Source organism: Lissotriton vulgaris, chromosome 10 (assembly GCF_964263255.1).
Source record: "Lissotriton vulgaris chromosome 10, aLisVul1.2, whole genome shotgun sequence".
NCBI classification, from domain to species: domain Eukaryota; kingdom Metazoa; phylum Chordata; class Amphibia; order Caudata; family Salamandridae; genus Lissotriton; species Lissotriton vulgaris.
In genome coordinates, this window is record NC_141698.1 from 240,803,924 (window position 1) to 240,876,012 (window position 72,089).

Genomic DNA, 72,089 nt, shown 5'->3' on the forward strand with positions numbered 1-72,089 from the left:
TATCGGTCTCAGTGGCCGAAATCTGTGTACATTTCCAGTAAGGGTTGGAGCCCATTCCTGGCATGTGACACGTGTCACTCTGTCATGTGGCATATGCCACAGCTGATGTGACATATGCCACAGATTTTTTACTTTGTCTTTCATGATTATCAGTTGATGATTTCCAAAGGACTATCTTTCACTCTACTAAAATAAATAAATTGTTTAAAGAAAGAAAAACAATATAAAAAAAGAATTTCCCCAGGTGGGGTTTGAACCCTTGTCAAAAAGCACGCATAGCCTCTATGCACTACCACTGTACTATCTGTTCTGCATAAATTTGCTTTGCCCAAAGCCTTTGTGTCTTTGGAAAAGGGTGATGTCCTTCTTCTGTTTCCATGACGTTTTCTTCTTACATGCCACAAATCTACACTTGATTTTCGTTATTTGTAAACAAAGAGCCCTTCCTTCCTCCCATTCTGGTCCTTGGCCCATGCATTTAGTTTTCTTACACAACCATTCCCAAAGTCCCATTCCACAAATTAAGGGATTTATTTCATAGCAAACCTGGTCCCCCTTCCACGTGTCACAGCATGTCACAAATCTCTGACATGCACTGGCTTGACTAAAAAGGACACAAATCTCACAGACACTGCTAGGGGTGATTTACAAACGGGAATCTTTCATTTGGGTAAAAAAGAAAAAAAATTAGAAAAGAATATAAAAATCGATGTTCCCCAGCTGGCGTTTGAACCCTTGTCAAAAAGCACTCATAAAACCTGTAAACTGCCCTGTACCATCTGTTCTGCATAGATTTTCTCAGCCAAAGCCTTTGTGTCTTGGAAAAAGGGTGATGTCCCTCTTTTGTTTCCATGCTGTTTTTCTTCTTACAAGCCACAAATCTACACTCGATTTTCGTTATTTATAAACAAAGAGCCCTTCCTTCCTCTCATTCTGGCACTTGGCCCATGCATTTAGTTTTCTTAAGCAACCATTCCCAAAGTCTCATTCCACAAATTAAGGCATTTCTTTCATAGCAAACCTTGCCCCCTTCCACGTGCCACACAATGCCACAAATGCCTGACATGCACTGGCTTGACTAAAAAGGTCACAAATCTCACAGACACTGCTAGGGGTGTTTTACAAAAGGGCATCTTTCATTTGGGTAACATAGAAAAAATGGTTAAGAAAATAAAAACCGAATTTCCCCAGAATGGTGTGGCTTGGTGCCGATGGAGTGAACAGCACAGCGTGCAAGCTCCTGTCAGCCAGCCGCCATCAAATGCCATCCTGACCCACTGAACGGGACAGCTTCTGCAGCGCGGCCTCATAATCATACAGAGGGTGAGGTACGTGATGGAGATGGAGAAACCCGTCCCAAAGACCTAAAACAGGGGAATAACAAAATCTAACCATAGCCAGGAGGTGAGCCTAGATGGCAGCGCCCATGACGATGTTGCGGATAACCAAGCCGACAGCACTGACCAAGCGGTAGTGTACAGAGACCTAGAGTGTCCCCTCCTGTCCCACTACAAGCCCTGGAACAGGGCCTGGATTCTCCCCAGGGCCGCACCAGAGGAGCGGAGCGGTGGTGGACGCAGAACTGCAAGGGATCCCATGTGGTAGGCCTGAGCACAGAGCTTGACAATCACTGGGGAAAGTGAGCAGGGCAAATCCTGGGGAACGTGGAGCTGGTCCCCAGGAGGTGAGCAGACTGCAGCGGTATGGATGCGAGCAGCAGTGGCAGCGGCTAAGAGCCGGGACAGAGGCAGAGGAGGCCTCCCCTCTCCTTTGGTGCGACAGAGCGAGTGCGGCCCTCGAGACTTTGGTGGGCGCTCGAAGGAGAGGGAGGCTCAGAGAAGCCAGGTGAGAGCAGCAGAGACAAGGGATCAGGACCACGCTTCAGAGGGGCCTGAGCATCCTGGAGACTGGGGGGCCCGAAGATTTTATGGGAGTGAGCCCCTGCGGGGCTCCTAGAAGCGCACCTAGAAGCGCACCCAGAGCCCCATCAGAGGCAACAGGCAATGAGAGTCCAGAAAAGGGGCAGGCCTCCCCAAGTAAGCGACAAGCAGCAACTCAGGAATTGAGACATGGGGAGAAGGGCAGACGATCAGCCACACCAACAAGGAGGCCTACTATAACGAAGTAGGCCTAGCGGCGTTGACAGGGTTGGTGAGCGGGTCTAGGGCTCGCCTATGCCAGGGACTAAATATGCAAAACAAGGGAGAGAACCCCCAAAGGCACGCAACCTCAGGGATCACGCCGGTAGAACGCAGAGCCCCCCCAGGTGGGGAAGAAGGGTGACTCAAGTGAAGCGGGCAAGATAACTAGAGTGCGGCCTGAGAGCTTGAGATGGTGCAAGCGATAACCTGAACTGCGTAATGCTAGACACTAGGGGGCAGATTACATTTACAAGCCCCTTGCGCCACGTTTACGTTGCCTTGCGCGTCATTTACAGCGTGACGCATCTAGGGAGATGCGTCACGTTATAAAGCCATGGGCCTGCGCCACAATGGGTGCGTTCCTAGTACCCAGGGTGGGCGGTCCGGCGGCTGTGCGCCTCGCAAAAGTGCCTGCGTGAAATCTACAAGATTTAACACAGGCACTTCTGCGACGCTGCTACATCAATTCAATTCCTTATGCCTGCTTGAAGCAGGCGTAAGGACTGACACAGCATGTTAAGTATTGGGTGGCCCTGAGCATTACTGGAGTTGCATTGCGTTGGCGACGTGACTCCAGCGATGCGCCGCTCTTACGTGACGAGATGCGTCACGCAAGTGCCTACCCTTGCGCCAGGGCGCGCCGCATTGTAAATGAGGTGCATCTGCCATGTCGCAAGGGTAGTTTTGCGTGACGCATTTGATCTGGCGCATCTCTGGAGATGCGCCAGAACGCGTAAGTGAGTATGCCCCTAAGGGGCAGAATTGCAATTACTGTCGCATCCCTGCAAAGTAGCAGGGATGCGCCAGTAATTGTGCGGCCCGCTACCACCACCAAACATGGTGCGCCGTATTTGCAATGCGGCGCACCATGGGCCCAAAACGTCACCGAAGCTTTACTGCTGGAGTTGCGTCGCAACGATGGCGCAGCTCCAGCAATGCTCTGGGGTACCCTATCTCCCCAATGCTGGGTCAAGCCGTACGTCTGCTTCAAGCAGGTGCAGGGTTTGTGTGACGCATCATTGCCCTAAAGGTGACTGATTGAAATTTTGTAGATTTCTCTCAGCCACTTTTAGGATGTGTTCCAGCGCAGGAATGCCCTCCCTTGCGCCGGAACGCCCCCTGATGGTGCAGGGCTTTATAACGGGATGCATCTCCCAAATGCGTCACGTTGTTATAATATTATACGCCGCACCATGGCGCCTCTTTTGTTTAGCTGCTGCTTCACAAAAGTCACGCAAGAACGGAGCAAAAGAGCCGCAAGGTGCTTAAATCTGCCCCTTCCTTTGTACCCCTGACAATAAGAAAAATAGTGGCGGTGGATTGATAGTTTGACTATTTAAATGACTGGTTATGTAGCAGGCAACTGTTAGTGTTGTCACTGATCTGACTGAAAACACAATGGAGTTTGTCTGTCACTTTGCGTCTTGCCTGCGGACTGCTGCCTGCCAGTCCTAGGTGAACCTTTCAGTACTTTGTTTAGTGAGTTACGTGACTTTCGAAGTTGCAGGTCCGCAAATCAATGAAAACTAACCCTAATCAATATAATTTCGCGGAAATATTTTGTTATTGTTGTTTTGAAGTTTTGATTTGGTTGACATTGACAAGCAACAATCATCCATGTTTTCTGTTCTTTCTTTCATGTTGTGCGTCTGCTCCCCCCAGGGGCAAGGGGACACAGGAGCAGCAGGCGGCGAATGCTGTTGAACAGGGCCAGGATTGGGCAAGCGAGGGCTCCTTTGCTGGCCCCAGTAAGTTTTCATTTTAGACTAGTACCTATTTTTCCTAGCGTTCCTCATTTGATTTTTTCAAAATCGTCTTTGATCTTCTTGTAGACTGTATCTAAATTCTTATCCTGCCTCTACTATGACTCCCTGTGGTTTTACTAGATTATTCTTATTAGTCTGTCTGTGTAGCTAAGTAAGATTGCACGGTTGGCGAAACTCCCATTCTAGTCAGCAATAGCTCTATCAACTTAGTGCAGTCCTCTGGGATTGTCCATACTGTCTATTGAAGTGTTCTATCTGCTTTGAAAATGCCCAACTATAAAATGTGAATGACCACCAAGAAAGAATAAGATACTACCTTTTGGTTTGGATAGGAGGACAATCCATACCACTACTGTTGCGGGGACAATTGTTCTGCAGAAACAGAACTATGGTCAATAAATAGTGCATTGCTTATCAATTATAATAGGCGCTGTTAGAGTTTCCACATACCTCTGTGATAACAGACTTTGAACCCCCAATGTCCTTACTGACTGACTACATAGTGTGGCACAGTCATTTACCTCCCGAATTGATAGCCGAGACGCCTGCGGGCATTTGTTTGCGCTATACTAAATGTTAAAAAATAAATAAATAAATAAATAAATTCATCGATGATTGATCCCCAATGATGATTATCCAAAGTAGCTCAAGAGTACGGACTCGGAGTCAGAGTCAAGAAGTGTCAGAGGCACGGACTCATGCTTGCAAAAATTGAAAAACCTTTCGCTCAGTCACTCTAGTCTGGACCAAAAAACACAGAGTCTATTTAAGTTTAAAAGCTTTATTAAAAGTAAACACATTTATTAAAATGAAGTCATAATAAAAAAACTAAACGTTTAATTGAGAATGGAAAAGTGGTTAGTGCTGACGATTAATTGAAGACATTTCTTGTGGTCGAGCCGAGCTCTCACCTGGTTTCAACATGATCTTGTTGTTAGAAGTCCATCTTCTGTCTGTGTGGAGAAAAATGGTGCGTGTTAAAAAGCCAGCCTTCATCAGTTGTGCCAAAAAGTGCAGCAAGACAACACCCTTCCCTGGAAAAAGGGACATTTTTTTTTACTTTAGAGTAGACAGTCATAAATTACATTGTTTTCACATGTCTTCATTCCTAGACCAAATACTAGTGAGTGGTTTATTCTAACATTCTTAAATGTACTTTGTAGGTGGAACATCTGGTGGCGGGGCCAGCGTGGAGGTGGTGGTGCTCGACACGGAGGCGGAGGGCAATTCTTCAGGGGAGGAGGCGGCGGCTCCAGTGCCGGCTGTGAGAGTTGAGACGGTGGTGGTGGTGGGCAGAGGTAAGCTCTTATATATTCCTTACTTATTGAGATTGAAGACGTGGCTGGGAAGGAAAGAATATGAGATGCATGGCTGGGTGAATGATGAAGCAATGATTGGTGGAAAGACAACAGCCTGGGTGGGTGACACAGAAACTGTATGTGTCCATAATATACCTGGATCATGCTACTATCTGACTCTTAGATAGCATATGTGTATCTAGAGCAGGGGTACTCATAGTACGGCCGCGGGCCGGTGGCGGCCCGGCAAGCCTTCCTTGGCGGTGCGCGGACCTTGCAGACAATCACTGCTCCCCCGGCCCCCACAGAGCAGAGGCTTTGTTGTATTTCACCTGTTAGCGCCCCTGCATCTCCACTCTGACAATCACTGCTCCCCCGGCCCCCACAGAGCAGAGTGGAGATGCAGGGCCACAAAGAGGTGAAATAAAACAAAGCCTCTGCTCTGTGGGGCCGGGCAAGCAGTGATTGTCAGGGTGGAGATGCAGGGGCGCTACAACAAACAAAGCCTCAATAATATGTTAATGTTCTTTTAAAGACCTGTCAAGTACTTTGGTGTGGCTGTCTGTGTGTGCGCGTTGAGGAAGCTGTCTCAGCCCGGGCTGAAGGCTGACACAGACAGACACACACACAGTGAGATGACAGAGGGGGAGGGAGAGGGAGGGCAGGAGGGAGAGAGAGATGGAGAGGGAAGGTAGGAGGGAGAGCAGGAGGGACAGAGATGTATGTAAATGCTGGGTCTGGTGGCTCAGTGGATGAAGGCATCTGCTGCAGGGACCTGTGTGCAACCTCATGGTCACAAGTTTTCGTTTTGCTTTAGCCCCGTCCCCCTCTGACTCCGCCCCCACCAGTGCGGCCCTCGGCCACAAACTACACTGTAAATTTAGCCCCTGAGAGAACGTTTGTGAGTACCCATGATCTAGAGAGAGTAGACGGTCAGTGGATGAACTAAGTGTAACTTTGAAGAGCATGTAAGACTGCACCCGCACGTCCGTTCCAGTGTAGGAAAGGCAAGGAAAAGAAGTTGTAATTTTGTCCAAATACTACCATCAATAGTAGCAGTAGTTTGTATTGCAAGCACAGCATAGATCCGGTTATTACGGTGGCCACTCCCTACCTCTCTTAATAAGTTTAGTAGTACTCAGTCATTCATGTGTGGATGTATCACTGATCACTCAATAAAAAGCAAAGCACCAAAAGTCATCCCATATATAAGCAAAAACATCCCATGTGAAGTGATAGATAATCAGATTATTTATCTTCTCATTTTCCATTTCTAGTACTCATTTGCACTGTAGGGTGAAAGTTAAATTAATTAAGCAGTAGCCCTTGTAACAGAGTATTCTCAGTGCCACCCGTAATAGAAAAGTAAGAGCTTCACCACCTGCATGTACTGGACTGGTACAGTAACGCAAGTCTAGGTCACTCATCATGGCGTGCGTCTCTTTTTCTCGGGTGCAAGTTCACTGCACTGGCATTATGCTGGCTTGCAGAAGATAACGTACGAATTTTCCTAAACAAGAGACAAGAAGAAGAATAAGACTGGTGTACTTTCATAGTCGACTCCAATGGAAGTCCATAGTGCTCGTAGAATTTGTTCCTTAAACTCCCACTAATGTTAGAGCAAGGATGAAGAAGTGGGAGGTTAGATAGATACTGGCCTCAATAGTTATGTAATGCGCTTGCAACACAAATTTCTGCTGAATGATTGAGTTAATCTTAAAGAGCATTGGTTACAGACTATGTCTTTCTTTCTTCATATAGATGCTCCTTCCAAACCAACAAGGAGGAAGGAGCTGGCTAGAGCAGTCCGGCAACGGAGGATCGATGCCAATGTTGCAGAATATCGGCGGCTGGAGGCCCTGGAGGACGACGAAAGTGTGCAGTCGACCACGACAACAACGTCGGCTGCATCGGCCTCCATGCCCCCATGGGCTGCCATCCAGGACAGTGCTCCAGCCAGACTGAGCCGGGCTGCCAAATCCAAACGCCGACGCCGAGCAGCAAGGACAACAGCTGCCTCTCACAGCCATTGCAACTGCAAGGCACGCCTGCGCCGCAGTACCCTGAGGGTGTCCCGCCTTCAGCAGGAGCTCCACCACTTTAGCAACGTGTTGGAGGGGCTCCGCTTAGAGCACGCCTTGCTCCGCGAGGAGTATGATCCCCTGGCTCAAAAAGTAAACAGCATCCACCCATATTGTCCCTTGCCCCTTTTTTAGAGACTTTTGGGGGGTGGGAATCGGGAGTTGGGTTTGGGACTTTTAAAGGACAACCGTTGGGGTTAGGGAGGGTCTTGCGGGAGATTATTTTGTTAGGGCTATAAAAATATACTTTTTGAAACTTTATCTGACCATACCTGTTTTTACTGCTTGCCTTGTGGGTGGGGGTTTAACAGTAACTTTGTTTTCCTGAAAGTTTAGTTCCATTTTCCTCCTTTAAGTGTAAATGCCCAAACAAGAGTCCTAGGACTTTAGTAGTACTACCGTCAGTCTCTCGTCTCTCCTAATACTCCATTATACTCCCTCCCACCAAACGCTTATCTTACCTGTAATTTGTGTTTCAAAGTAGGGCTAGGCACAGGGCTGGCTCCACGGGAAATGGCGATTAAGGTTGGCAATCCTGGGCGGATGAAATTTCCTCATAGCGGTGGTACTAGTGGTGTGACACAGTGGCAGTTGCATGCCTATGAATAAAAAGAAAATGAAATCTGGTTTGTCCTCCTGAGCAATACAACGGTACAATAGAGAATATAGCAGGTGACAGTACACTAGAACAGTGCCACATTGTAGCCTAACAAATGGTAAAGTATAACTACTAATTCGGTTGAAGTTCTTTGACATTAGCCATGGGTCTTTGTCAAGCAGAGTAAGAATATATCCTCGAATTTCTTCACCAGCCTGTTGCTATCACCTTATCCTCCCCAGCAAGTGTGTGGATTTATTGCTGTAATTTAGTCACACATCAATCAAAACCACACAGCCCGGGGGAAGAGGGTTAGGGTTTGAAAAATGGATGGGTACGGGGGTTTTTGGGAAAGGTTTTGGGAGACAAGAAAAAATAGCACAGCATGGACAAACAATTGTGAACATAAACAAATCTTTGGGTACAAACCTATCCATCAATCTTTGAAAGTGCATGCACTACTGCATGCATGTCAGTGAAAAGTAAGTAGTACTTTTGACAACTGTGGAAGAAAGAATGCGACAGTACAGGGCGTGTGTGGAAATATTGATAACTATATTCAACATAAGGTCTCTGTTGCCAGATACCTGAGAGCCTTGCTGGTCACTATAAATCCATTCACAACACTCAATGGGGTTGGTCTGGAAGGTATAGTAGATAGAAAAGGAGAAATTGCTCCTTTTCTAGGTGTCCCCTCACTCACCAGGGTTGCCCCTTGGTAACATGCTTCATCATTGGGGCCATCCCAGTCCTCTACGGGCTGGGGCGTGCTGCGACTTGCAAATTACGTAGGAGCACTTACAAATGACTATGTGTGGTGCAGATATGATAGTGGAGTGGACTAAGTGATGTGTTAAGGGATCAATTTAGAAGCAGAGAGAGATCCAAGAAATGCAGTCACAGTCATAGAAAAAAACAATGGATACTGTATCTGTATGTTGTTGTAGTTGTCCTGTTGAAATTGGTAAGTAAGTTGCATGCAGAAAAAAATTCCTCTTATTAGCGGCACTCCTCCATTGCAGCTGACGCTTCGTCCATCAATGTTGGTGACCAGAAGACACCCTGTAAAAAAAGCACAGCATGGACAAACAATTGAACATAAACAAATCTTTGGTTACAAACCTATCCATCAATCTTTGAAAGTGCATGCACTACTGCATGCATGTCAGTGAAAAGTAAGTAGTACTTTTGACAACTGTGGAAGAAAGAATGCGACAGTACAGGGCGTGTGCGGAATTATTGATAACTATATTCAACATAAGGTCTCTGTTGCCAGATACCTGAGAGCCTTGCTGGTCACTATAAATCCATTCACAACACTCAATGGGGTTGGTCTGGAAAGCATAGTAGATAGAAAAGGAGAAATTGCTCTTTTTCTAGGTGTCCCCTCACTCACCAGGGTTGCCCCTTGGTGACATGCTTCATCATTGGGGCCATCCCAGTCCTCTACGGGCTGGGGCGTTCTGCGACTTGCGAATTACGTAGGAGCACTTACAAATGACTATGTGTGGTGCAGATGTGATAGTGGAGTGGACTAAGTGACGTGTTAAGGGAAATGCAATCAAGATTAGAGTGTCCCAGCAGTGGTCCCAGACCCCGAAACCCACCCACAAACACCAGGAAGCCCCCCAAACAGGCCCCCGAAAACGCTACATTGAGCAAAATGTCAGAAATAGCAAAAAAAAATCAGCGTGGATTTTGGTCCAACCACTTCTACCCGGTATTAGACCTTCCCAGGAATGCCCCAAGACCCGCCAAAAAGCATAACACCCCCAAACAGGCCAAAAGCAAAATCTCATACAATATTTCTCGGCCTTCGGTCCAAACGCGCTGTGTAGCTAGGCCATAAGTCCGGTTTACCACCACGGATTTCCTGAAAAGCAAATGCAATCAAGATTAGAGTGTCCCAGCAGTGCTCACAGACCCCGAAACTCACCCACAAACAGCCGGAACCCCCCCCTAAGAGCACCTCAAAGGCAAGCAAGTCAGCAAAAACACCAATAAATGTCCGTCTCGGATTTGGTCCAAACCACTTTTATCCGGTATTAGAGCTTCCCAGCAATGGCCCCTGAGCCGTCAACCCAGGAGAAAACGAGTAGAAGACCCCCAAACAGCCAAAGAGCAAAAGTACAAAAATGGGGACTTAGTCATTTTTTTGCCAATTTCCCAAATCACTCCGCGCGCGCTCTGCAGCTAGGCCCTAACTCCCCTCTGCCACCATGGATTTGCTTCAAACCTCTTGCAAAGTAAAGTATCCATAGCCAGCAGTGCTCCCAGACCCTGAAACCCACCCACAAACACCAGGAAGCCCCCCAAACAGGCCCCCGAAAACGCTACATTGAGTAAAATGTCAGAAATAGCAAAAAAAAATCAGCGTGGATTTTGTCCCAACCACTTCTATACGGTATTAGACCTTCCCAGGAATGCCCCAAGACCCGCCAACCCACCCGCCAAAAAGCATAACACCCCCAAACAGGCCAAAAGCATAATCTCATACTTACAATATTTCTCTGCTTTGGTCCAAACGCGCTGTGTAGCTAGGCCATAACTCCGGTTTACCACCACGGATTTCCTGAAAAGCAAATGCAATCAAGATTAGAGTGTCCCAGCAGTGCTCCCAGACCCCGAAACCCACCCACAAACACCAGGAAGCCCCCCAAACAGGCCCCCGAAAACGCTACATTGAGCAAAATGTCAGAAATAGCAACAACAAAAATCAGCGTGGATTTTGTCCCAACCACTTCTACCCGGTATTAGACCTTCCCAGGAATGCCCCAAGACCCGCCAACCCACCCGCCAAAAAGCATAACACCCCCAAACAGGCCAAAAGCAAAATCTCATACTTACAATATTTCTCGGCCTTGGTCCAAACGCGCTGTGTAGCTAGGCCATAAGTCCGGTTTACCACCACAGATTTCCTGAAAAGCAAATGCAATCAAGATTAGAGTGTCCCAGCAGTGCTCACAGACCCCGAAACTCACCCACAAACAGCCGGAACCCCCCCTAAGAGCACCTCAAAGGCAAGCAAGTCAGCAAAACACCCCAAAATTTCCGCCTCGGATTTGGTCCAAACCACTTTTATCCGGTATTAGAGCTTCCCAGCAATGGCCCCAGAGCCGTCAACTCACCCGCAAAGAGGTAGAACAACACCCCCACAAGTGCTGAGTCTTTCTTCATTGGGCGTAAACCAGCCCTCTGCTTTGATGGAAATAGGAGTCTGGAAGAGGAGGATAGAGGAGCATGTTTTTCTGAACTTGTGAACTTGAGGAATGCAGACTGCGGCACCTTCAAATCAATAAGCAAACAAGTGAAGACAGTTCTGCTGATGGGCTTGTTTTTGTGATTAGGTGATTAAAATTTGAATTATATTAACTGTGCACAACAAAGAAAGACAGACACACAGGAATAAAAGTGAATAAGGACGAAAAAGAAAGTTATTGATTCATTGTCTCATTTTCAGGGCTCGGTGTCACGGTCCACGAATAAGAATAAGGCTTCGTCATCATACTCTGCGAATTCAGGCAGGGTGAGCTCAGTGTCACCTGACAGAGAAGAAATTCCCTCATCTATGTTGCTGTCCACCTCGTCTTCATCCGGCGCGCTTTCTCGTACTCTGTAATCTGGTGGTATGAGGTGCTGATTCATCTTGATCATTGTTAACCTCTCTACATTTTTGGGCGAGAGGCGGCTCCGTTTGGAAGTTACAATGCCACCAGCAGCACTGAAAACACGTTCAGAAGACACGCTTGCGAGTGAGCAAGACAAGTAGTTTAAAGCCAGGTTGGAGAGCTGTGGCCACAATTCTTTTTTCCCATGCCAATACGCCAATGGGTCAGCATTAACATAGACCTCTGTTGAGTCATTCAGATAGTCCTTCACCATCGACTCATGGTTCTCCTCCAAGGTTCCTCCACTTTGCTTAGCTGTTGCTGTGACCTTTTGAGAACCAAACCCAAGCCGAGCTAGCCAATCCTCTTCAGCCTCCAATGTTACTGTTGTGTCTGGTGGTGCAGATGATCCGGTTGCCGGTCTCTTTAACGGCTGAGAGGTCACTTGTGCCGCAGCCACAGGTGCAGAAGTGGATTGTTGTGACCTAGGATGGTCTGCTGATGCTGATGTACTGCCTTTTCCTTCAATTTGCTGCCGTTCTCTTTCAAACCTCTTGGCTGAGGAGGCTAGCCACTGTTTGTACTTTGTAACATCTTCATCAGCAAAAGGAAAGAATGCTTGGCCTGCCAGCGCCTTTTTGTAGCGAGGATCCGGAATAGTAGCACAAATGTAATGCTGGTTTGAGTGGATCATTTTAAGACGTTCATCACCTTGTAGGTGCTCTAATAATTTCTCCGCCAGAACAAAAGGGTCTTGGTTTTCTTCATCTTTTTGAAACACAGAACACACCTCCTTCAGTTGGTGCTCCAGCATGTACAACAATGGGATAGCTTTTCCCAAATTACAGTCCTCCTTGCTGACTGCACGCGTGAAGAACTCAAAAGGACGAAGCATGCGTTTCAGGCTTTTAACTATGTCCCATTGCGCCGCACCCATCCTCAGGTCCTCCTTCTGAGCTGTACCCTGTGTTAAGAAATAGTGATCGAGTACCGTATACTGCTCATACAGACGCTCAAGCATGTAGAAGGTTGAGTTCCAACGTGTTGCCACCTCCTGGATGAGTGCTTTCACCGGCATTTGACGTTCATATAGCAGGCTCCTCAGATGCTTTCGGGCCTTAAAAGAATGGCTGAAATGTTTGCACATTTTTTGGCAGGTGTCCACTACCCTGTATGCTGCACTGTCTTTATCACTCAAGAATTTTTTGACAACCAGGTTTATACAGTGCGCCAAACACGGCACTCTGAAATAGTCACCCAGCTGCATGGCCTTAACTACATTGGTGCCATTATCCGTGGAAACATAACCAACCTGGCGTTTTTTGGGGGACAGCCAGTCAAGGACCTTTGTGTTAAACACATCCAAAATGTTTTCTGCTCTGGGACGTTTCTCCAAACCAAACAGGGCTAGTGTTTCATGTTTCCGAGCAGCTTTAAAAACTTGGTCCGGGTCAACACCTGCGTTTAGCTTTGCTTTAACCCCTGAAAAAGAGACCCAGTGTGCAGTGATGCACATGTAATCAGCGCCTGCGCCACTGGTCCACATGTCTGTTGTCAGATGTATAGTGTGAACAGCACTCTTCTGCAAAGCTGCCCCAATCACCTCCAGAACATCTTCATGTAGTGCTGGAACCGCAACTCGGGCAAAATAGAACCGGCTAGGAACCTTCCATTTAGGGCAGAGCGCTGCCACTAATTCTAGAAAACCAACCCCTTCTACAAAAGAAAAAGGGAGGTCCAGAGCTAGCATTTTAGCCAGCTTAGTGTTATACAGACGCGTCAGTGGATGGTTGCGTTCATATTGCGCTTCTGTAAACAACATCTTTTTAATGTTGCCCTGGACCAAGGATTTACGGGATGATGATGATGATATCTTCGACCCAGTTACGCTCGCTGATGAACTTTTTCGCATTGGTGTATCACTCTCTCCCACACTCTTAGTGTGGCTCACATGGGGTGTGCTGCTGACAGGGGTACTGGGTGTAAGTGAAGTGTTTGACACGTCTTCTTCCTCCTCGTTATCATCAGATGAAACATAAACGTTTTCATTACGTGCAATTCGGGCTTCCTTGATCGCCTGTATGTGCGCAAACCATTGGACAGCGTGCTGTCTCTTAAGATGACTTCTCTGGCCTCCGGTACCATACTTGGTACCAAACTTACCACGACTAACTCGAAGCTTACAAATGCTACAAATGGCTACATTTTCCTTTTTTGGGCAAACACTAAAGAAGTCCCAAACTGCAGACTTGAAATGTCTTTGGGGGCCGGAGGAGGCGGCGATATTGGTGGTGGTGGTCCTGCTGCTAATGCCAGATGAAGTGGAGGATGTGGATTGCCGAACTTCAGTACGTTTTGCACTTTCACCACCACTAATTGAGGTCGAGATGGATGGAGGTCCCTTCTTGCGAGGAAGAAATATGGAAGAGGTAGGTGTTGGTGTACTAGTTAACTCCAAATCCAATGATTGTTGTGTTTCCATTGCCTCCTCGTCGACATCATCATCACGCTCAGCAGCTTCTCGGGATAGGGTCAAAATGTCTCTTTGCTGCATGCCCGCTGGGGCTGCAGTGACCTTTATGATGACTGGCTCGTCCTCGTGAGAGGCTTCATCAGCAGCAGTATCCGTCACTTCTTGTTGAGCCTCATCACACTCCATAGCTATGAGTTTTTCAACGACCTTCCTTTTACGCTTAGGTATCTTTGTCAGATCATGGTGTGCCTCACTCTCAGACTGCCGTGATGGTTCCCAATCTTCATCCAGATCATCAGAAGGAGGTTGGCTTGAAGAAGATGTAGACACCCCCCTTGATCTTTTCCTTGCTAGGGATGTGGAAGACAATGAATGATCATCAGGAGGAGTGGCTTCCTCAAATGATACCTCGGTTTGATTGTCAATTTCCTGATGTGCCCCTACTTCGGGAGGAACAACTATTGTGGGCACTTGTGACCCTCCATGCACCTCTGCTTGCGCATCTCCTTGCGCTGCCTCTCCTTCCACATGTACTTGGGCTTGTACTTGCACATGTTGTTGTTGTTGCGGCTGTGGTTGTTCAACACTTGTCAGATGAGTTACAACAACCTGTGTTGATTCAGGGACATTGCTGCTACTTTCTTGCGATGAGCCAACATCACTGGTCGATGGTGATTGAAGAAGTACACTGACTGCCTCTGAAGCACTCAAGGGCTTTGACTTAAGTTGGCGTGGTGGTGGAGGCACTGAGCCCAATGGAGCGGGGGTGCTGCTCCCAGCTTGGTCCCCAGCAGAACCCGCTGCTGCTGCAGGCGTACTTTTTTTTTTACTCCCAAAAAAAGCGGCGGCCGGCACACCAGCCTCCTTGGTAACTTGCTTCTTCTGCTCCTTACTAGCAACTTTCTTGCTAGAGGAGCTACTGAGACCTTTTTTTGGGGCCATCTTCTTCTGAGCTGGTCAGACAGCAGGCCGCATTTGCATGAATTGCAGAGTTGTCTGAGGCCAGACGTGACGTCGCGTGACGTTATGCTGCACACACACACCGCTGCAGGACTTCTTCCTGGCACTGGTGGGTTCTCTTGAGTCTTGTGCACCTAAAAGCAATGGAAGACAGAGGAACATCAGTTCAGTTATACACCCCAAAAAAATCGAAAAAAACAGAAAAATCAGCACAATCCCATGCCCTCCATGATGCTTAAATTCAAGACACCCCACAGAAAGAATAGGCACATGCAATACTCACTAGTCACTACCCCTGGTGAAAAGGCCACAACAACAGGCCAAAAAAATGAAAATCACAGAAAAATCAGCACAATCCCAAGCCATCCAGCCCCTCCATGATGTTTAAATTCAAGACAACCCACAGAAAGACTAGGCACATGCACCACTCACTACCCCCTGGTGAAAAGGCCACAACAGGCCAAAAAAACGAAAATCACAGAAAAATCAGCACAATCCCAAGCCATCCAGCCCCTCCATGATGTTTAAATTCAAGACAACCCACAGAAAGGCTAGGCCCATGCACCACTCACTACCCCTGGGCATAATGGATGAAAGCTAGGCAAAATGGGTGCAGGCCTGAGAACACTGCCTGCATTCAAAATGGCCCCCTCCCTCACAGCACATGGGCAGGGCCTGTAGCAGCACTCAAAATGGCCCCCAACCACATGGCCTGTCCACAACAGGCCCAAAAAAAGAAAATCACAGAAAAATCAGCACAATCCCAAGCCATCCAGCCCCTCCATGATGTTTAAATTCAAGACAACCCACAGAAAGACTAGGCACATGCACCACTCACTACCCCCTGGTGAAAAGGCCACAACAGGCCAAAAAAACGAAAATCACAGAAAAATCAGCACAATCCCAAGCCATCCAGCCCCTCCATGATGTTTAAATTCAAGACAACCCACAGAAAGACTAGGCACATGCACTACTCACTACCCCTGGGCATAATGGATGAAAGCTAGGCAAAATGGGTGCAGGCCTGAGAACACTGCCTGCATTCAAAATGGCCCCCTCCCTCACAGCACATGGCCAGGGCCTGTAGCAGCACTCAAAATGGCCCCCAACCACATGGTCTGTCCACAACAGGCCAAAAAAACGAAAATCACAGAAAAATCAGCACAATCCCAAGCCATCCAGCCCCTCCATGATGTTTAAATTCAAGACAACCCACAGAAAGACTAGGCCCATGCACCACTCACTACCCCTGGGCATAATGGATGAAAGCTAGGCAAAATGGGTGCAGGCCTGAGAACACTGCCTGCATTCAAAATGGCCCCCTCCCTCACAGCACATGGCCAGGGCCTGTAGCAGCACTCAAAATGGCCCCCAACCACATGGCCTGTCCACAACAGGCCAAAAAAACGAAAATCACAGAAAAATCAGCACAATCCCAAGCCATCCAGCCCCTTCATGATGTTTAAATTCACGACAACCCACAGAAAGACTAGGCACATGCACCACTCACTACCCCTGGGCATAATGGATGAAAGCTAGGCAAAATGGGTGCAGGCCTGAGAACACTGCCTGCATTCAAAATGGCCCCCTCCCTCACAGCACATGGCCAGGGCCTGTAGCAGCACTCAAAATGGCCCCCAACCACATGGTCTGTCCACAACAGGCCAAAAAAACGAAAATCACAGAAAAATCAGCACAATCCCAAGCCATCCAGCCCCTCCATGATGTTTAAATTCAAGACAACCCACAGAAAGACTAGGCCCATGCACCACTCCCTACCCCGGGTGAAAAGGCCACAACAGGCCAAAAAAACGAAAATCACAGAAAAATCAGCACAATCCCAAGCCATCCAGCCCCTCCATGATGTTTAAATTCAAAACACCCCACAGAAAGACTCAGTGCACCCACCACTGAGTACCCCTGGGCAAAAGGCCCCAAAACAGTCCCAAAATTGAAAATTCCAAAATTGTAGTTGCAGCAACTGTAATGCCCCAAACAAACTTACTTGTGAAATTTCTAATGCAAAAGTAATCCAAAGAAAGTCAAAAAGGCCTCAAATCCAAATATCCAGCAGCATCCACAAAAAGTAATCCTTCCAGCTCCAGATCCAAATGAAAAGTGACCAGAAGATGGACAAAGCACTGGGAGGAGCCTGCTGGACAGGAACAGGAAGTTGAAGACTGTGGGGCACTTCCTTCCTCCCACCCACCCCTCCCCAAAATGGACTCCTCGCAAAAAAAGTGCAGGCAAATGTCAGCCTGAGGAGTTATTCAGATAAAAATCATCATTTCCAGAAGGTTTATGCTGCTTGCTGGTGGATTTCTTGTGCAGAATTGCAAATTTTGTATTTTCGCGAGTGCGAGATTGTTGCTGCTCGCCGCATCTCCAAGCTCGCAATTGCGAAGTACCGCGATACGTGATCACGGCGTACTCGCGTTGACAAACTCTCGCTGTACAAGTTGGCAAGCCACGATTACGTAATCGCGCTTGCCAAATTCCCACGGGATCCCGCAGCAAGATCCAAAATGACGCAGCACTCGCAAAATATCAAGAAAAATAACTCGGCAAACAATGAATGACGGGAAGTAAACGCCGCGCGCCGCAAAATTGTATCACCAAGAGGAAAAAAAATCCGCTGCGTGCGAATTTGCAGGAAATTCGCTAATCTCGCGGATTGCAAATTTACCGAAAATCCGCAAAATCCGCGAGCGGAACGTATTTTACGCCCATGCTTAACGTAGAGCGCTCACCAGAAGAAGAGAACCCACGTGCAATGCGGACTACCTGGAGCGTCCTATGAGTACACGCTGCACCAGAAGCACCGCAGATCAAGAGGACATGATGGGGAAGATTCCTAAAAAAAAAGACAGATAAGAGGCCCCAACCGAAAAATCAATGGAGGAGAGGGGGAAGAGCCAACCACATGCAGAGAACTCTGGAGATCCTTCGCTGCAGGACATTCTACAGGCCATCACCTCCTCTAGCGAGCGCCTGGCAACCAAAATCGACTTGCTGGGTTTAGATTTGGACCTGCTCAGAGAAGATCACAAAATATTGGCAGACCGCGTTAAGACAAACGATGGCCAATTATCCGAGACTCTGCCGGACATAGTCATAATGAAGCAACGATTAGCGGCGCTTGGAGATTGGAATTCCGAGCCGAAGACTCATAAAATACTTTGCGAGGAAGCAACCTTAGAAACATAGGTCTACCGGAAAAAATAGAAGGCCGTAACATGATAGACTACCGGGAAAGATGGCTGCGAGAGGGAGTAGCGCCAGACGACCATTGAGCTTCTTCGCCCTGGAGAGGGCGCATGGAATCCCTGCGAACCAACCTGTACCAGGAGCGCCACCGCGGGTGGTGATAGCGCAGCTCCTCCATTACAGGGACAGGGACCACTTCCAGGATTTTTACCGGGAGGTACAAAGACAGAGAGGATCCTACCGGGAGAGAACAGCACCAAGGCCGGCGAGCCTTGAGAAAGACTCTAGCCTCCACGCAAGAAGAGGCACAGCTTGGGTGCCGAAAGCGATCCACATGGTGGCATTGATCAGTGGTACAGGGAGAAGCCCAGCACCCCCTAGGAGAAGTGAAACTGCAGCATATTCTGGCTTGGAGCAAGGGTCCAGTGACTCAGAGGCACAGAGTGTGGCACTCTTAGACGGCGGACGATATCACCTAGATGAAGAGGGCTGAGACCCACTACGAGCAGGTCTGGAACAACACTGGACGCACCTGACCCAACAATGAGGTACTGGGGTTGATAGAGGGGGAGCGCTGTGGGGATTCCTGTGGGACCACTGAACTGAAGGGCGGCTGCACAGACTGGGAGAGCGGCGGACAAACAGCCTTCACCCTTTACAATTGACTGATAGAACTGCAAGCGGTCACTTGCAGACTTATAACCTTAGTGTGGATGGGGGTGTTTTCCTGCTTATCCTGGGGAGTAGGATTTGGGGTAAATGTTTAAAGTTAATATGGGGTGGACTCCTTGAGTTGCTGCACACAAAGTGCTATATGGGATCGAGTGGAGAGAGGAGGCAGATGATGGTGCATAGGGAGGGTGGCTGTCCAAGAATCGTAACATCATCCAATGGCTGATGCGCAAAAGTACAAATGCATGACTTGGAATGTTAGAGGTATGCACACAATGACGAAACGCCATAAAGTCCTCTTATACATTTGAAGGCGGGGAGCCCAGATAGATCTATTACAAGAAACACTTAACATAGAAAGAAGGACAAGCGTTACAGAGGCTGTGGTGGGTCCAGCTGTTTTATATCACCTACTCGGATATGGATCCAAGCAAGGGTCCCATTCAAATTGACGGACTCGCGGATAGACCCAGAGGGCCGCTTCGTAGCCATAGAAGGGCGATTAGAGGACCGAGAAATAAGTATAATTCGCATATATGCCGCAATGCAGAACAACCAGCCTTCTTCGCAAGACTGAATCACTGCCTGATGCAATATCTGATGGGCAATACCCTAGTAGGAGGCGACTTTAATAGTGTGGACAACACGCTCCAAGATAGATCTCACCCTCCACTGTGAAATTCCCAAGCTGCACGCATCTCGCATGCGTTCACCACCTGAAGACAGAGTTGGGGATGGATAGATGCCTTGAGGACCTTACAACCCCAAGATAGAGACTACTCCTATTTCTCTGCGGTGCATGAGGCACATGCGTGACACAACACTTTCTTATGTGCAGCAGAAATCCAACGCCATGTTGTTGCTGTGGAATATCTTGCATTCACGATATCAGACGACAACCCAATGGTCCTGTCCCTAGATGGAGGCAGCCTGTATCAACGATCCCCACATGGAGGCTCCGCCTGGACACCCTGGAAGACTAGGTCTTCTGAGAAGAGATTAGGGGGGAGATAGCGCACTACTTTGAGGCCAATGCGGGGATGGCCTCTTCGCCAAATGCAGAGTGGGGCGCTTTTAAGGTGGTCCTGGGGGGCCAATGTATAACACGTACCACCGGGGTTAGGCGCGTCATCCTTAGAGAAGTAGAGGGGGCAGAGACAACCCTTAGGGGACTGGAATGTAGAAGACCAGAACACCCTGGCCTTCAGCATGCAGTGTTAGAGGCCAAGGAGAAGGTGGCAAGACAGAGAGACTTAGATGCTTCGACTATAAGAACTATCTAGAGAGCACCCATGCAGAGCAGGACAAATCGGGATCACTCCTGGTGTGGTTGCCAAACTCGGTGAGCAGGAGTCTGCCGCTGGTGGAAATAGAGGATGAGGAAGGGATCAGGCACTATATGCAAGCGAAGATTAATGAGGTCTTCGCCCACTACTATGTAAAGGTATGCAGAAGGTCGCTAGAAGGTGAACATGCGTAAGCAAGGGAATACCTCGCAGGCCTGCAGATGATGAGGCTGAACCCTGAGGAGGCAGAAGAGCTGGGAACAGACATTCCACAGCAGGAGGTACGAGCCACCATCAAGGGCATGGCAAGGAATAAGACCCTGGACACGAACTGCCTACCGGCGGAATTCAATGCAACCTATGTGGAGGAGCTTGCCCCCAACTGGTCACAGTGTACCAAGAGGCTCGGGAAGCAGGCATACTGCCGGAGAGCACTAGGGAGGCCCTCATAATTCCAGTACCTCATCCAGGGAAAGAGCCACACAACTATACAGCCTCTAGACCTTTATCCATGGTAAACATGGATTACAAAATCCTAAGCAAGGTCTTGGCGATGCTCCTTCTCCTCCACATACTCATTTTGGTCCACGCAGACCAAGCAGGGTTTACCCCGGGGTGGAATACGGCCATAAATATCAGACTACTCCTAGCTGTCATGGGCTCCAACGAGTACGACAGGCAGGATGCGGCGGTGCTCACGGGAGACATAGAGAAGGCCTTTGATAGCCTTGAGTGGCCCCACCTCTGCGAAGTACTGACCAATATGGGACTGGGAGGAAGCTTTCTGGCATGGGTGCGACTACTGTACACATCCCCCATGGCCCAGGTGCGCACAGGGAGGAGCTTTTCACCCAGACAGGGGGTGGAGAGGAGTATGAGGCAGGGATTCCCCTGGAGTGCAGGGCAAGGAGTGGGCAGGACTATAACGGCCTGGGGACAGGAGCGGTACAACATTTCAGAGCCCTGTATGAAGACAACCACTTGCAGTTTCTCAATGACACAGCAGGTGAATTGAGAGGGGCGCTGGGCATGCTAGCCAGGTTCGGTACCATATCTGGCCTCAGAGTTAACTGGTGGAAATCCAGCTTATATCCTATGATGCACAATGCCCTTGTGCCACCTCTCACTGAACTAGAGAAATTGAAATGGGAGCCCAGCTGCCTGAGGTACCTTGTAGTCAAAATATATCACAGCTCAGCAGAGTTACTAGAGGGTAACGTGGGTAGAGTGATAAGATCAGTGAAGTCTGCGATCGAATTCTGGGGAAAGCTGCCGTTATCTGTAACTGGACGGGTAGCAATAAAGATGGCTATTGTATTACTTCGGGGATCTCCCTGTGTGGATCCCAAGAGCAATATTCAAACACCTTGACACACTGATCACGTCATTTATCTGGGGAGCGGTACGCAGAAGAGTACCGTTGACCTCCTTACAGCGCTCCACAGAGGAGGAACAAATGCAAAAACAACAATTGATGGACAGAATGTTGCACAATGGCAAAACATTCACCCCAGTCACAGATCTGTGTTTAATCCATTGTTATTTTGCTCACCACACCACCCTAGTTCAATATGCAAATCAGTCTTGACCCTGTGCCTCATGGGAACAGTCCAGCCCGAACTGCTAAGCCATGCTTTCCCTGGACCGGAATCAAGCATCCTAGGATGGAGGGAGGCCTAGCCGTCCTTGACTGATATTATATAGGTGCCCAGTTGTGCTGGCTGATCCAATGGCTGTTGGCGGAACGTTCTCCAGAGAGGGAACGGTACCCGGCTGTACCGGATGCCACAGCCCTAGCGATGATTCTGCTATGGGTGCGACAGAACGCATAAGAAAACACAATGGAAACCGGGGTGGTGGTGCGTTGCTGGGCTAGATACCTGAGTCGGGTAGGCGCCAAGATTCCCTACTTCCCGGACCTACTCATCACAGGACTAAGCTGTCTGCCACAGGGAGAGCACTGGACGGGGTTGGAGGACTGGAAAGGGGCTGGCCTGAAAGTGAAGGGGGACATATACCAAGATTCTACACTGCTCCCATTGTAAGTATTACAAGCAGCATATGACTTACCGGGAGGCCAGTTCATGAAGCATGGGGCCCTTACCAGAAGAATTAGAAAACACTGCGGAGTGGGAGGCATGGAGCCACGAGCAGTAGCCTGATGTAGATATTTTGCGCTATCAGCGGGGAGGATCAAGAACGTCTCCTGCCTCTACAAGGTTATCAGGTAAGACATGCAAAGGTCTTTAGAGTGCTTGCGATTACAGTGGGAAGAAGACCAGGGGAAGCAGATCCCAGAGGTGGTGTGTGACAAGATCCTAGAGCGCACCCCGCACGATTTAACTTATTCAATTTTTACATGCTGCATAGAGTGTACCTCGCCCCATACCGCATTAGGGGATATTTTGGGACGGAGACAGCTGCATGCCCAAGATCTGGAGAGAGGGAGGCACATATAATTCATATGTTATGGAGCTGCCCCACACTACAATCCTTTTGGGAGGAGATAAGGCAAGTGGTGGGTGATCTCATTGTCAAAGAGCTCCCACAAGCTCCGGACCACTTCCTGCTGGGATGGTTCCCACATACGGCCAAAAACAAGGCGAATGGAAGTTTGAAAACCTGGCCTATGTTCTGGCCAAAAGAGAGACAGCCAGGAATTAGAAGGCACCGGGGGCGGATTGCTTCCTGGGAAAAAAAACACGAAAAGTGGGCGGGAGCAGAAGGTAGACTACTGCTCAGGGAGGCCAGTCGAGGGATAGGTAAAATTGATAGGGCTAGGGCATGGGAAAACCTAGTGAGTGAACTGACGGCAGATAGACAGGATAATAGTGGGAAGGGCTCCTGTCAGCTGGCGACGCCGGAACGGGAAAGCGAGAGAGGTGAGCACCGGAACAGGGACAATAGGCACCACATCACAATGAAACTAAAAGACTAACTCATGAGAACCCAACAATACCTAGGGATTACATTATGACCACTTCAGCGCAACTCAAGGGGATGTCATGCCCCGACGACCCACTTGTGCTGTAACTTTAACAGCAGGACACTATTTAAGACGTACACAACATCAGAACGCCGCTTTGCGTTCTTGTGTCTAGCGCTTTCTGCTGTGGGCTCTGTGCCAAACTTGTTTTGCCTTACTTCCGGTTTCCTGTTTGTCTTTTCTACTTCCTGTTTGTTCCTGCCTCCTGCGCGAGGGTGTTTTCGTTCGGCTTCTCCTTGTTGTCGTTCATCCAGTTACACCGTCCCTAGGCGTCTACTTCCCTGGCGTCAGAAGTTACGGTGTGGTCCGTGTTTGTTCTAATTCTATTTCCCCATTCCTTGTGCTCCGCCCGGCGGCTGGGATTTTCCCCGCCATCTGGCCGGGCACTGCCTCGCAATCCCTTCTTACTTCAGGTGCTCCGCCCGGCGGCCGGATCTATTCCCCGCCATCCGGCTGGGCACCACTAAGTTCATTCGAGAGCATCGTGCCCATTCTCCCTATCTCCTGGTGCTCGTGTCCATTCACCCTATCTCCTGGTGCTTCGCCCGGCGGCCGGGTCTATTCCCCGCCATCCGGCTGGGCACTGCCAATATATTCAGCTTTTGGATTCCTTATGGAAGCTGATTCCCATTGTGCACTTCCCCACTTCGTCTTTCCCCCCTTACGTTATATACGTTATATTTGGGGCTCTTGCGTGGACAAGAGTGTGATGTGATTTCGAAGTTCCTCTGCCCAGAATCACGGTAACAGCGATGTGCGCTGCCTTTTATTACCATATATTTGGGGATTTACAAGAGTGGATACTAATTGTGATTATTGTATGACAGATAACCTGGTACAAGATACATGGTAGAGGCTCACAAACACGAATCCAGACTTACAGAAGAGTTGGATGTTCTTCCAGTGTTCTCCAGAAAATAGCAGAGTGAGATTTACATATCATGTTCTTACACTTACTAGTATAGAGTGGGATAGAGTTTTCTTATCATTTTGTCTTGTTCCACACAGAAAAACAAACACCTTATTCTACCCTTCCACTATATCCTACGGTCCAGATGTTTAGTTGTGGTAGGTGATGGTCAAATGTGTATCTAGACATTGTGTACATATAAGGTGTGGTTATCAAGTATAGATATAATATATTTCTTTCCTTACAGCCTGCCTTTTACCAAGTGTCCATTCTGAAGTCCACTGCCAAGATCTGCTGTCTTCCCCAACCTTTCCTTGTTTTGTTTCCCTGTTTTCCCCTGGCGAGCCATTCGTTTACTCTAGTGTTTGTTAGAGTCAAAAGGCCGTAGGGGAAGGCTGAGGATTATTCTCCGGATTCCTGACGCTCCTGCGGAACCTGTTTGGAAATCATTACAGGGGAGACTTTTATGTTAATAGGGGTGTTAAATTAAATACACCAGAGAGTAATAATCTTGCGTAAAGTATACTGGATATGATATGAATAATGTTTATGTATGTCAATGATGTCTTAAAAACTCAATAAAATCTGGTTGTAAAAAGAAAAATTGAATTTCCCCAGCTGTGGTTTGGACCCTTGTCAAAAAGCACTCATAGACCCTGTTATCTGCCACTGTATCATCTATTCTACAAGCATTTGCTATGCCCAAAGCTTTTGTGTCATGGAAAAAGGGTGCTGTCCTTATTCCATTTTCAGGTCATGTTGCTTTCACATGCCACAAATCTACACTTGATTTTCGTTATTTATAAACAAAGACCCCTTCCTTTCTCTCACTCTGGCACTTGGCCCATGCATTTATTTTTCTTACACAACCATTCCCAAAGTCTCATTCCACAAATTAAGGGATTCCTTTCATAGCAAACCTTGCCCCCCTTCTACATGCCACAGCATGTCACAACTGTCTGACATGCACTGGCTTGACTAAAAAGGCCACAGATCTCAGAGACACTGATATGGGTGATTTATATGGGACATCTTTCATTTGGGTAAAATAGAAAAAAATGGAAAAGAATATAAAAATCAAATTTTCCCAGCTGGGGTTTGAACATTTGTTGAAAAGCACTCATACCCACTAAGAGCTACCACATTACCATCTATTGTCCTAAAATAATATTTTGGCCCAAAGCCATTTTGTCATGGAAGGAGTGTTGCCTTCCCTCTTCTATTTCTATGTAATTTTGTTTTTACATGCCACAAATTCTACGTCATGACCGGAGGCTCTGATTATGCTTCTCATTTCTTTACTACTAATTTCAGCAGCCTTTCACAATAAAGTAAAACACAAACTACATAACCCATGTTTCCCTGTACCTCCCATGTCACATGCTCCAATTATATATGAGCTACCCATATAACTGTAGACATCACCTTTTTGTGTCCTCTTTCTTTGCTGCTTCGCAGCCAGATAAGTGCAGTTTAATTATTTAGGCTTGTACTGCCGTAATTATAGATATCTCTATCACATAGAATGTTTCTTTTCTATATGCTTGTTATGCCGTAATTATAGGTATTTCATACCTCTATTTGCTGTGAATGTCATGCTTTCTACATGTTGCAGTTCTATGAGGGCAGGAGTAGTAAGGTTGCCAATCACCCATTGCGTGCGCTACAGCGCTGGGTCACTGCCTTCATTTTTTGAACACTTACGGCGGTCGGACTCCTACGCTGCTTCAGTGGAGCTGGTAGTGGACAGCGCACATCTCGCTGATGTCGCAGCATCTTTTACTTGTGAACAAGGACCACACAACACGCATGTACAGAAATCGAATGCGACACTCAGGGATATTGATCAGCGCGTTTGCTGGCTTTTTCTACATACAACGTGACCCGTCTCTGTATGTGGTGGCAGGGGTGAATGCTCCCCCTAAGCCCTTTCTCACAAGTGTGTGCAGGGCTTTATACATTTGCATAGGCTTTGAATAGAGTGGGTTTTTTGGTGCAGGCAGCTCCCTTCACATTTAAATTAAGGCACAATCCTTGGCCTGGCAGGGTGTTTTCTACTCCCCCCTTACTCTCTTAACTCGCAGTAAATTGAGCATGTATGCAGAGAGAATTGTACAATGGGATCTCTATATGGTGGAGGAAGACATCTACTATGAACAAGGTGATGACCAGCTAGAGCTGGATTTTGTGGATGCACTGGACTGCGCTGTACAGCAATCTGTGAATAAGGCCCTAGTACGGGCACTAGGTCCCTTCACAGGCAGGTGTGTCAGTTTGCATGCCAACAAGGCTGGCAACCCCAACTTCCTCTGGCCAACAATGAGGTGGGCCCATCAAAAAAGAGCAAAGTCAAGAGTAAATCACAGCCAGAGGTACATGGAGATGCTTTTGAAAAGCTAAGGCACAAGAGAGACACTGAACACTATTATAGCGCCATCCCACAGAGAGAGTCCGCTCAGTCTCACAGCTCACTGTACGCAGAGGCCCCAGACTCAGACTGCTCTTCAAACACTGAAGACGGTGATGAGGATGAGGAGACAAGACCCAGTAAGAAGAAATGGGTCCAGTACATACCCCTTGGGTGCTCCAATTCGAGCCCAATGAAGTAATTTACCCCAGGGAGTAAATTTATTTATTTTTATTTATTTATGAAGTTTTATATAGCGCGAACAGGATCCCAAAGGATATTTGATTGCTTTACAAGAAGGATGAGGATGGAAGGAGGGTAATACATACAATATCGACCTTAAGTAGGAATAAAAGCAAGAATAATCACATAATTACAAGAAGAATAGGTCAAAGTAGCGTAATACAGTAAGCAGGTACATAGCGGACTAAACGGGGGGACAGTAAGCAGGTACATAGCGGACTAAACGGGGGGCACACTATGAGATTAAGAAGAGCATCATCCAAAGATGGTCCAATGGTTGTATGATAAATGACCTAGTGCAGGTGACCTTAACCCAATTAAGGTAGGAATTTGTTTATTAAGAATCTTTTGACTTCCCGTTTGAAAGCAACCACTGAGGAGATTCTGCGTATTTCCAGTGGCAGAGAGTTCCATATCTTTGGGGCGGCCCCGGAGAAGGCTCTCAGGCAAGTTCTCTTTTTCCTAAAGATTTGAGGTTTCAAGAGGAAAGTGTTAGTGCGTTTTGAGGCTCTCCCCCGCAGGATAATTCAATTTTTTGCGTTAGGTACCAGGGAGTTTTGAAGTGTAGGACTTGGTGCGCCAGAGCGGCAATCTTGAACTGGATTCGAGCTTCGTAGGGTAACCACTTAAGAGATTTTAGGACTGGGTGAGGTGAGTCATCCAAAGATCTAGTTTGGGGATCTGGTTCGGTGGAGAGATGAGAAGGAATTCAGTTTTTGAGATGTTGAGCAGGAGATGGTTCTCAGTTAACCAATTTTGAGTATACGATAGGGTAGAGTTGAGTGAGATGATATTATCTGGGGGTAGATTTTCAAACAGAGTTGTGTATCGACCGCATTCATATATTAGAGAATGTTCATGAAATTTAGTGAGTTTGCTAATGGTTCCAGGACAAGGTTGAAGAGTATAGGAGATACGGAGGACACTTGGGGTACACCCATGAGAACTGGGGAGGTCTGGGAGAGAGAGTGGTTTACCTTAACTCTTTGTGATCTATGGTGGAGGAAGGACGAGAACCATTGTAATGCCCTACCAAAGCCCATCTTGTTCTTTAGAATGGATAGCAAGTTGTCGTGATTGACCGTGTTGAATGCGGAGGAAAGGTCGAGGAGGATTAGGAGGCAGAATTCCTTTTGGTCAAGAATTTTTAAAATGTCATCCATAATGTGAGTGAGAGCCGATTCAGAGCTGTGCCCCTTCTGAAAGCCAGATTGATGCTGGTTCAGGAGTTTGAAATTCTCAATGTGAGCACAAAGTTGGGTTTGTACGCATTTTTTGGGGAGTTTGGCTAGGGTGGGGATGTTGGAGATAGAGCGTAAGTTATTGAGGTCAGCATTATCTGCGTTCGTTTTTTTTAGTATCGGTGATACCTGAGCTGCTTTTAGACAATATGGGATCATACTTTGTGACAGTGAAGCATTTACAATCCTTGTTCAGGTAGGGATGAGAACTTTCTTGATTTCTTTGAAGATGGCCGGGGGCAGCGGGTTGCAGAAATGGTTAGAAGGGTTGATAATCTGGAGAATCTTGTTGATGTCTTTTTCATTGAAAGGGGTAAAGGTGCCCCATGATGCATAGCTCTTGGTGACCAGACTGATAGGTTTGCGGTTTTCTAAAAGGTCAAGGGGTGGAACAGACCCGGAGGATGGCAGAAGCGCCTTCTTGGAGGCGAGTTCAATTTTGATAAGCCTTGATTTCTCCGTGAAGAAAGCAGCCTGTTTGTCGCATGAGGGTGGGCTGCCTCCGGTAGGGTGGGTTCCCCCTCCAGGGGTTGCAGAATACCTTCAAACCCATTTATGGCGATGCTTTGATAAAGAGGTACATGTATGCCTCCACATGGAGTGCCTCCGCCCAGACCTGGCGGGTAAGGTTGCAGACATGCCAGAGGTAGATCCTATCATGGTCACTTTTATGAAAAAATACGCAAGGGATCTAAAAAAGGGCCTGGATCGCTCATGTTAGATGTGCCAAGATAAACTACTTGACTTGACAGGAGTCTTGACTAAGATCTTAGACTTAGCATACTAAGTCAAATAGTCCAACTCCCCAGTAAGTACTGACGATCTGATTGGCTGGGCTCAGTGAGCAGTCTGCATGTTAGGAAACGCCAACAGCATCATGTCTACAGCGCGCCGGAGATCTATCCTGATGAGAATAGATCCAAAACTCAATGATATATCCAATTCGTAAGCCAGCTCAATGGCCGACAGCCTATTATTCGGGGGCTCCTTTGTTAAGGAACTGTCCAGATTTTGTGCCACCTGCTCAACTATATAAAAGGTCCAAATGTTGCTAAAAACAGTATTCTGGAAAGGCCTTTTTGTCAGGTCCGGGTGCCATGGAGGGTGTGCTAGGCTGTGGATCCCACCAAAGCTCTCAACAAAGCTACTATGCCAATGGCAAAGGTGGTTGGTAAGGAGACCAACCAGATCCCACATTCTTTCCCACTCAACCCAGATTCTGCCACAGATCCGGACACGGACAATAGAATGCAATCAAGGACACAAGATCTACTGGCATGAGTTATTCCCTTCCCAGAAGTGATATTGGGAGGAAGAGTGACGCTATTCACCACAACTGTAAATGCATATCCATGGACCCATGTGTACTGGAGACCAATCAGGGCTTCAAACTGGAATTTTAAGAATCTCCAACTCTGTCTGGCCCCCCAAGACAAATGTATTTTTTCCAAACACAACAAGTTTTTATATTCAAACTCTCCTAGACAAAGGGGCAGTATGCGACAACTCCACACCCCAAAGGGTTCATGAGACCCATCTTTCTGTTCGAAAAGAAGGGCAGAGGTCACTACTCGTCCTAAACCTCAAAGATTTCAATGTCTGGATATTGTACAGACATTTCAAAATGGCAGAAATTCTCTTGCTAAGAGATATTCTACAGGGATGCTACTGGATGGTCAGTCTGATCCTGGAGGATGCCTACCTCTCCATCCCCATATTCCCACCTCACAGAACGTTACTACAGTTCCTATGATGAGGATCATAGGCCTGTGGTGTTTCACTAAATTAATGAGACCAGTCGTAGAAGCACTGAGGGCTTGAGGAGTATGTCTAATTGAAGAGACAACCTCCTGTTGATGGCCCAGGACCTTCAGACACTCAGGACTCATCTATCATGGACTATACAACTTCTCCAGAAGCTGGGATTCCTGATCAACTCCCAGAAGTCAGTCCTGTCGCCAGTCCAGCAAATGGCATTTCTGGGCTTCCAGCTAAAATCAGCCCGAGCACAATTGCTCCTTTCAACCCAAAAGACTTGCAATATCAAGAGGGAATTGAGGTCTGCGTTGTGCAAACAGACTGTATCATTGAGGTAGATTGCCAGAATCATGAGTCTCCTGGCCTCATCGATACAAGCCATATTTACAGGCCCCCTCCATTACAGAACCCCTTCAGATATTAAAAATCCTACTGTTGCATATGTCATATTGTTTATGGTTGTACTGTTTCCTTAAGGGAGGAGTATCACCACAGGACCGGGAGGTGGCCCTACTGGAGATGGGGAAATTTATGAAGACTCAAGGAAAATTGTTCTTTCTTTTTAGAAACCCCTCACTCACCAACCTGGTTGGTGACATGCTTCATCATCGGGGCCCACCCGGATTGCCGAGTGCCGTCCAGGTGTGCTGCGACACCTGAATTACAGTGGAGCTGGTAGTTTTTTGTGTGTGGGGGGAGTTTAAAGAAACAGAAAAAAGTGATTTAAAAATTGGCACAGTATACCTTCAATAAAACTTTAATCTGAAGGTACTGGACAATAATAAAAACAAAGTGTAAGATATTAAAGAGGGTTACAATGGCCGACTATATCTATATAAAAAAAGGGGGGTCTACATGTTAGCCTAGGGTTTTGTGCACCTTAGCGTGCGCAGACCGCCCAGGCTGTTTATGGTCCTGACGAAAACCTGGCAATCCCGCTCAGAGGTTGAAACATGTAGACCCCCCTTTTTTTATATAGATATAGTCGGCCATTGTAACCCTCTTTAATATCTTACACTTTGTTTTTATTATTGCCCAGTACCTTCAGATTCAGACTCGTTGCTGCTGAGGATTGTACCACAAATCGGGTGTTTGTGCCCCATGCTATCAGCTCTGCTCCCTGAGGCACAGCAGCTGGTGTGAGCGCTTTTCGCAGTCGGCGAAAAACAAACTCGCTCCCAGCTTGGAAGTGCCTAGGTTGAGGACTCTGTTGCTTGCCTAGCCAAAGGCATCTACCGGGGGACTGCGAGGCCCAGCATTCTCCACTCTGCACAGCTGGTGCCTCTTCCCCCGGCGGCCACGCCCCCCGCCTGCAGCCTTGTTAACCTTTCGTGACACCCGCTCCACGGGTGCCGCTCACGGATTCAGACTCATTGCTGCTGAGGATTGTACCGCAAATCGGGTGTTTGTGCCCCGTGCTATCAGCTCTGCTCCCTGAGGCACAGCATTTGGTGTGAGCGCTTTTCGCAGTCGGCGAAAAACAAACTCGCTCCCAGCTTGGAAGTGCCTAGGTTGAGGACTCTGTTGCCTGCCTAGCCAAAGGCATCTACCGGGGGACTGAGAGGCCCAGCCTTCTCCACTCTGCACAGCTGGTGCCTCTTCCCCCGGCGGCCAGGCCCCCGCCTGCAGCCTTGTTAACCTTTCGCGACACCCGCTCCGTGGGTGCCGCTCACGGATTCAGACTCGTTGCTGCTGAGGATTGTACCGCAATTTGGGTGTTTGTGCCCCGTGCTATCAGCTCTGCTCCCTGAGGCACAGCAGCTGGTGTTAGCGCTTTTCACAGTCGGCGAAAAACAAACTCGCTCCCAGCTTGGAAGTGCCTAGGTTGAGGACTCTGTTGCCTGCCTAGCCAAAGACATCTACCGTGGGACTGCGATGCCCAGCATTCTCCACTCTACACAGCTGGTGCCTCTTCCCCCGGCGGTCACGCCCCTCGCCTCCACGTATTTTACTGTCGATCCCTCACCGCGACGCGGGACGCGCGCGGGACTAAGCTCAGGGCTAAGACCGGGCAAAGAGCGGGCCGTTTGAGGCCGTTCGAGAACGTGAGAGACCGTACCGGGCCACCACACTAAGCTCTGCCTATATGGACTAGAACTGTATGTACTCCTTCTACTTATTGACATTCAAACTCTTTTTGTTATTGACTCCCTATAAAGACCCTGCGAACCTAATTTACTAAATATGAAGACGAGGGGTAGTAAATCAAAAAAAGTGGGGGTTGGTGAGCAGTTGTTAGGACCTATGGACGACTTCATCACTAAGGCAAACTCGTTCATAGACCAAAGCATCAGCATGATTGAAGATAGAGTATCTATCGACCTTGCTATTGCAAGGCGATCATCCATGGGGCCACTGGCTGATGCAAGAACTCCCGAGACAGGTGGCACTTTAACGCAACCACCACAAGGTAATAACAGGCTTAGCCTCCCAAACGTTGTAGATCTCTCAGCCTCCCAACTCTCCTTTTCGAGCTCAGATTTAGAAAAAACACCTGAAATCTTACCCGACCATACCCCAGAGGAAGTAAGACAAGCAAGAGGGAGGAGAGAGGGGGCAATTAAGAAAAGAAGGGAAAAGGGGAAAAAATAATAGTCACGGACACTGTCGAATTAACTGCAAATTCAAACATGGTAGGGCCAACCTTGCAAACAGTTGACGATACAGACTGCCCTGTGTTGGTACACCATTCTCTGCATTAACCACCAGATATTACCATTTCAGGATCCCCTCTTCTTCCACCCCCTAGCAAAGAATCAGAATTAGACGATACCTCAGAGTTGTTAAACAAAATAGCTGTCCTACTTAACTCGCTTTTTCTTCCTCTAGAAAGCAGATTATTAAATATAGAGAATCAATTGTCCAAGCTTATAAACCCCCCAAAAACAAAGTCGGTCCAAGGGCCTCAAAAACTGGGGATAAACAAGCCGACCGCACCTATTCCACAAAAAAAAAACACAATTCCACTGTGCCCAGCTCCTAAAGCACAAACAATAGTAAAGGCACCTATAGTGGAGAAACCCCCTCTTAAAACTACAACACCTATACCTCAGACCATTAGGGTCCCAAAAACACCAGAACTAAAAACACCAGCCCTAAAAACATCAAATCCAGCAGTAAATAAAGGGGGAAACAAGGGAACACATGAGGGTAGACTCCCCGTCAACATGCCACCTGAGGCATGTCCATTTGTGGTTGTGATGACTGGCGTACCAGAATTGGTGGGGCAGGGCGTAGAACCTAATTGGTCCTTAAAAAATAAGGCGCAACATTGGCTAACTACAAACCGCCCAATCCCTCCTAACTGGTCAAGTAGGATATTAACGGTATGTAGGGCCCCATGGGTAGGTCATGGCAAAAAAATATTACAGGGAGACTGCATTGTGATTACTTTTGAAGACCCCAGAGTAGTAGATTACATTTGCTCCTTGGAATATCATAGCACAAGTGGTGGGATAGGCACAAAGCTTCTTTCCTTTTTCTATCCCTCAAGACAGCATAACAGCTACCTCCAGGAATTTGATAGTTCCTGGCGCAAAGCAGTCCCCCAGCCTTGGGAACTTGACAACCCCAGACCTAAACCGGCCCACGCTATAATGAATATGACAGCTCTTGGCGGGCAGTGGATCCCCACTATCAAAATTATGAGGGCCCATGGCAGATTGCGGGACCACGGAACAGAGGCAGAGAATGGGAGCAGTGGGGTGGGCTTCCACATAGACCATACAGACCCCCCTACAGGGAAAAACCACATTGGGACAGCTGGTCGGGTATACCGACTATGAATCGGTTTAGTGGCTTAGAATTGGTTGACTGACCATTAACAGAAAAAGTAAACATCGAGCAGGACATTTTACCCCCAGATCCCATAGGGACGACTATTTTAGGGTCAGAGAATAAAATACAATTCCTGTCGGTCATTTTCTGGAATATTACAGGCCTTCGCTCCAAAATCGAGGATGGCTCTGCTGTTCACTTTCTAGAGGTAGGAAAAATAATTTGCCTACAAGAGACATGGGCCATGATGGAGCTACATCTCCCGGGCTATAAAACGTATTTCTCTCCAGCCCTTGCCAGTAATGCGGGCAGGCCTAAGGGGGGCCTGTTTACCTATATAGCAAACACCATAAAAAACCTGAAGGTACTAAGAACAGAGTCTGCCCCAAATTTTCAACTACTCTGTCTCTCGGCAGGAAAAAAAGTAACAATCATTCTAGTAAATTTTTATAATAATCTAGAGGATGACCACTTTTGCATCACTCTTTTAACAATCCAGGAAAAAATTGCCCTGCTCCGACAACTGTATGAAAAAAAAGGGATAGTTCGTTTACTATGGGGTGGGGACTTCAATTTACACCCTTGCCCGCGTGCGGGTAAACGGAGTTGTGGGATAGTGGATGAGCATGACATCTCCCTCATGCACTTCCCCCACACAAGGACAGGGACAGCTATGAATAACCTCCTTTTAGACTTAGAAATGTCAATAGTAAATAAAACAAGCTCTACGCAGAATCTCCTAGATCCAACATACCTAGGGAGGGGGCATCAGACTACTGTCGACTATGTTCTCCTGACGGATGAACTAAGACATTTAACCAGGGATTTCACACTTATGAAAAATATCCTAAGTGATCACTCCGCCCTTAGGTTGGACGTTTACCTGAATGATTTAGAATCCCAAACAGCAATCATAGCAAGCACCCTATCCCAAAATAAGATAGAACTGGGCAAGAGAAACAGGTATACTCTGAAATGGGAAAAGATAGATCCCATCTAACTAACTGATAAACTGATGAAAATAACATACCCTAACATAACAAAATGCTTAGATCTCTCAGTAGATGACGGGGCGGTTCTTGAAAACTTCATGACAATATTAGAAAAAACAAAAGGATTGCTGACTAGAAATTCTAAAACAACCAAGCCAACTGTACCAGGATGGTTTAACCACGATTGCACTGTGGCACTAACCAAGCTAAAAACGGCCCTTAATCAACCACATAGAGTTCAACAGCAGATACAGCACCTCAGGCTCCAATATAATAAGGCAAGGAAGCTGAGAAAACAGGAGTTAAAACAAGCGCTATGGGCTGACCTCCATAAAAGTGCAGTCACGAAAAATAGCGAGTCCTTCTGGCGGATAGTCAAAACCCCCTTTCTATCTGACTCTAATAGCCCTAAGATTGAAGTGGCTATAGAAGAGGAAATCTGGGTAGATCACTTTTCAAAAATATTTAAATTAACATCGCCAACTGAAGGGTTAGACCACTCTTTTCCCCCAGCTGAATTTCCAATTCCCCTGCAATTCGACATGCTCGATGTAATACAGGCATTAAAATCAAGCAAAGGTGGAAAAGCACCTGGGCCTGATGGGGTGCCAGTAGACCTTTTTAAACATCTTTCGGACCTCTGGGCCCCCATACTCACAAGAGTATGTATTGCAGCAGCAAAACTGGGATTGATGGAGTCCTGGTCCAACTCCATCATGGTGCCAATTTTCAACAAGCATTGGAAATGCAATAGGTCTCGCAGCATTAGAGTTAGTGCTTTTAGAATTGTTTATGGGTTTTTTTGTAAATCTTTAGCATTTTTGTTTCCTGTAGCCAATGCTAAAGAATTAAAAAAAAAAGCCATAAACATTTCTAAAAGCTCTAACTCAAATGCTCCGAGACCTATTGCATTGTGTGAGGGTGAGTGAGGGTGAGTGAGGGTGAGTGAGGGTGAGTGAGGGTGAGTGAGGGGTTGAGGGTGAGTGAGGGTGAGGGGTTGAGGGTGAGTGAGAGTGAGGGTGAGTGAGGGTGAGTGAGGGTGAGTGAGAGTGAGGGTGAGAGTGAGTGAGGGTGAGGGTGAGTGAGGGTGAGTGAGGGTGAGTGAGGGTGAGGGTGAGGGTGAGTGAGGGTGAGGGTGAGTGAGGGTGAGGGTGAGTGAGGGTGAGTGGGGTGAGTGAGGGTGAGTGAGGGTGAGTGAGGGTGAGGGTGAGTGAGGGTGAGGGGTTGATGTTGAGGGGTTGAGGGTGAGTGAGGGTGAGTGAGGGGTTGAGGGTGAGTGAGGGTGAGGGTGAGTGAGGGTGAGTGAGGGTGAGTGAGGGTGAGTGAGGGTGAGTGAGGGTGAGTGAGAGTGAGTGAGAGTGAGGGTGAGGGGTTGAGGGTGAGTGAGGGTGAGTGAGAGTGAGGGTGAGGGGTTGAGGGTGAGTGAGGGTGAGTGAGGGTGAGGGTGAGTGAGGGTGGAGGGTGAGGGGTTGAGGGTGAGTGAGGGTGAGGGGGAGTGAGGGTGAGGGGGACTGAGGAGTGAGAGTGAGGGTGAGTGAGGGGTTGAGGGTGAGGGGTTGAGGGTGAGTGAGGGTGAGGGTGAGTGAGGGGTTGAGGGTGAGGGGTTGAGGGTGAGTGAGGGTGAGGGGGAGTGAGGAGTGAGAGTGAGGGTGAGTGAGGGGTTGAGGGTGAGGGGTTGAGGGTGAGTGAGGGTGAGGGTGAGGGGTTGAGGGTGAGTGAGGAGTTGAGGGTGAGGGTGAGTGAAGGGCGCCAAAGGGATTGGGGGGATGGGGCACCAACGCAGGCAGCCACAGAAGACCCGGCGTAAGGGGTAAGTGGTAGGAAAAAGGGGTCGGCAGAGTAAGGAATTGGTAAGACAAGGATATCCTGCACAAGTATATAAATAAGTCCAGACAGGCCACTCTGGATGCACACCTTCCCCCTCGCACGGCACATGCTCATAGAGACAAGAAGCCGGACATGTAGGGGAAAGGTTTTGTGCACTCCCGGGGTGGGTACCGATCGTGAGCATTTCTTTAAGTAGGGAGGAGGGAGGAAGCATGTCATGGTCCAAGAGGGCAATTAAGGGGTCTAGCAGCAAGGAATGTCCCACGCGGCCTAGCAGATTACAAAGGCCTGGTCTCCTTAACCTGGCAGCGTGGGTGGGAGGAGCTGCAATAGGCAGGCTGATTTTGTCACGGGGAAAAGAGAAAGCACGGCGCTTGTGAATGAGCAGTGTGCTGATAAGAGTTATTAAACAAGCGCGCAAAAGGCAGGCTGATTTTGTCCCTGGGAGAAGAGAAAGTGCTGCGCTCGTAAAATGAACAACGTGCTGAGAAGTGTTATTAAAAAAGCGCGCAATAGGCAGGCTGACTTTGTCACTAGGAAAAGAGAAAGCATGGCGATGTTGTGCAGCTAACACTGTATTAAAGTTCACTTTTACCCAGTTTCTGGTGTGCAAAGCACTAGAGCCATGAGAGCTGTTAGCCTGCCTGGAAACGCCTACAGTTATTTAAATGCAGATTGCGGGGCGGGAAGTTTTGTTGGGGCGAGCCGGGGAGATTAAGTAAATTGCAAGCAGTGCCCTAAGCTGCTGCGAAAAGACACCTGCTACTCAGAGGGTACTCCACTCACTAACACAACAAACCTGACATGTTGCTTTCCCACCTGGACTGCACATGATAGGCATAAACTGCAGAACAATGTATTGTGCACAACGGAAGACTGCATTATCACTGAGACATGAAAGTTTGGAAATCCAAAAAAACAACAACCCACTTTCTATCACTTTTGCTGCAACATTAATTTGATGCTTGGTGGATAACAAACTTCTGTACCACTAAAAGCGATTCTCTCCCACACTATGTACAAGAAAGTTGAAGCTTTGCTTATATGAACTAACAGTCAGACCCACAGAACCACCGGAGGCTTGTGCAGTGCCGTTGCAGGTCTCTCAATGGCTCTGGCGCTTACTTGGATTTAGTTAAGAGCGGTCTGCATGGTCTCTGATGGTAGAACCTGTAGGTGAAAGAAGCTTCTCTTGTCTTGGTTGTGACCCCTTGCACTGGATTGCAGTGCACCTCGAGCCCTCCTGCCTGTGGGAGACCTAGACTTAAGCTACTGCCATGTTGCTTGGAAGGTGCCTTGTTGGAGAGCACGATATCGGCAGGGAGGGCGGGCCTTGGATTAAGGTAAAAATAGAACGGCTGCTGATGGATAATAAGGACAGCCCCGTGGAATTAGGTTTTTTGAGCGCCTATTGTAAAAATAAAGCGTGACCTAAACAGCTGTAGCCAAGGCGGGGAACGGGGGAGCAAGCGCCACGCTTTTTTGTAAATCTAAAGGTGCCACCATATTTTAAGTTAAAGTGCGGCATGCGGCGAGAGAGGGGAGGGGGGAGGAGAAATGCGACACGGCGGGAAGGGGAGGGGGCGGAGCGGGTTAAATTAAACAAACAAACAAGACGGACGGACGGAGGAGAGGGGAGGGGGAGGAGAAAGAACCTGCAGGTGAAAGAAGCTTCTCTTGTCTTGGTTGTGACCCCTTGCACTGGATTGCAGTGCACCTCGAGCCCTCCTGCCTGTGGGAGACCTAGACTTAAGCTACTGCCATGTTGCTTGGAAGGTGCCTTGTTGGAGAGCACGATATCGGCAGGGAGGGCGGGCCTTGGATTAAGGTAAAAATAGAACGGCTGCTGATGGATAATAAGGACAGCCCCGTGGAATTAGGTTTTTTGAGCGCCTATTGTAAAAATAAAGCGAGACCTAAACAGCTGTAGCCAAGGCGGGGAACGGGGGAGCAAGCGCCACGCTTTTTTGTAAATCTAAAGGTGCCACCATATTTTAAGTTAAAGTGCGGCATGCGGCGAGAGAGGGGAGGGGGGAGGAGAAATGCGACACGGCGGGAAGGGGAGGGGGCGGAGCGGGGGAGAGGGTGTGTGTGTTAGGAGGGCATTGCGAAATGCGAGACGGCGGGAAGGGGGCAGACATGGCGGGGAGGGGGCGGAGCGGGGGAGAGGGTGTGTGTGTTGTTAGGAGGGCATTGCGAAATGCGAGACGGCGGGGAGGGGGCGGAGCGGGTAAACAAAGACGGACGTGCACGCACTTTTAAGCTCAATGCGCATGCGCATTGAGCTTAAAAGTCACGGGCACTGCAAGGAATCGCCACGATTCCTTGCAGTGTGGATAAAGAGCGGATAAGTCCCAATACTCTCGCCTTGCTCGATGCGCATGCGCATCGACAGGCGAGACCTAAAAAGGGGGACTGCCAGGATGTCACATGTTACCGCCCCATTTCATTGTTGGACTCTCTGGGCAAAGTAGTTGGCAGAGTAGTACTTGAGCGGCTCCAGCAATGGGCAGATGATAGGAATATTTTATCCGACCTACAATTTGGATTTAGGGAAGGTTACGGAACTGTAGAACAGGCCCTTAACCTAAGCATGATCGTGTCCAAATATATTCACGCAAAGCAGGGGACAATGTATATGGTATACGTAGATTTGTCCGTTGCGTTCGACTGAGTATCTCATGCGAAGCTATGGTCTGTCTTGAGAACCATGGGGGTGGACCCCCCCCCTCTTGGATTTCTTGAGAGAATTATATTCTGAGGCTTCTGCAAGAGTGCGCTTTGGCATAAAAGGGGAGCTCTCCGCGTCTTTTAGAGTGGCGCGAGGAGTCAGGCAGGGGTGTGTTCTGGCCCCCTTTCTCTTCTCGCTGTACACCAATGGATTGGAGGGGGAGATGTTGAGAGGGGGGCAGGACCTCCCCAGACGAAACCAACGCCTGATTCCCGCTCTACTCTATGCGGATGACGCGGTCATCCTGGCCCGCACACCAACCGAACTACAGAAGTCCCTGACTAAGTATGCTGATTTTATGAGTGCTTTAGATCTACATGTAAATGTCAAAAAAAAATTGTCATGGTGGCTGGTGGAGGAAAAAAACGAACAAAGAATATTTACTTAAACAAACAAAAACTTGAGAGGACTCCCCAGTATCCCTATTTGGGTATAATGATTGATGAAAGACTAAACTGGAAGGCAGCCATAGAGGCTAGGAGGCATCTCTTTAAGAGAGCAATTGTAGCACTGATGAACTTCTCCCAACGATTGGGAAGGAGACCACCGGTTGAGCTGCTAAGAATCTATGCCGCGAAATGCCAAGCAATTGCGCTGTATGGGGCCGGGGTATGGGGGCATGCAGACGTTGGTTCCCTCCAGATAGCGGAGAACTCTTTTATGAGATTTCTCCTATCTGTGCCAAAATGCTCCTCTATGCCTGCCATGTGGAATTAGGAATCCCCTATATAGAAGATCTGATAAAGGTCCAACCATTGCTACTTTGGAGGCGCATTTGGGTTTCGGACAAAAATGCGCTGACCAAACAAATCTTAGAGAATTTCATGGTGCTGGACCGCGCGTACAAAATAGCATGGCTCAGTTATGTCAGGCCTTTCTTCTTAGACCTGGGTCTAGAAAAGTACTATCTTACACCTGATAAGCTAACTGAGATAACAAAGAAAGAGTTGAAGCAAATAGCCCTGAACCATCTAGAGATTCTTAGGCTCACTCTGGTCTCAACCAAACAATCTGTTCTACATGCAAACATGATACAGCTTACCCTGCAAATCCAGCCTTATCTGACATTAGAGATCAGTACCTATGATAAGATGCTTCTGACAAGGTTCAGACTTAATCTTTTCCATAGGCTTGTAGCCTTTCCGGTAAAGAATACATGGGAACCAACTTTGGCTCACTGTCCTTGTGATGAGATGTCGCCACAGTCCTGTATACATAGTATAAAGTAGTGTGGCTCACTGGTTAGAGGTGGCAGACCCGAGAGCAGAGGACGGCCCGGGACCAGGGTTCGATTCCCGGCGCGGCAGGTTTCTGGACCAGGGTCAGCGGACTCGATAATTCTCTCGCCTCGGTGCCCACTCTGATCAGCGATCACACTCGGCAACTCTGGGCATTAGCTTGCCTCATCTTCACTAACGGCCCCACCAGACCGCCGGGGATGCCTGATCTCACCCTGGAGATACCCATTAAGGGACCATCTCTCAGGGAAGCCAGGAAGGGTTTCGCAGCGGTCGAAGCGCCTTGGGACCCTACGGGTAAGTAGTGCGCTATATAAATGCCTATACATTTACATACATTTACATTTATACATACAATATTGTTCTGCAAATATTATCATACTCACAGAAAAATCTGGCTTTTTCCCCTGTTAAAACGCTGGGGTTTTAGACAATGTCGTCCCGCCATGTTATGCTTACAAATGTTAGATTCTGAATGCACTTGCTACCATGTATTAAATTTTTTAAAATGCATTGTTAGGCACAGGAATAATCTTTAAATACCGGTACTTGCCAATCACTGTACTTCAATGGAACCCATCCTTTTAACACTTTAGATCCCTGTTAAAACGTTTTTTATGACATATTGATATTTTCAATCATGTAATTGTTTAACCTATGTTGTTACTTTTATGGTTTTGCAATGTCTAAAGCCGAATAAAGAAAGAATTTATTATTCATAAAATAATCTATGGCGGAACTTATAATGTATGATGCGGAGTCTGCTGCTCGCTGAAACCCTCTCAGTATTCAGGCAGCAGGTCTCCCATTGTGAGTCTGTCAAGTGTCTCCCGAATTCTGCGTCCCATTTCAGCCGCGCCTGAGCTGCAGATCTCTCTGTTTGCACATGCACTATGTTGTAAATCAGTGAAACTAGGCGCATGGGGTTGGGCCTTTCCAGCACGGCATGCAATGGGGTCAGTCGTGCTGGCTCGTCCGGAAACGTTAGGGTGATAGCTTTCAGCCCTGCCTAAATCTAATATATAGAAACACATCTAACGGCGTCTGCATCTCTTCCGGACACATATGTGCTAGAACACGGAACTCACTGTCATGGTACATATCCCCCCAATTGACCAGTCCATACTTGCCCCTGAATTTCCTAAATACCTCCTCTTGCAGTAGCTGGATATTCAGGCGATAGGTGAGGGGCATCAGTGGTGAATGTGCAAATGGCACTCCCAACATCTCCGTGATCTTGTGCCACGCCTTAAGTGAATTATAAAGTGCGTTCGGTTGCCTTTCTCTGGGACCGATCTTGCTGTATATTGCCCCATCTAGCGGGACAGGGTGGGCCAGCCAATGTTCCGCCGCTACTTGTGGCATGTAGTGAGGTTGGTTAATCCAAAACCACACAAAGTGTGCCTGTGCCGCTACAAAGTATAACTCCAAAGGTATCCCGAAGCCCCCTTGGGCATAAGGTCTAGTTAACACTTCCCATGGTAGTTGAGGCTGTTTACCTCCCCACACTAGGCGTATTAATTCAGATTTCAGGGTTTTGAAGAAGTAGGAGCCCGGGTAGTAGGGTATATTCCGAAATAAATATAGCACTTGCGGGAGTATCACCATTTTAATTAATGAAGAGCGTCCTTCCATAGACAGGGGAAGTGCCACCCATCTCGTCACACAGTCTCCGATCTTGGACATAATAGTCCCATAATTTGCCCTCATCAATTCCTCCCTATTCCTTGTAACTTTGACTCCTAAGTATTTAAGCTCATCAGCACACCATTCCAAGGGGTAGTCCATTTCAAAACGTCCACCGCCGTCGTGAGTGGGAAAAAACTAGATTTGGTCCAGTTAATCTGTATACCGGACATGCTTCCAAAGACAATGAATTCCCGGAGTACCTGGTTCAAATTCTGACGTGGGTCACGGTTATATAAGGTAATATCATCCACATATAGTGAGATGAGTATCTGGCGCTGAAAGCATGGCAAAGCCTTATCATTGTGACTCTGCCTAAATTTTTCCGCAAGAGGTTCCACCGCCAGTGCGAATAGCAGCGGCAATAGGGGACACCCCTGTCTGGTCCCCCTTTTTATCTCAAACGTTTGGGAAGTGTGTCCATTGATCAAAACCTTGGCCATTGGTTTGGTATAAAGGAGTTCAATCCAGGCTAGAAACAAGGGTGGGAAGCCCATCCTCTTCATCACCCGAATAGGTATCCCCATTCAAGCGAATCTAACGCCTTACTAGCGTCCAAAAAATTAGCAGCCATAGGGAGGTCAGGGGAGGTGGTGTGCAGGATTGCAAATAGCATCCTTAAGTGATATGAGGTTGCCCTGCCAGGCACAAACCCCAACTGGTCTGGGAGGATCAAATGTTCATCAGCAGACTCAATCTTGTTGCTATCAGCTTAGCAAAAATTTTCGCATCACAGTTGAGCATCGAAAGGGGCCTAATTGGAGTCACAAAGGCCAAGGAGTTTGCCTGGCTTTGGCAAAGACATTATCAGCGCCTCCCTTATCGACCGCGGCAAGAGCCCCACCTCTAACGCGTCCTCATAAACTTCTCGAAGCACCGGAGCCATGATGTCTATATATGTTTTATAGAATTCCACTGGAATTCCATCGGTGCCTGTGGCCTTGCCCGACTGCATGCTCATGATGGCTTCCCGTACCCCATCCAGCTCAAAGGGCGCACATAAGAAAGTCCTCTGCGTGTCGCTCAGCCATCCCAATGCCACATCCCCTAGGAAGTCGTCCAGCTGCTCAACCGAGGCGCCAGTTGTGGTATACAGAGCGCTATAATGTTCCAAGAACGTTCTAATGAGTGACGCCCCCGAATCCTGTATTTCCGTGACAGCGTTGGCATAACGTGGTTTTTTCACCTTTTGCGCCAAAATATTTCCAGGCCTGTCTCCTTCTCCATAATTTCTGGCCACCCAGTACTTGCTTTTGAATTTTGCCTCCCTCTGCGCTTCTTCCATGTACAGGGACAATTTTTCCTGAAAGGCTATTTGTGCTTCTACAGTGGGGGCTACCGCGAGTTCTGCTTCTCGCTGTTTAAGCTCTCTATCAAGAGCCCCGATCGTGGCCTGAATATCTTTAAGCACCCCCGAACCTTTCCCTCTACAGTATCCCCGTATTGTTACATTAAAGGCCTCCCAAATCAATTCTAGGCTTTTCACTGAGTCCTTGTTCCGTGCAAAAAAGTCAAGTATTTCCTCTCTAAGTTCTTCTTGAAAGACTGTGTCTAATAAAATGGAGGGATTCAATCTCCATGGGCTCCGCGGCACATTAAAGTCCGAGGATGAGAGCGCCCGTAACACCGGCGCATGATCAGAGTATGTTCTAGCAAGATGCCTCGTGTCTATTATTGATGGTGCAAGTCCTCTAGATACTAAAAAATAGTCCAGTCTGGCCCAAGAGTGTGCCTGCGCTGTGAAGTGTGTACCCTCCCGTTCCAGTGGGTGTCTATGCCTCCAAGCATCTATCAAACGATAAGTCTCCTTAATGTCCTTGACCGCAGCCTGCGCTCTAGTGTAGTGATGTGGCGCCGAGTGGGATCTATCTGCACTGGGATTGTACGTGACATTAACATCACCTCCTCAGACTACGTGTGTGACCTCTATTTCAAAAATCTTGGCCCATAGGCCATCAAAAAACCTGGGGTCATCCACATTTGGACCATAGCAACACACTAGTAGGACAGATTCTGTCCCCAGTCTACCCCATGCCATACAATATCTTCCATCTTCATCGCATAAGGAGCCTGCCATTTGGAATGGTACCTGCCTCTTGACCAGTATGGCAGTCCATGGGCGTAGCTCGAGTAGGACGAAAAAAGCCACCCACTTACTTCCAAAAGTAATTGGCCTATTAGGCTGGCAGTGAGTCTCCTGTAGCATAGCAATGTGTATGTGGTGACGATCCAAGTATGATAAAACCTGTCTCTTCTTACGGGGATCCCCCAGGCCTCTCACATTCCAAGATAGTATATGAAGGTCAGTATTACCCGCCCCAGACATCATTTCTACCAATCCACATCTTAAGCAATGGGGAAAAGGGTCGGGGTCACCACCCTGCCAGCCTCCCACCTGTCAGTCTCATAATACCATAGTTCTCTTGGTTCCACTTGTACCTCTATTCGTTGGACCACACAATTCGAAGACGATAAACTCTCAAACAACCCCGTGACCCCACCCTCCATCTTCCCCCTCCCACTGAAGCAACCCAATCTTGCCAGCACCCTTCGTCCCTCCCCCCCCTTCCATACTTAACAGGAACATACAAAATTTAGTTCCACAAAACCCAGAACACTACCAAACATTAGTGGGTGATACCCTCCGGGGACCTACTCTAGAGGGCCTCACAAATTTTCCTCTCCCATGAAGGACCCCCGCAATGAAACACAAGGGATCCTCCACTGCGGGAGAGGTGGTCCGGAGTCCAATAATGGCCAACAACTGGTGCACATCCGAACTTACGTCCCAGTGCCATTAGGCTTCGTCATTCCCATACTTGCCACCTGTTCTTTGATTCTGGCGATGCGGCGCTCGTCTACTCAGTGTGGATGTTCGTCTTCTCTGGCTGTTGATGATCTCTGCGACCCATTGCGGCTCTCTCGATCTCGGTTTTGCCGTTTCATTGATCGTAGGTAGTCCTCCACTTGGGCAGGATTGGTGAAGAATTTCTGTTTGCCCTGATGCGTCACACGCAGACGAGCTGGATATAGCAGGGCATAGTCTATCTGCGCCTCTCGAAGTTTTTTTCTTGACGTCTATGAAATTTCTGTGTTCTTCTTGTACCATGGGGGTGAATTCAGGATAAATTGAAAATGCATTTCCCTCATAGGTCAATGTTTGTTTATTTCTGGCTGCCCGTAGGGCCACATCCCTATCACGATAGTTAAGTAGCCCTGCAATGATGGGTCGGGGTGCGGGCCCAACGACCTATGTGCCTGCTCAACAATGAATTGCGGGGAGAAGGCATCCTGCCCCACAGCCGAAAGTAGCATCTTCTCTACATATTCCTCCATTTTGCCAGTGTTTGTGGATTCCGGAATCCCCACCACGCGTATGTTATTGCGCCGACTGCGCGTCTCTAAATCCTCATTCTTGGCTGCTATAGTCCTCAAGATGTTATCCATGCGAGCCAATTGAGTTGAGTGTCCAGCTGTAATGTCATCATTGTCCGAGATACGCCTTTCTACTTCCACTATTCGTTCCTCGTGTGCGTCCAATTTGTGCGCAATTGCATCCATCCTAGACGACATGCGGACCACCTTGTCTACAACGGTCGCGAACCCCTGCCGCATTCCTTGCAATATCTGCTCCATGTCTGCACCTTGCGATCCAGTAGCTTGTTCTCCCCCTGTTGCTCCCGTGTCAGGCTTCCTGCTTCTGGAGCTGGATTTAGCGGTCTCGAAGGTGAGTTTCGGCTGCCTGGCGTCTGGCTTGCCCATCGTGTCCTCGGGCGTTTCACTACGTGCGAACCAGGGAGTTCTGCGCAGCTTTTACGTTGTGTGTGTCCACTCACTCAAGACGTGTCACCGCCTTGCGTGGCGCCTTCTACGAACCCCGTCAACCAGCAAGTGAGCTTCCAGGACACCACTGCCACCCACTGTTCCTGAGGGGAGGAGGCCCAACCACCAAGCCAATTCAACTTGGTGATGCCGTGCCCGGCTCGTAGGGGTGCCACCCTGGCATCTCTTCTAGCATTCTTCCCTGGCAGGCGGCCAGACTGTGTGTTGCAACGTCGGTCTATAGGGCAATACCGGGGGCGCAGTGGCACCACTGCAGTGTTCCCAAATGAAAAATGAGCGTAACCTTCAGCACCCTGCCTGCACCGCCCGGGAGGCTCTGCTTCCTATGGTGGTCACCGGGGCGGCAGGCACGGGGGAGGGCGAGGGGAGGACTCCCCCACAATGGACCAGTCCTCAGTGGCTGTCCCCAGGCAGCATCAGCGTCTCTCGCCAATCGTTGCGCAATGGTGGCCCAGTCTTGCCGCCATCACCTCGACCGGAGTGGACCTCTGGTCTCAGCGCCGGGCATCAAGCGCACAGCCCCAGGGCAGATCGTTCCCGGCCCCGCTCGTTGCTCTCTGCTGCATTCCCTCACCCGGCTGGATCCTGGCTGTATTTCCGGTCGGGGGGGAGTCCCGGACCTTCAATGTTAGGCACTCCCACCGCAGTGTTGGGTACTGGGGAGCCGGACCAAATCTGACAGGGTCAGGAGGCCTCCGCCGCCGCCTAATGCAGCCTCACATTCGCCCTCCTTCGCTGCAGGCTACTCAGCAAGTCTTGCGGCCCCCGACTGCACACAAGGATGAGCCCCCGTTACTTGGCCCCCTGCCTCACCAATATGTACGTTGCCTCGTAGTGGCAGCCGCGTGTTGTGCCGCAACCACCCTCAGCGCCGCTGCCGCCTCCCAGGCTGTAGGGTCGTCCGCCGATGTTCTGGCTTGCTGCACCATTCGAAAAATTGGCCCCCACGGTGGGCTGCACCCAGGACGCCGTCCTGCGTCAGCACCGGCCAAACAGGGCACAACTCCACCCAGGATCACGGGCTCCTCCGCTCCTCTCACACATCCACTGGGCCCAGCTTCCTCTTTTCAAACCACGGGCTATCCCAGCCTCTCCTGCCACCGTGCACTTCCGCCAGCCTGTCCCTCTGCAGCCGGTCAGATTACAGTCGGCTCCTGCCTGCGTATGCCGCAGCCGTTCCACTCCAAAGTTGTACCGAGTGTCCTTCAGGCACGAAGGTACGGATCACTCGCTTTTCGGACGCACACCTAAAGTCGTTAGTAGGATAATTGCAGGATAAGTTTTTCCGGACCTCGGGAGCCTCACGCGAGTGCGGCCATACAGTTGTGCGCCCTCTAGCGCCCCCCCTACTTGTGCTTCCTTCTATATGGATAACATTACTCCTGCCCAAAAACCCGATTTAAAGTTGTGTCCGAACTTTCTGCATCCACTATGTTCTTGCCATTCCCCTCCCTTCCACTACACCATTGCAATGAACTCGCACAGTTTTTTCATAATAAAGTTGTGACTATTCATTGTGAGCTTGAGTTGGATTCCTATTCTCATGACAACTTCATCTTTCATCTTTCCCACTACTACTCAACTTTCTGACCATGTTGTGACTGTTCCCCCTGATTTTGCATCTGATGAATCTTGTCAAGTTAAGGCTTGGCTCCCAATTGATTGAATTCCTTTGATAAATCTAATTGGAAACATCAAGTCTGGCTCCTCACTTGATCCTCTCCCTCCTTCCAAGCTAAGATGCCTGGATGAGCCTTCCCTTGAGGTGATTGCTCAGCTTCTCAATTCTTCCCTAAATCTGGGCCAGTTGCCTCGCAACTGGAAGCACACTCTCATGCTTCCACTGTTGAAAAAGACTGGTTTAGATCCCCTCTGCTGGTCTAACTACAGGCCTATATCTCTTCTCTCCACTTTTTCTAAATATTGGAAAACACATTAACTCTCAACTTTCTTCTCATTTGGCGAAACATAAGCTATTTCATCCATCTCAGTCTGGTTTTCGTCCTGGTCACAGTACTGAATAAGCTCTGTTGGAGGTCATGGAGGACCTTAGGCAGCAGCTTGATTGTGGTGGCTAAGCAGCGCTCATCCTTTTGGATTTCAGCGCTGCTTTTGATACGGTATCCCATTCCATTCTGGTGTTGCGCCGCGTAAGCTCTGGTATTGTAGGTGTAGCCTTGCAGTGACTGATTTCTTTTTTGGAGGATCACTCCTTTGAAGTCTTTTCTCACACCCTGAAATATAACTCTGTTGCCTTGACATCTTGAGTTCCGCAGGGTTCGATCCTGGGTGCTCCACTTTTTAAACTTTACGTTCGCCCTTTGGCAGACATTGCGGAAACATCTAGGGGGACCATCTTTTTATACGTTGACGATACGCAGATTATTTTTTCTTTATCATCTGCTCAACATCAAGATCCTTCTTCACTTAAACATGGTCTGTGTCTCCTTGTGGATGTCCAGGAAAGCTTTCAGGCTAAATGGTTCTACAACGGAGGTGCTCATCCTGGGAACAATCCTGAGCTTTGGGGAGACAACCACTGGCCTGTATCTTTGGGACCTTTACCCACCCTGGTTCCTAAGGTTAAGAACCTGGTATTTTCCATTGATAGCAAGCTCTCTCTCACTGCTCAGGTCTCGGGAGTTACCTCGGCCTGCTTTGTGGTCCTCAAGGCGTTAAAGAAAATTTTCTGGCTAATACCACCTGCTGCTCTGAGGACTGTACTGCAGTCTTTGGTGATCTCCAGGCTCAATTAGGGTAATGTATTGCATCATGGTGGGGACAAGACCTCTGTACGCCATCTCCAGCTCATTCAGAATGCAGTTGCCTGCCTACTTTATAGGTTGCCTTGCCACGCCTCTGTCTCCCCTTTGCTCTATCAACTCCACTGGCTCAGGGTTGGCAAGCGTATAGAATATAAGGCACTCTGCTAAATGTTTAGAGCTCAGCACAGCCTGGCCCCCGCATACATACCATACCTTGTCAAGCCCTATTGACCTTCTCGCAATCTAAGATCTGCTAATCTTTTCCTTTTCTCAGTCCCTAGAGTAATGCTGGCCCGTATGGGTGGCCGTTCGTTTTCTTTCCTATGACCAAAATTGTGGAACTCTCTTCTGCTAGAACTCAGGAATTGTCAATCCCTCTTTGCCTTCTGTAAAAAGCTCAAGGCTTTTCTTTTTAGCCAGGCCTAATGCCAACTGAGCTTCGATCTCACTTGTTCTGCTGTCGGCGCCGGGAAACCCTGTTGGGTAGCTGCGCGCTTTATGAATCTTTAAATTAAAAAAACTGCAGTCTCTTTTCTATTTCAAGAATTAGGGTAATTCATTTATAGGCTTTCCTCTATGCCATGTGACACCCCTGTTTAGCTCCAGTTATTTTGTGAGGATGTTTTCGAATATATTGCCATACAATGGAATAATCTACCACATCAACTACCACTTTTACCTGCTTAAGCAGTGAAAAGTGCCACCTTTCATATGCCGGTTGTGTCACTCATCCGGGAGAATTACTGACAGAAAAAGGATTCTCGCTCAAAACAAAAGTAAGAGGGACCAGGAGCTAAATATTGTCTAGTGTCCATGCACCCACTGATAATCCAAAATCAATGAGGACACTGTTCCTAAACCCGGGGTGCAAATTTGTCACCCTCACGGTGTCAAGACGAAGAGGGAAAAGAGATAGCAGGAAGAAGCAAGAGAGGAGAGAAGAAAGAAAGAGGCAGTGGTTTTTGGATTCTGACATAGCCACTCCACATTGTACCATTAAGACAAGGTAAGCCTAAAGCATGTGCCTGGATCAAGGTCTGTGGGGCCTTAAGATCACTGTCCAAAACCTTCCAAATCACCATGTAGTTACTGTGTAATATGTCAATGTCCTAAATGTGATCCTATCAAAGACACTTTGTCAAACGAACACTGAAATGTGCTCATTGGTGCTTATTGTAAGTCTGTGGCACGAGGTGGGGCATAAAGCGACTCTCTTTTTAGTGAAAGGGAAAATATTTTTAATTGGGTTTTGGCCCAAAGAGAAAGGTCAAAACCCAAGGAAGGAAGAGAAAGACCGAAGAGAGAAAGCAGATATGAAATGGAACCTGCAAGAGTGAAATAAAGACGCATGAAGTGTATGTTGGTAGATGAAACAGGCATGACTTACAGTTGGCAACATCACTATAGGATGAAGAAAAGCTTTGGTTTGCTAATTGCTTAGCAAGTATACAGACATAAACGTACACATATGATAAGACATGGGTGCTCACTTAGAGTAATTAAGCATGACTACCGAACACAATTGGTGTTTACTTCAACTGCATGATGATGATACATGGTGATGCACAGAAAAGCCTAAGGAGAGCACTAGTAGCAGCGCATAATTCGTAAAATACTGAGTGCTGGTACCTGCAACTTTTATGAAAAGCCTGTGGGCCGTGCAATTAAAAGTTGGTGTGTGAAATTCTAAAGCTGGTTGTCTCAAAACTCATGATGCACCTTAACTCCACTGACACACATATACCTGCCCATTTATTTCACTCTTGCCTATCCTGCTTCCTCCCTTTGTGACGTTCTCATTTTTCTCTTTCTCCATCTTTCCACTTTTTTCCCTCTTTTGCCATCTTGAAGCAACAGATGCGAAACAAAATAAGTGCTGGTCCCCAAAAATAAGTGCTACTGCCCCACACCGGCAACCACTGGCTCTGTTTAAGCACTGACTGGTGGAAGGATAATCTAACTTTGGGTATTATACAACTATCATGGGGCAATAAACGATTGAGCACAAGCAGCTCTCAAAAACCAAGTGTTCTGTAGTATACTGCCCATACATAGAACTTTATGGTATCTTATAATGTTATGACACACAACAGCAGCTAGGCACGTTTAGTATCTTATGATGAGACACTTTGTAGTTCATGGGCATTGATTTGTTAACTATTCACATTCATGATGAATTGCGCAAATAACACACAATACCGGAATTATTGCACAAATTGGTATTTTGTAACACTTGGATTCTACCTTCTATTTGACTTATTAAATCTAGCCTGGCCAATTATGTATACCATGACATACGAAGACGGAATTGAGGTGTGTGGCAGAGGGTACGCCTTTCAATTTGCCTACCTGTCCATGTACGCGTGAGTGGAATTGATGAATGCAAAGGAACGCTGAGTGAACCTTGCCGGCACCATTTGCATAGCTCTTTTGGAACTGACTACGAGTTTGATACTTGTACATTTTAAAAACTGTACTTTGCGTGATTTGCACAGCTATTTTAAAACTGATTACTAGTTTTAATACCCCACACATTTTAAATACTCTATTTCCTCACCTGCTAACATGAAGGGCACTCTCCCCAGTCTACAGCGAGAAGTCTCATTTGAGTGGAGCGAGACCTGGCCCGACGCACTTCCGGTGGAGAGTGAGTTAGGGGTCTAGTGCTCAACTCCCCTCCACATAAAACAGATGCCATTCCAAACGTGCAGCGGACGCTCGCAGCGTGCGTGTCACTGGCGCACCACTGGTGCGTCGAAGGCAAGCCCGTCTGCGCCCGTCCACGCCTAAACTGGCCACCTGACACATTGCCGGCATAAGTATTCCAGTACACTGCTGAAATCCCTGAATAGGCCTCCCGAGCCACAATGCACGCATTCAATCTCGATTCAAAGGTCACAAAATAGATGCCCCCAGTGTCATTTTGAGATACCCTCACCCCTGGCCCCTCCTCCCTGCCATAAGACAACATACAAACTTCTCCTGCTCAATTGCACATCCCTTCCCAAACACATACCGAAATTTCTTGGCTGAATAATTGTTCAGACCCGGACATAGTCCGAGCCCTACCTCCAGGTTACTCAATCTAGAGAGTGGACAGAGGGACAGGAAGGGGGTGGGGATTTCTATCCTTTATAAAGACCGCCTAACCTGTCGCCTGATAGATAGCCCATTATCAGACTGTGAAAATACCCATTTGTGATCAATTTCACCCCCTCCTTCACACACTCTGGTATTCTTGTCTATCACCCTCCTGGATCACAAGGACAGTTCGCAAAGTCATTACTAGTAACAGTAGGGATTCTTGCTAGTCGTACGGCCAACTTTACCCTCTTGGGGGATTTTAACCTTCATTTCAATGACCCCACAGCCTCACTTACCACAGAAGTAGCCCAGGACCTGGCAACCTACCAAATTCGTCAAAAGGATTCACTTCCCACCCATGAAAAAGGCCACCTTCTGGACCTCATTTTCTCTAATCTAGGAAATTTGGTAGGATACAAGCCCACCCCCCTACCATGGTTCAACCATTTCCTAATACCCCTTCTTTGGACTCATCCCCATAAGGCACCCTGCCTCCCCCCGCCGTGTTCATTAATCCGACCCTGGTCCAAAGCACCCGTGGAGAAATGGATACTAGAATTGAACAGATCATAACCCAGTCCTGCTACGGACCCCACGATAAACAATAACAATTTTCACAACTGGATTGAGGGGGCTCTCAACTTGGTGCTCAGTAAAGTCTCGACCCAAAGGAAAATAGGCCCCCACCTCTCACTATGGTACACCCCCAAACTACTTACCCTATGGCAGCATTGCAAAAAAGCAGAGAGAAGATGGAGGAGAGACTTCTCTCCTACAAAAAAGCTTGAATATAGGTCGACCGTACGTCATTACAAATCAGAAGTTAAAGCTGCACAGGCCTCCTTCTACGAGGGAAAGATCCGAGCAGCAAGTAAGTCTCCAAAAGAAATTTTCAACATTGGCACTAAATTAATGAAGAATCCTGGCCCCCCCGGCACCCTCAGATTCCTCTAATCACCGTTGTACTGAATTGGCGAATTTCTTCCTCTCTAAAATCCAGAACATCCTTAAACACCTTCCTCAAAAAGACCCGATTAACTCCAACATACACATAAATGAGGGCCCACAACCAGACAAACCAGAACTAAGGTCTTTCCCGCCTCTAACTCAGGATTGCTTCCTCTGGGAGATGCGTCACGTTGTAAAGCCCTGCGCCATAAGGAGGCATTCCGGCGCGTGGGGGGGGGCGTTCATGCGCAGGAACGCCTCCTAAAAGTAGCTGAGTGAAATCTACAAGATTTCACTCAGTCACTTTTAGGCCAATGTTGCGTCAAAACCCTGCGCCTGCTTGAAGCAGGCGTAAGGCTTCACGCAGCATTAGAAGAATAGGCCCCCCCCCAGAGCATTGCTGGAGCTGCGTCGCACTTGCAACGCAACTCCAGCAATGCGCCACCTTTACGGCACAGATGCGTGACGCATTTGTGCAGTTTTTGCCCCATGGTGCGCTGCATTGTAAATGCGGCACTTCATGGGTGGCGGAGCTGCGGCGCATCCCTCCTAATTTGCAGGGATGCGCCAGTAATTGTAAATCTGCCCGTTAGTTCTTTGAAAACTCCATGAGTTCTTGGAAAAGTCAGTTGACAAGTCAGTTCTCGAGCAAGGGAAAGTCCCTAGCTGCTGAAACCGAGTTTTCTAAGAAATCGTTGTAGATTTTCGGAACTAGTGGAAGTAGCCCTGTCGTATTTGAACTGCATGAGCTATGTCTAAATATGGTTATAATTCTTATGCCTATATAAGGACATAGTGATTTATACCTATATAAGGGCATGAATCGGGAAATTTACAATAGTGTCCTAAAATGGTTCACAACAGAGGTACAGCCGCAATCATCCTCCTTGACCTCAGCGCAGCATTCGACACGGTCAACCACCCTCTCCTGGTCCACCACCTTAGGAGGGCAGGAGTGTCAGGAACAGTGCTAAAATGGCTACAGCCCTTCCTTGTAGGTAGATCTTTCCAGGTCTTCTAAGACAAACATACCTCACAAACCTTGCCATTAGGGTGCGGAATACCACTGGGCTCTTTGCTCTTTGCTTAGACCCACCCTTTTTAATGTATATATGGCCCCTCTGGCAGAAATAGTGTCTCCATTTGGAATCCATGTGGTGACCTATGCTGATGACACGCAACTGGTCATAGCACCGAGCCACCCCGGTCAACAAGCTAAGGGCCTTCTACCACGCCTGGAGGAAGTAGTAAAGTGGATGAGTCTCTCCCACCTGAAACTCAATAGTGAGAAGACGGAACTCACGATACTGGGCGACCATCTGAGCCCCGGTCTAAATACGCTCTTTCCACCCTCAATGGGACCACTGCCCACTCCCAAAACAGAAATAAAAATCCTAGGAATATGGCTAGACAATAACCTCTATGAATACCAACAACCAGGATAGCAATGGGTCAAACAACTACAAACTATCTACAAACTATCTGTGTGTCTATAGGGTACGGCCGTGAAATCCATTGAAAGTATTTCGTGGTGAGAAAATTAGTCCCATCAGATTACAAACCTGTACCGCCCTACATCATTTGGGAACCTTCACCATGAAGGAGAGTGGTTTTACCCACAATAGATTTGGCAGGTCGTAGCCTCATCTAATGGATATGCCTCAAATGTGAGTGTGTTGTACTATGGTATCAAGAGGTAATCTGACTAGTAGTGCTAACTGTGATAAATTAATATGTGCTTTATGTGAAAAAATCTTAAAATTGGGTAGTAGAAGTGGAGAAAAGAACAATTTTATTGAGATCCTATCCACTCCCAAGATAAAAACCAGTGCATAGTAGTGTAAACAAATAACTACTGGAATAGATGTTTGGTCGACATGTTTCTGCAGTAAAAACTGAGCCAAATGGTCTCCTACTGCTTCTTCAGGACCTTGACATTATGCTACTGCTTAGTATAAATAAGATAGGTGAATTTGTTAACAAGTAATGTTATAAGGAGATATATTATATCACCTGAGATTTGCCTAATTTTTAGGGAATGCACGCCCCACCTCACCTGGCTACAGCGCAGGAAAAAACGGAGCACCGCTCTGTCCGTCGGTACCCCGGACATTCGTCTAGGCTGTCTATAGGGAGGTCAGACAAGAACCTCACCTTTAAAACCCAGGCAAGAAAGACAGTGGCCTCCTGTTATGGCTTGCTCCGAATTATTTGTGAAATCCTTCACCTTCTACCCCCTCTCGCAAAAAGATTATTCACTCAGGCCCTTATCTTGTCTAGATTGGACTATGGCAATGCCATCTACTTAGGTTGCTCCTAAAGAGGTCATCACTAAGCTACAGGTCATACAGAACTGTGCCGCAAGGCTGTTCACTGATACCCCTACTCGCTTCTCAGCAAGACTAGCACTGCACTCTCGTTATTGGCTCCCAGTACAGCAGTGTGCAAACGGGCCACTAATCAACAGGGACATGATTCGCCCGTATAGAGCAGACAGGGCACTTTGTTCAAATGAACTCCACCTTGCAACGATTCCTAGGATTAAAAAGGCCAGAAGCGGAGGCAGGCTCTTCTCACTACATGTCTCTAAATTATGGAATGCCCTCCCACTACACCCGCGGAGCGAACTTAGTCATCTGAAATTCTGTAAACAATTGAAGACCTGTTTCTCCATATAGATCCCTCCTCTTTCCTCCCTTCGTACACATGCAGCCCTGGGATGCCTTCGGGTAGCCATGCGCTCTACAAGTGTCAAATACAATACAATACAATACAATATTTATATGATTGTTTACATGGTACATTTATGTAGGAGCTTGTAATACTTAAGCAGCGCATAAAGATTCACACAAATCCTGCCTTGTTTAGAAATACAATTTCTGAACATCAACTCTTTTGCAATACATGGAACATAAATAAGTTTCACAGCTTGTTGTTTTCTTTGGTTAAAGTTGAAATACTAACAGTGCAAAAGAGGTCTTGAGCTTGAGCCGATATCCACAGGGGACTGGGGTGTTAAGAAACACAGTGTCAGACAGTGGTTTGCACCCTGTCCAAGTCGAGACCCTCACTCTAGTCAGGGGAGGGTGATTATACAGCTCAGATAACCCCTGCTCACCCCCATTGGTAGCTTGGCTGGAGCACTCAAAGCAATTTTAAAGCTTGTGGAAAGCATATGTACATACAAACACATCAACACTGAAAACACTACGAAAGGAGACCACGCCAGTTTAGAAAAATAACCAATATTTATCAGAATAAAACACCAAAAATCCTGCATATACAAGTAAAAATATCACATTCAAAAGGGTGAGCAATCTAAATATCGAATTATGAATATCGAGTTGCCAAAATATAGAATTTTAAATATCGAGTTGCCAAAATATCGACTTACAAATATATAGTGGTGCAGAATATCGAAATGCAGGTAAGAAATATCGTTTTAAATAATATCAAAGTTAGTAATATCGACAGTCATAATACAGTTGTTAAAAATATCTATTTTTTTGGGGGTGTTTTAAGTGTTGGTATATGTGTTAAAAGTTTATATAATGTTTGTAATGTATATTGGAATTTTTTAAAACAATTAATATGATGATAAATTATATTTGCGTATTTTAGTACCGTAGCGGGTTGTGTGTTTATAGGGGAATAGGATGGGAAGTAATTTAATTAATAATTAAGAATGTTTTTTAATTAATTAGTTAGAACTTAATTGATTTTGGGGTAATTTTATTCCGTAGCGGGTTGTGGGTTTATAGGGGAATAGGGTGGAAAGTAATTTAATTTAAATTAATGTATTAAAAAAATAATTCATCAATAATTCTGTATATAATAATTTATATTTTTAATTGTGTTAATTAATTAATTATTATTTAATTATAAATTGATAATGTATTGGTAATTATGTTTATTGTGTACACATATTAATTAGTTATTAATTATTAACAATTAATTTGTGAATATGTTAGGAGTGTGTTGTGGGTTTATAGGGGAATAGGGTGAGAAGTATTTTAATTGTAATTAAGTAATTATGACCTGTTATTTATTGATATTGATAATTAATTTATTGTTAATTATTAATTGGAAATTCATTTTTATTAAATTATTAATTGATAATTATATTAATTGTATTAATTATTATTTGTGCACGTTCTGGTTTTAAATGGAAATAGTGTGGGAAGTAATTAATTGTAATTAAGTAATTATTAATTTTTATTTTGGGGGATTGATAATTAATTTATTGTTAATTATTAATTGGTAATTAATTTATATTAATTGATTAATTGATCATTATATTAATTATGTGACATTTTATGTGTGTGTTTATTGAGGAATAGGGTGGGAAGTAATTTAATGTTATTAAAGTAATTATAAATGTGTATTTATTAGTATTTATAATTAATTAATTGTTAATTTATTAATAAATAATTATTTAATAACTTTAAAAAAATGTATAAGTATGTTATTTTATACCTTTATGCTATCCAACACTTTCTCCACTGTTGCATTCGTTGACGTGGGAATTATAATTGCTACCCCTACACTATCCAACACATTCTCTACTGTGGCACTCTCTGGCGTGTGAATAGTAATTTTTACCACTACGCTATCCAACACTTTCCCTACTGTTGCACTCTCTGGAGTGGGAATAGTGATTTTTACCCACACGCTATCCAACATTTTTCCTACTGTTGCACTTGTTGGAGTGGGAATAGTATTTCTTACCTCTACGCTATCCAACACTTTCCCTACCTTTGCACTCTCTGGAGTGGTTAGAGTAATGTTTACAGTTACACTATACAACACTTTCCCTACTGTTACACTTGTTGGAGTGGGAATAGTATTTTTTAACCTCCCGCTATCCAACACTTTCCCTACTGTTGCAGGTGGGAATAATAATTTTAACCCCTCCGACACCACTATCGCCATACCCGACGGATACAAGATCCAGAGGAAGGACCGTCTCAACCTAGCTGGGAGGAGGACTCGCCATTACACACAAGAACTCCCTCCGGCTCCCCACATCCAGCACAAACAACTCCTTGACCCCCACAGAACATATCTATTTCCAGATCCAGACCAATCCTACAACGACCCTAGGCAGCACCCTCACCTACCGACCTCCTGGACCACGAACCGCGTTCAGCGCAACCATCATCAACGTCATTGTGCCCCACACCATCATCTCCATGGACTACATACTGCTCAGAGACCTGAATTTCCACCTCAACAAACTCAGCGACCCCCAACACCACCGCCCTCCTGGACAACCTTGTCAATTTCAAACTAAAGCAGCTTGTCACCACCCCCACCCACAAGGCAGGACCCTCCCACAACCCCCATCTTCGCAAAAGTGAACAACATACCCTTCAGTCACACTACACAACTCCTTTGGATGGACCATCACTGTTTGTTGGAGTTACCTAGGGGAGCGAGCCTGTCTGTGCAGTCGGTGATCCATTTTTGGAGTTTGTGAGCTGCAGAGTTGGCATTGGTCATAGAGGAGGGGGTGCGTGGTTGAGGGTGGAGTTGAGGTGTTCTTCTGTAACATTGCTCCAATTCCTGCATGGGGGCGTGATTTAGGTTTGTGTGCAGTGGGTTTAGAGAAGGAGAAGTGTATGCATCCGTACTCTCCTCGACAAGGGCCACATGGCAGCCTTCATCCTATTTGACCTCTCCGCAACTTTCAACACCATTTCCCACCGCACACTCCCCGCCAGAGTCCACAACGCCAGCACAGAGGGAACTGCCCTCGACTGGATCTGCTCTTTCCTCACCGGCCGAACCCAAAGAATCAGATTCCCGCCATTACTCTCCAAACCCACAGGGATCAGCTGTGGAGTACCCCAAGTATCATCGCTCAGCCCCACGCTTCAACATCTATATGACCCCCCTAGATTGCCATCGTCAGGCAGCACGGACTCAACATTGTCTCCTATGCCGATGACACCCAGCTCATCCTCTCCTTCATGATGGAACCCGACACCGCTAGATGAGCAGCAGCTGCCTGAAGCTCAATTAAGAGAAGACAGAAGTCCTCGTACCCACCCCCTCCACATGGGACAACACCTGGTGGCCCACCACCCTCAGCAACCACCCATGCCTATGGACAATACCCACAACCTCGGCCTCATACTTGACTCATCCATCACCATGATCGGACAGGTCAAAGCCATCACCCCCACTTGTTTCAACACCCTCCGCAAGACCTTCAAATGGATCCCCCCAAATCCAGGAAAACCGTCACCCACGCTCTCATAGCCAGCAGACTAGACTATGGAAACGCCCTCTACGCCGGAATCAACAAAACCCTGCTCTGAAAACTCCAGACCATCCAGAACACCCCTGCCAGACTCGTCCCCGGCATCCCACGACAAGGCCACATCACCCAGCACCTACGAAATCTCCACTGGCTCCATGTCGAGAAGAGAGTGACCTTCAAGCTACTCGCTCATGCCTAAAAATCCATCCATAACACCGGATCTTAGTACCTTAACAAAAGAGTTTCCTTCTACGCACCCAAAAGAAACTGATGCAGCGCTACTACAGAAATACTTCCTAGAACCACAACACCTTTCCCTGAAGTATAAAATCATACATATACTCGACAGTGGGGCCTATGACACCGCAGGTCACTCACACCACACTTACACCCTACTTCATGGATCGGTGAAATTCAAAGGAGAGCTGCTGTATCATAGTGGAGTGTCTACATCAATACTAAATATTTATACTATTTACACCTGCAGTTTAAATGAATTTACCATGGTTTTTCATTAACAAACATTTATTTAGACATGCCACTACTAAGGTTGACGGATCTGCTAGTAAAAAAGTAGGCGTTGGAAAACTCAAGACCAGCTTAATTCTCCATTTATCTAATTTTTATTAAAAGCAAATTTAACATGTCTAAAAGTTTATTCACTTTATTTATTTCTTTATTCAAAAACGACATTTAAAGGAATAAGAATTTTATCTCAAACAGTTAATTTCATTTAATCGGGAAAATTCAGAAATATACATGTATTTAGATTTCAGGAATACAAGTATAAGCAAAAACAGATAGTTCCCAAATTAATTTTCTCCTATCTCCCTAACTTCCCTGACTAATGACCTCACCTAAAGTTCAGATCTCATTCAGAAGAAATAGAAAATTATTCAAAGTCTTACATCTCAGGATAAGTCAGCATTCCGACAGCATCTCTCGAGGAAATCGAAAAGAAGTTTTTCTCTCACTAAAACCAGCACTTTTTATACCTTTTTCACTCGCTCTACCTATTAAAAGAGTAACTTTCAGCATAAATTCAAGTTCTGATTGGACAATTTGGGATGGATGAGCATCACCTCATCGTTACATTATTTGTTTTTCTTCCGTCAGCTAAATTTTAAAAAGGGTCATTGTTTTAGGCAGGGTCCGGCCTAGTCACGTTCTCAAATTGATAGATTTGAACATTTTCCCACGTTATACAATAGTGACATCCACAATTGCTGGCAGTCATCTGTATTCTCGGGGCGTGGTGGCCTTGAACCTCACTGTCCAGGCACAGTCAGCTCGCATTCATTCTTAGCTTTATTTGCGCATGCGTATTTCTCTTATGGCCACAATAATCGAGTGACTCAATTTTTCTGGTAGGCCTCACGAGTCAAAATAGGAACTATCATAGAAACAAACACAAATGAACGTTAATTTTAGAAATCTAGCCCTTATGTTTACCTCCCCCTTACTAAGGTTTTCCCTATTAGTAGTTACCTAGCGAAATAACCAACATTTAGGCGTAATATACTCACCTATCCTTTGGTTTCTGCCACAAAATACATAAACAAAAAGCACATTTATGCCGCATTCCATTATCTCAAATCTGCTTATTAGTTTAGGACACGACAAAATCACATAATTAGTTAATTATAATTGCAACATAAGCAAAATTAATTCCCACGTGTACTTGTGTAGGTGCAAATTTATTCTAGGTTGATTAATTTCACACAACATTCCATCAGTTCATGTTATAGTTATGGAAGTGTGACTTTGCAAAGGGTACCCAAAATTTTGCTTCTCCACCATGCTCCATCAAAACCACCGCTCTGCTGACCTTGCCCTTGCTGAAACCCCTTGCATCAGCAAAGCCAGAACGGGTGAAGGGCCTATTCCTACATCGTGGCAAAGACCTGTAACGAACTCCCGCTCAGCATCAGACGTTCCCCCATTCTGCATGCCTTCAGAAATAGCCTCAAGACCTGGATCTATGGGTAAGACGTAGCTGCATGTTTCTCCCCCCGTACACGTGTGAGTAGAATGCATCAAAAATTCCTGATTGATTGAATATGTGAGTTCCAGAATAAAGCACAAATGCTAAGAGGAAGTAAAAAGCAAAATTAAGCTATTTCTCCCTGTTACTGCTCTCCCAGGTAGGTGCACAATTTTCACATTAAATCAGGTTTACTACCTTCAGTAAATTATGAATGCATTAAAATACAAGGGTGGGTGTATGGCAATGCTCATGCTCCACCCTTTTAACGTCAACCCGAAACAGTGTAACCAAGGTGATTCACTTTTAGTTTTTTTTACAGAGCCACGCAAGGTGACACAAATTGGTCCTTGGGTGGCTTTATAAATCTCAAATATCATTTTTGAAGTGTGGCTGCTCTAAAAAGTGGCACAACCATAATGAAAAATGTTAGCAGGTCTGAGCCTAAACTTCTAAGGGCTGTCCCTGAGGTCGTGGGACACTTGGGTATATCTAACTGGACGTCTGCTGCAATCTCTGAAAAGTTGGGACATAGAATGGTTTTGATCTTCCAGCCTTAGGAGAACTGAGAGCAACCATCTGAGCCAATCCCACAAGAGTGTAGCTTCACTGGTTTAAAGCTAAAGGTTTCTCATGCAAGGAGCTTCTCTGCAGCAGCAAATCTGTTTCTGCTGGTCCTCTATGAGAAGGTCTCCAGGCTGGAGGAACTCATCATCAGATAGAACCTTTAGCCTTGTCAGATGGAGGATATTGACCTCTGAGAAAAGAGACTTAGTGCCTGATTATGAGTTTGGTGGTTAGATGGACTGTCAAACCCATTGTGGCAGTGCAGTAACCGCCACACCAGTGGTTGGACTGCTGTATTACAAGGATGACAGTGAGACCGCCATAGGACCGCTACAACCACTAGAGATCTGCGATCCCTGGTGGTGGATCGGTGGCCTGAGGACCACAATAAGCTGACAGTACCTCTACAGCACCGGCAAGCATATTACTAGTTTCCTCACATCCAACGTTTTGGTGAGCCCCCTGTACAAAGGGTGGCGGTGAGTCAACTTGGTGGGGGTTACAGGGCCCCCGGTTCCCCAAGGGCCATGGAATGCATGCACGGGGCACTTTCTGCATGCACCCCCTTTTCTGCAAATTCAATTTGACAGTGTTTGCTTCGTGCTATATCTACCAGCTGATTAATTTAGGTTTAAAGAACTGAAACCTTAGCTTGAACCAAAAATGTTTGTGACTTTATTACTTTGCTGACCCGTTACCCACTCAAAAGTAATAATTCATTGTATTACACGTACTCTATGTGGTTCTTATCTACACTACATTCTCTCACCCTGCTATGCAACTGTTGGATTTTCAGAGTTGTCAACAATCTCAGAGTATGTGAAAGTTTAATATAGGTTGTCCTAAATCCTGCCTACACACACCAGCACATAGCAACTTTAAACTCTTCTGCAAAATAACAAGGGAGAGTAAAGCTCCAAGCGCACATTACAAGCTCTTCAAAGTTCAGGGTTTACACCTAGAATGAAGTATTAGTCCAGGAACAGAGAAAATATTGGTTGTATCCTGTCTAAAAAGGCTACACTGTATTCATTTGATGACTGTGTCTTTCATTACAGAAGAAATGTAACTAAAATGTTGCATAATGTCAGAACAGAACTAGTGAAAGATCTTTGAGCTTTAAGGGCCCAATGTATAGTTTGATAGACAGTAGTCTGTCAGTCAGAGTGGTGGAAGAAATTTCATACGCTACTATGATAAACTACAGCACATCAGATTTAAAGTTAACCTCCAGCCCAGCAATGATCTCTTCTCTGTATCTTTAGAGGAACAGCTGTCACAATGGGTCCTATAAAGGTAAAAAAAGGATTGGACATTGTTTTTGACGGCCACCCACCACCCACCAAACTCCAAAAAGATTTAGGGGCTCATGAGAATGTTGGGCGTTATCACTTCCGCCCGGCACTGACTCAGTTATTTGACCGACCGACACCCAGTCGTCGGCCCGACTGCCACATTAGGATGCGACCAAACACTGTTCTGTCTCATTCCTTTATTTTACTATGGGAGCATGCATTTCGGCCGTAAACCAGCCGTAATGCATGCTCCTGTAGTAAAAAAGAAGGTGTAGTTCATCCCTGTACCACTGGTAGGCACCTCAGAGATCCTCGCAGCCTCAAACAGGAGGCCGTGCACCAAAGGGGGCCCTGCTGGGGCCCCCGAACATGCTTTACAACATGTTTCCATCTTCAACAGACCGGCATGGAAACCATATCAGAAACCATGATCATAATCTCAAGGGTGAAAAGAGCCAATTCTGAGATTGTATGCCATATTCAGACTGGCAGACAGGCTCTCCAAGTCAGTCGGAAGCCAGCCGGAATGACTGGTCTGATTCCATTCCGACCACTTCCATCAAAATGAGGCTATTGGAAAGGAATCCAAACGGCCCATTACGATGTGGCTCGCCATCCGAGCCGTATCGTACTGGGCCCCTTAGTATCATTGCTATGGTATTATCGACCCTCAGCCCATATGCTAGTAAATAAAGTGACACAGGTTACATCATGGAACTTGCCCCAGACTTGTGCACCCAGCCCTTGTTATTGGCAGTGTCACCTACCTGGTGATGCATGTGATGGATTGGTTTCAATAAAGCCGCTAAGGAACGGTAGTTAAGTTCTGTGTTCAGCAGATCACTACAGTGGCAGAGATACAAATGTATGTGATATATTGTGAAAATATAGGGAGACCCTGTATGCTAAATGGTCAATCAGTTTTGACCAATAGATTTACTCTGTATGGACAGTGTAATATCAGGATTTTTAGACTCTTGTCTTTTTGACTTTGCATGACTATGTATACTGTGTCACTTGTAAATCATAATAACATTGTTTTTATTGCTTTTAAAGTTTTTAATTTTTGAATGTAACCCTGTTTAAGGGAGGTACCTAATAAATTGCTATATTTTTATATACACTTTAGCCTAATTTGTTCCTTTCTGCACTACCCACTACCATGAATGTTTAAATACTGCATAGAAACCCCAGTCTTTCCTGAGAGTTCATCTAAAAATCCTGATATTACACTGTCCATACAGAGTAAATCTATTGGTCAAAACGGATTGACCATTTAGCATACAGGGTCTCCCTATATTTTCTTGGTATTTACTCCCCTCCCTGTTACTGAACCAGGGGAACCTTCCAATTTACTTTTTTGGTGTGATATATTGTGGCCAGGGTTAACCCATTAATTCAGAGCCTTTGCTTATTTTTTTAATTCTTGTGTTACCCATGTGAAAGTGATGCACTTGGAAATCACTAACTGGCACAGTGTGAGAGGTTTATTACATGATTAGATACAAGAAAGCATGTCAGAAATATTTTACATGTACTTGATGTGAGAAGTTGGCCCGATATGCAACGTTCGCTATTCTAGCGACCGCTATGTATCGTTCCAACGACCCTTATGGTGTTTGGTTGTAAGTCAACCTATAGACCAGCTATCCTAGTAGCATGGATACGAGCAGTCTAAGGCTAAAGACTCGAGAGGGCGCGTTAAGCCAGCTGTTTACCACACACGTACCCCTTGAACACCCAGTGAAAGGACACCACGCAAGTGTTATGAAAATAAACAGTATATTTATTAAGAATCACAACAGCCCTGTACTCTTTATGAGGACAGGGTACTAAGCACAAACCAAATCTCTTTAGCAAATACTTCAAGTGCACAATTAAAACAAGTGTCCGAGGACACGGAAAGGTTAAGGTCTCGGGCGGACCCGATAAGGCAAGTCGGAAGCGAGGGACTCAGGACCCTAGAGTAAGGAGGCTATGCAGGCACCGAAATGCCGAGTTACCTAGCCACGAGGGCTGCGGCTGCACAAGTCTTACAGGCGTCGGGGTCTTCGCTGACGAGCCAGGAGCCGGAAGAAAAGGAGTTGCTGGCCGGCGACCAGTGCTGAATAGTTCGTAGAGATCCAAGCCTGGATCGGAGATTGATGAAACCTGAAAGCAGAGGGGACCAAGTTCGTACTACTAGCCAGTAGTCAGAGGGTACCAGGAAGGCACCGGTTGGCCGTCACCTCGACCAGGTGAGTGGGCGACGCTAGGCTCTGCAGACTCACGGACCAGGAGGCGTTGTCGGCGACCACGGTGGAGGTGCGAGCTGTCCCACGAAGGATGATGCTGTCGGCGTCGCTGGGCCCAGGATGGGGCAACAAGCCTTGGCAGATCTCAGGGCCACGTGGTGGGCCTAAGATGGCGTCTTGAGTGGACCAGGAGGGTCCGGGGTGCTTCTCGCAAAGATGGAAGCAAGGGCCAGTCTGGAGCAACCAGACCAGCAGTGATGATTCTCGGATGTCGTCACAGAAGGGCACAAGCCAGCGGCTAGTGACCAGACAACGTGCTGAGCAGCGAGCAGAAGGGCCCCACGCAGATCGTGGAGATGCTGGGAGACTGCACTTCGGTGCTGGAGCGGCTCAGGGTCGGGGCTTCTCGGACCCCAGAGCACTCACCAGAGAGTTACCTCGATGGTCGTGCTGGTTTTAAGAGCGTGCAGGTTCTGATGATGGCCGGTCCCTCGAGGTCTCGTCGCACCCACAGATCACAGCTGAGCTGATGACGTGGGTAGAGGTCAGAGGTGCCAGGGAAGCCGGTTCTCGTCGAGCTGGGCCGTCGGATTCCTTGAGGAAGGACTTACAGCAAACCGCAGAGTTCTTAGTTGGTGCCCGCTGATGCAGGGTGACTACTCCTTAGTCACAAGGGAGAAATCTTGAGAAGAGTCTTGAATGTCCTTTCGTAGAAAGTAGTTCTTGAATCAAAGATGATCTAATTTGGAAGGGTCCCCGCTCCGGTCTTTATTCTAAAGAAAGGGGTGGGTACATGACTAGGTCCTGCCCTAAGGGTGGGACCAGGAAGGGGGGTAGTTACACCCCTCTCCCCTGCTGGACTTTCCCCAGGCCAGGGCTGTCGCCCCTGGAACTGGTTCTAACCGGCAGATGCGTAGTGAGCACCGGGGTGCCACTCCGCAGTCACCTTCTCGCCAAAGCCCTACCTACCCAGAATACACAAACCCTGTCTGGGACGGTGCGAACACCGCCCTTGACAGGAAACCCTTTGTCCAAGCGCTCCTCGCTGGAAGGACTCCCAGCAGCAGGAGGTCAGACTCGTGTCTGTGGTGGCAGCATCCATTTTGTGGAGCTGAGGCTTTAGTTAACTTTAACCGGGGTTCACAGTTACGTACATGTCGTGTCCCTCTAGAAGGGTGGAATGCTAACCTCATCGCCAGAATTGGTGAGAGGGCAGCACCCCGATTCGTATGACACCTTACTCGACATGCCTTGATAACGCGACACCGGAGTTACCGATATGGTACGCGTTATCATGGAACAGCTATTGGGTCTTGATTCCGCAAGCTGCAACCGGGCTCGGCTCGGGCCTGAACCTAGCTCACACGAGCCCACGCACTCTGCCTTCAGGATCGTCAAGGCCTGCCATAGGAGTGACTGATAGGAACTCGGGTGTCCATTGTATGGTTAGATATAGAGCTACTATACCTAAAGCGAAGGGTGGTTACACGTCTTCGCCCCAGCTGTCGTGCAGCCAGTTGTGTCAAATTTAGGAGGCCAGCCAGGGGTGGCATAATACATGCTTCAGCCCCTGGCGGCCCTGGGTACACCTATGCCCTGCGTTACGGGGTCTGATAAGGTGGCCCAGTACCAATTGGTAAATGCACCTAGGGTACATATCGTAATTTAGAAAGAGAACAGCCAGGCTGTGGGTCTGATTAGCAGGCCCACAGCCAGAGAAAGTCGTAAACCAGTGAAACAAAAGCAAAAAATCTGGGTGATCATAGGATTGCAGACCCTACTCTCCTACATGACCCCCCCCCCAAACGTCGGAACAATAAGCTAACCTTGACCAGGTGAGTCTTCTTGTTCTAAGTGGAAATATCTGGAGAGCCCATCGGCATTGCCATGATCAGTACCAGGTCTATGTTCCACTGTAAAGTCCATCCCCTGTAGGGAAATGGACCACCTAAGCAGTTTGGGGTTTTCACCCTTCATCTGATTTAGCCACAAGAGGGGCTTATGGTCGGTCTGAATCTTGAAGTGAGTGCCAAACAAGTATGGCCTCAGCTTCTTCAGGGCCCAAACCACAGCAAAGGCCTCCCTCTCAATAGCTGACCAATTCTTCTCTCTAGGGGTCAGCCTTCTGCTTATAAAAGCAATGGGCTGGTCTTGACCATCAAAATTCAGTTGAGAAAGAACAGCTCCCACACCCAGCTCAGAAGCATCTGTTTGGACAATGAATGGTTTGGAGTAGTCCGGACTCTTGAGGATAGGCGCCGTGCACATGGCCTGCTTTAGGTCATCGAATGCTTTTTGACAGCTCGCTGTCCACTGAACTTTTTTTGGCATTTTCTTACTTGTCAGTTCGTTTAATGGTGTCACAATTGAACCATAGTTCCTGACAAACTTCCTATAGTAACCAGTCAGGCCCAAGAAAGCTCGAACCTGAGTCTGGGTGGTTGGAGGAGCCCAGTCCCTGATTGACTGTATCTTGCTCTCCAGTGGCTGAACCTAACCTCCACCTACAAGGTGGCCCAGGTATACAACCTGTGTCTGCCCTATCTGGCACTTGGTGGCCTTGATAGTGAGACCTGCTGCTTGCAGTGCCTCTAACGTCTTCCGCAGGTGGACCAGGTGATCCTCCCAGGTGGAGCTAAAGACAGCGATATCGTCAAGATACGCCGCACAGAAGTCATCCAGCCCAGTAAGGACTTGATTCACCAACCGTTGGAAGGTGGCAGGTGCATTTTTCAGACCAAAGGGCATTACCACGAACTGATAATGCCCGCCAGGGGTTGAAAATGCGGTTTTAGGCTTGGCGTCCTCAGCTAACCTGATTTGCCAATACCCAGCTGTCAGGTCAAACGTACTTAAGTAGTTGGCCGAAGCCAATCTATCGATAAGCTCGTCTGCCCTTGGTATTGGGTGGGCGTCAGTCTTAGTGACTGCATTGAGACCCCTGTAGTCTACGCAAAACCTCATCTCTCTCTTACCACCCTGGGTGTGAGGTTTCGGCACTAGAACTACGGGACTAGCCCAAGGGCTATCCGAGGGTTCAATGACTCCCAGCTCCAACATTTTCTGCACTTCACTCTTGATGCAGTCTCTAACGTGATCAGGCTGCCTGTAGATTTTACTCTTGACGGGCAAGCTGTCACCAGTGTCAACCTCATGGGTGCACCAATCGGTCTGACTGGGTGTTAGAGAAAACATATGTCTGAACGACTGAAGAACCTGTTTACAGTCGCTCTGTTGATGTTCGGAGAGGCTGCCACAAAAGACAACACCATCTACCGAGCCATCGTCAGGATTCTGAGTGAGCAGGTCGGGGAGAGGGTCACTCTCCTCTTCCTGTCCCTCATCTAGGGCCATGAGCAAACTCATGTCCTTCCTGTCGACATATGCTTTTAGCCTGTTGACATGAAGCACCCTGTGGGGGCTCCGGGGAGTTCCCAGGTCGACCAGGTAGGTGACCTCTCCCTTTTTCTCCAGGATGGTGTAGGGCCCGGACCATTTGTCCTTGAGTGCTGCTGGGGCCACTGGCTCCAACACCCACACCTTCTGTCCGGGCTGGTAAACAGTCAAGACAGCCTTTTGGTCATGCCAAGCTTTTTGGAGTTCTTGGCTGGCCTTAAGGTTTTCAGATGCCTTTTCCATGTATTCAGCCATCCGCGAGCGGAGGCCAAGCACATAGTCCACTATGTTGGCTGCAGGCTTTTTGAGAGGTCTCTCCCATCCTTCCTTCACCAAACACAGGGGTCCCCTTACAGGATGCCCGTACAAAAGTTCAAAAGGGCTGTAGCCAACCCCCTTCTGCGGGACTTCTCTGTAGGCGAACAAGAGGCAGGGGATCAGGACGTCCCATCTACGCCGAAGCTTTTCCGGTAGTCCATGAATCATCCCTTTTAGGGTCCTGTTGAATCTCTCAACAAGCCCATTGCATTGTGGATGATAGGGTGTAGTGAACTTGTAGTTAACACCACATTCCTTCCACATAGCAGTTAAGTAGCTCGACATAAAGTTTGCACCTCTGTCGGAGACGACCTCCTTAGGGAAGCCCACTCTGGAGAACACTCCAACTAGGGCTCTTGCCACAACAGGTGCTGTAGTGGTCCTAAGGGGAATAGCTTCAGGATACCTGGTGGCATGATCCACTACCACCAGTATAAACTTGTGCCCTGATGCTGTAGGTGGTTCCATGGGACCGACGATGTCGATCCCCACCCGTTCAAAGGGCACCCCCACCACAGGCATTGGTATAAGGGGGGCCTTTGTCGTGCCACCTGACTTACCACTGGCTTGGCAAGTGACACAGGAGCGGCAAAACTCCTTGGTATCTTCGTTCATGTGAGGCCAGTGAAAGTGTGAGACAAGCCTGTCCCACGTTTTCGTCTGGCCTAAGTGACCTGCTAAGGGAATCTCGTGGGCCAAGGTAAGTAGGAAACCACGCTGAGACAAGGGTACAACCAGCCTCCTGGTCATGCCAGGCTTGGGGTCTCTTGACTCAGTGTACAGGAGTCCATCTTCCCAGTATACCTTGTGGGTACCTGTGGCGTTCCCAGCAGCCTCAGCAGCAGCCTGCTGTCTGAGGGGTTCAAGAGAAGGGCAGTCTAACTGGTCCTTCCCCAGGTCTTCCTTGGAGGGTCCCCCTGAACCCAAGAATTCAACTTGATCAAGTTCGAATTCCCTAGGCTCAGTTTCCCTCAATTCCTGTAGGTCAGCCTCCTCTGAGACTTGATCCTCGACCTGGGGCAAGGGGGAAGGCGCAGCCTTAACCCTACTGCTCTTTTTCTTGGGAGGTGTCTGGTCCGTTGTTCCAGGATCCAGCACCTGTTCAGTGGGGCATTTCCTGACCTGCGACCTAGTCACAGCGAACACATGTGCTGGCAAACCTAACATTTCCATGTGAGTCCGGTGCTCCACTTCTGACCATTGTGACGACTCCAAATCATTGCCCAACAAACAATCCACTGGGAGGTCTGGACTAACTACAACCTTCTTTTGGCCAGTTACCCCTCCCCAGGAGAAAGCTACAATTGCCATACTGTGATTGGTAGTGACATTGCTTGCATTGGTCACCAGGAATTCTGTACCTGGCATGATCTGTCCAGGGTCCACAAAGTTAGGCGTCACCATGGTGACGCTGGCACAAGTGTCCCTATAGGCCTGAGCCATCTTTCCATTTATGAAAGGCGTCTGTCGGTATTTGCCCAAAGTATTGGGGCTTACGTCAGGGGATACGTCCGCGTCCCCTGTACTGACAAGGACAGCCTGAGTGAGTGTGCCAACTAAGTTGTCACGCCCCTCAGAACCCAGGGTTAACCCTACTAAACCCTTGGGAGGCGCACTACCACTGCTGACTGTACTAGGGGGCACAGGTGCCTTAGGGGCTGCAGTGGCAGGAGTCTGCCCTCCTCCTTTCTTGGTGCACTCACTAAACCAGTGAGATTTACTTTTACAGTACTGGCACCATCTTTTGGATTGGCCTTCTTTCTTCTTTTGGGGAGCCTGACCACCACCCTCTTTGGGTTGTTGGGGACCTGTCGAAGACTTCTGGTCATTTTGTTCCCCTTTAGAATCTTTACCCTTCTGGTCTGCTTTCTTCTGACCACCTTGATTCTGGCCCTGGTTCTGTTTAACTCTTGTACGAACCCATCTGTCTGCCTTCTTTCCCAATTCTTGGGGAGAGGTCAGATCCGAGTCGACAAGATGCTGATGCAACAACTGGTTCTGACAATTGTTTAAAATTTGTTCTCTCATCATCAAATTATACAATCCTTGATAATCAGTAACCTTACTGCCCAGCAACCAGCCCTCAAAAGCCTTAGTGGCACAATCGACAAAATCAGACCAATCTTGAGACTGCGTTTTCTGGGTATCCCTGAACAGCACCCTGTACTGCTCAGTGGTTAGGCCGAACCCTTCAACGAGTGTATTTTTCAAGATTTGGTAATTGTTAGCATCCTCCACCCTTGTGGTGAGGAGCTTGTCTCTTCCTTTTCCTTCAAAGGAGAGCCACAAGATAGCTGCCCACTGACTCTGGGGAACACCCTGCACAGTACAGGCCCTCTCCAAAGCAGTAATCCATTTGTGGATGTCGTCCCCTTGTTTAAAGGGGGGCACTATCTTACCAAGGTGTTTCGTATCGAAACTCTTTTCCCTATTACTAGGTACATTGCTGCCACCAGTGGGGACTGCCCCACTTAACTGTTGCTCTCTAGCAAAGGCAAGCCTTTCTTTGGCCAGGGCAAGTTCTTCCCTTTCAATCCTTAGATTGGCTGCCCTTTTCTTAGCTTCGTACACTCTCCTCTGAGGGGACGTCATCCCTCTCTGAGAAGAGTTGTGAGAGCCATTGGTTTGAAGGGATCTGCCAGAGCCTCTTGACAGAGATCGGGCTCGTCCATTCCCAATGTTAAGCTGACCTGATAGTGGCCCCAGGGGTCCCCCAGTACCGCTATCATGTTTGCTTAAGTTGGACCTGCTTAGTCTGACGACTTCTACCTGTCCCTTATCTGCCTCATCCCCAGAGAGATCCTCATCCTCATCCTCCTCCACATCTTCGTTCTCAGTTGCGAGGTGGATGAGGTCAGGATCGTCTCGGGTTCCCTCGAGGGGAGGCATGTCTCCTTCTGGATTAGAAGAGCTACGAAGTTTCTCAGCTCTTCTGGCATCATAAGTCTCCAAGAGACCAATCAGAAAGGACGTTGTGGGGTTAGACCCCTGCTGAATCTTCCTGGAGTGACACAGTCGTCTTAACTCCTTGAAGCTCAGCACAGTATATCCTGAAGGGATGACCTGTGGAGGGTCAACTGACACAAGGGGAGACCCAGAGTTTCCTCCTTTGTCCGACATACTGTTTCTAGTGTGGTGTAAGTGATGCACCTACCTACACTACGTGTTTACCTACTGTACCCTTGCTAAGAGTTGTAGCCAAGGTGTGCTAAGCCTTGAGGAGCTACAACAGCTGGTTCAGTAGAACTCAGAGTATTCTAAGCTTTTAGTTATATGTACTAACAGTACTTGTGCGATCTTTCAACAAGATATTCTTAGGATACGTGTGGTAAAACAACAGCAAGCTCAAATCCCAACCGCTGCTCACCAATGTGAGAAGTTGGCCCGATATGCAACGTTCGCTATTCTAGCGACCGCTATGTATCGTTCCAACGACCCTTATGGTGTTTGGTTGTAAGTCAACCTATAGACCAGCTATCCTAGTAGCGTGGATACGAGCAGTCT